This window comes from Rutidosis leptorrhynchoides, chromosome 5, assembly GCF_046630445.1.
Source record: "Rutidosis leptorrhynchoides isolate AG116_Rl617_1_P2 chromosome 5, CSIRO_AGI_Rlap_v1, whole genome shotgun sequence".
NCBI lineage: Eukaryota > Viridiplantae > Streptophyta > Magnoliopsida > Asterales > Asteraceae > Rutidosis > Rutidosis leptorrhynchoides.
In genome coordinates, this window is record NC_092337.1 from 70775065 (window position 1) to 70847153 (window position 72089).

Sequence of the window (72089 nt, forward strand, 5' to 3'; positions counted from 1 at the left end):
AATGGAATTAGAAGATAAGATCAAATGATTGAATTATCAGAGATATTAAATTATGATTACAAGTCTCTGTTGAAAGGCCCACGTTGATTTGAGAAATCTTTCCATTTTAACAATATTCGAAAAATGGTAAAGTAATTTATAAATAAGAACAAATTGTCAATCATTGAGAACTAGACAAAGGATAGTGGAAGATTGAATCTCATAAAGACTCGATTGATCTATTTAGTTTCAAACGTACAAAAACGTTTTCAGTTTAAAAAGAACTTTATTATTAAAACGTATATAACTTTTATAAATATCTAGAATCACTTTTGACAACTCATTACTTAACTAGTATGATAAAGATAACGATATTTATATTTTATTTTATTAAATATATATAACGATTTAAATTAATATTATATATATTTATACGCGTATAATACGTACATAGTTTTATACTTTTACTATACTTAAACTTTACCTTTACTTTATTTTAACTTTAATAATTCACTTTAATAATTCACTTTAATAATTTATACTTTAATAATTCACTTTAATAATTCATACTTTAATAATTCACTTTAATAATTCATACTTTAATAATTCACTTTAATAATTCATACTTTAATAATTCACTTTAATAATTCAAAAATCTATTATAAATAGAATTCAATAGGTTTCATTATTTCATAGAAACTTGAAAATATTTTTCTCTAAACTCTCTCAATCGATTTACATATATATATTTACTCCGTATTATTTCAAGATATTATTAGTATACATAAAATATTACGACGGAGTGTTGTCCGAGTGATTTCGAAATTGTTTTTCGAGTAGGATAGGATTAAGGAAATTATGGGTTATAGCTATGGAGGTGATTGAGTATGGTTCATGGGTATGCTCGTGAGGTCAATATAGTGTTTATCATTTCCGTTGCATCTACGTACCTTTCCTGCAATATTGAATCTCAATATTGATACGTGAGTACTCATAATTTAACTTTTACATACTAATAGTGTATCCCTGACTAGTGCTCGAGTATTTAGGATTATGCATGCTTGTACTTTTGATATTGCCCTTAGACAGGTTAGGTTGAATCTTGAATTAGTTACACTTACGGTTGAGATAAGGTATAAGATATGCATGTCCTTGGAAAGCTAGCGAAAAATTAAGAACTTTTCCTTTAGATATCGAATGGTTTCGATGAACGGATTAGAAGTTATAATCAATTGAATTTTCGATATTTTTATTAAAAATGATTATTATTATCGTCGTTTTTATCGTCGTTCTAGTTTTATCTTATTATTATCATTATTATTATCTTTATCAATAAAAGGGATTTATCATTAAAAATTGTTTTTTTTATTACTATCGTTATTATCGTTAAAGTTATAATTAGTATTATTATTATTATTATCCAATTATCATTATTATTATTATTATTATTATTATTATTATTATTATCATTATTAATATATATATATATCATTATTTAAAAATGGTTATTGTTATTGTTATTATTATTATTACTATATTATCATTAAGATAATTATTAGTATTATCGTTAATAATATTATAGTAACTATCATTATTAATATTAGTGTAATTAAAACAAATAATTGTAACACCTAAATATTTTGATTACTATTATTATCATTATTATGAACACGATATAAAAGACGATTAAAAGCTATTAAACGAAACGATTAGGAAATAATGAGTAAGAGTATCATGATGAAATTAAAATATTATAAGATATTAATTTAGATAAAATTATCGTTCTTATTATTTTTATCATTACTATTATTATTAAAAGTATCGTTAGTATTAAAACTATCATTTTAATAGAAATGTCATTGTTACTATAAAATATCATTATCATTATTATTATTATTTTAAATAGAATTATTATTTTAAAGATAATATTAAAAATTATCGTAAATATTAAAGTTATCATAATTAGAATTATCGTTTTATCATAATGTCATCTTAGTAATTATAAATATTGATATTTTTATAATAATAATTATTATTACAAAATAATACAACTTTTACTTACTATCATTATAGATATTATTTTATCAAATAAATATGTGATACAAACATATTTTACTACGTGTAATAACTTACTTTAATAATACCTATCATATTATCTTTATCATATTAAATGAACCCTATAAATTTTATTACTTAATATATATAAAAGTATATTTTATTATATAAATTTAATATAAAATTTTATTTATTAATAAATAAATTATATTATTTACTCTAATAAATCTTTTAAAAATATTTAAAAATATAAAACGACGATATTTAAACTATATATTAATCATGTATAGATTTTTGGAAATTATTTTGAGTCAAATTTACTTTTGTTGACTTTTGCATATTAGTCTCGAGCATTAGGATTGTGGTACACTATGACTTGACCTAATTTGTTAGACAAATATTGACCAACATATAAATATATATAATTAATTTAGGTTCGTGAATCCGAGGCCAACCTTGCACTTGTTCAATGACGTTATATGTATTTTTACTACGAAATACAGTATGGTGAGTTTCATTTGCCTTTTTACCCTTTATATTTTTGGGCTGAGAATACATGCGCAACTTTTATAAATGTTTTACGAAATAGACACAAGTACGTGAAACTACATTCTATGGTTGAATTATCGAAATCGAATATGCCCCTTTTTATTAAGTCTGGTAATCTAAGAATTAGGGAACAGACACCCTAATTGACGCGAATCCTAAAGATAGATCTATTGGGCCTAACAAACCCCATCCAAAGTACCGATGCTTTAGTACTTCGAAATTTATATCATGTCCGAAGGAGGATCCCGGAATGATAGGGGATATTCTTATATGTATCTAGTTAATGTCGGTTACCAGGTGTTCACCATATGAATGATTATTTTTGTCTCTATGCATGGGACGTATATTTATGAGAACTGAAAATGAAATTCTTGTGGTCTATTAAAATGATGGAAATAAATGATTATGATAAACTAATGAACTCACCAACCTTTTGGTTGACACTTTAAAGCATGTTTATTCTCAGGTGTTAAAGAAATCTTCCGCTGTGCATTTGCTCATTTTAAAGATATTACTTGGAGTCTTTCATAGCATATTTCGAAGAACGTTGCATTCGAGTCATTGAGTTCATCAAAGATTATTATTAAATCAATTTATAGTTGGATAGTGGATATTATGAAATGGTATGCATGCCTGTCAATTTTTGATGTAAAGAAAGTTTGTCTTTTAAAAACGAATGCAATGTTTGTAAAATGTATCATATAGAGGTCAAATACCTCGCAATGTAATCAGCTATTGTGAATCATTTATAATGTATATGAACGGGTCCTTTCAGAAAACACGACGTAACTTACGGTCTCCCCAATGTTATATACCCCACCTATCAAAGGAAAGCCTTTTATAAACTAAGGCATTTCTGGAAAGTCTTTCAAATGTTTGACAAGTTAATTTCGCCATAACTAAATGTGCTGATGAATTCTGACCGACTCTAGACAAGATTTCCTCAATCATATCCTCTGGTAGGTCTTCTAAAATATTCGGTTGTCTACCCTTAACATCCATTTTGTTTTTATACTGTAAAATAGACAAGGATTAGATTCGTAAAATATAATTAACAAACAATACAAGCAATTTTTACATAGAACATAAAAGTACAAGCACACTACAATACATATAATACACAACATGATTACAACCCTCTAATCCGAATCACTGGTTTCATTTTCTTCGGACTTGGTTCGTTTTCCTAATTTTCTAAGGATATATGGTGTTCCTCTAATACGAGCCGTCGTTTTCCACAATTGTTTAGAAAAACCTGGTGGTTTAGAGGTTCCCGGGTTATTGTTACATTTTAGGAAATATGGACGTTGTCGATACATATAAAGTTCATCGGGGTTGGAATCAGGTTTCTCTATTTTATACATTTTCCCTTATTATTTTCTTTTGCTTTATTAAATTGGGTCGAGGTAATTTCTATAACATCATCGGAATCCTCATCGAGATCCGATTCATCAGAAAATTGGTAATCTTCCCAATATTTTGCTTCCTTGGCAGAAACACCATTGACCATTTTTGACTTTGGTCCGTTGGTTGAGAATTTTCTTTTATTTAATCGATTCACTGTAGGTATCAATATTTCTTCCTCCGAAACCTCTTCTTCTTCCAGTTCTTCCTCTTCCGGTTCCTCCTCTCTTCCGGTTCCTCTTCTTCCTATTCCTCCTCTTCCGGTTCCTCCTCTTCCGGTTCCTCTTCGGGAATTTGTGAATCTTCCCAAAGTATATTCGACTCTTCATTATTATTAGGTGAGTCGATGAGATTTGTACTAGAGGTAGACATCTATCACACAATATGTGATGGCCCCGTCAAAACACTTAACGGCTCCGTCACTTGGTCCCACAGCTTGATCGAACTTAAATGAATTTAACCAACGACATTGCATTCTTTTATATCAAAAGTTTCCCAAAAAGGAAAGCATACCAAAATATGTAGTTTAAAAGTAACCCAACATATTAATAATCCAAAGTTGACACAAAAACATTGTCAACAACCCACAAGTATTAATTATTCAATAACCGAATGCAAGCCAAAGTTTCATAAATTGTTTCATAAAAATCTGCCCAAATGCATGCTGACTCTTCTAAACACAGCGGAAGCATCACATAAACTCAAGTACCTGTGAAAACATGCAAGTAAACTGTCAACACAAAGGTTGAGTGAATTATAGGTTTAAATAATTGAATAAACTTTAGACCACAAGATTTAAAAATGTTAGAAAACATTAAACATTATTCCATTATCAATGAGCCACCTGGTAACCACTTAACCCTTTATTTACCCTTGCCAAACACAATAAAAATATATACTGGACAGTGTATCTACAACAAATTACGAAGTACTAAACATTCCGATTATAAATTGCTAGCGCGACTAGCTCGAAATGGGGTTGTCAAACCCGATAGATCTATCTGTAGGATTCGCGTTCACCGGTAGAAACCAATGATTACAGTTACCGGACTAGGGAATATTTTTGTCCAACTCACAATGAATAATTTAAATTTAATTGTCACTTGTTTCTAAACGTGAAATAAAATGCATGTAATCACATCCCAAAAATATACTTTGAAAAGTATGAAAAACGGGACTATAACTCACCTTAATAGTAATGAAGTAACCAACACAATTAAGCGAACAGCAAATGTAGTACAGTGATCAGGAATGATCACAACGCCGACCTATAAATAAAGCAGGTCGATATAAATAACTAACTTAGGTCAAGTCTTAGTATGATAGCTATTGTACATGTTGCAAGTAGTCGTAGAACAATACTCAATATGCATCGGTTTGATTGGAACAGCTTACGGACACACACTTTCTATTTTTAGAATGTTTCTATTTTTAGCAGGTTTCCATTTTTGGAAAGTTTCTATTTTTGGAAAGTTTCTATTTTTGGAAAGTTTCTATTTTTGAAAATTTTCTATTTTTGGAAAGTTTCCAAATTTAGAAAGTTGCTATTTTAGGAAAGTTTATAAGTTAGGAAAGTTTCCTTAATTAGAAAGTCAACAAAAGTCAACTGAAAGTCAAAGTCAACCGAAAGTCAACTCAAACGTCAACCTTGGTCAAACATGGTCAACGTAAATTTTAAAAAGTGTAATTTATAATAATAATATAAGTTATAACGTTTATAAAAGTTAAATATTTCTAATTATGTCATAACATAAGTTTAATTAAATTAAAATGAATTATTAAAGTTAATATAAGTTTAAATGATATAATTAATATAACATAAGTATTTAATTAATTAATTAAATATTAGTCATAATATAAGTATTATTAATTAATAATAAATTTTAAATCATATCATAAGTATTATTAATTAATAATGAATTATTAATCATATCATAAGTTTCTAATTATAATTATTAAATCATAAGTATTTAATAATTAAATTATAATTAAATAATAATTAAGCCTTATAATAATTAAATAATTAATTAATCCTTATTATAAGTCTTATTATAATATTCTCATAATACAAGTTTAATACTTATCATAAGTATTTTCCATTAATAATGAAGTATTATTAATCATATGTTTAAATAAAAAGTTAATTAAATCATAAGTATTAATTAAATGATATAATAAATATATATCATAAGTTGTAAATAATAATAATTACTTTTTTTATCATAAGTAATTAAATGATAATGAAATTCATTATTTATAACATAAGTTTAATAATTAATCACAAGTTTTAAATCAAAAGTTCATCGGGTCGTATCCTGAGCCCCGGGTGTCGGTTTTCGGCGAGCCTTACATATATCTCCGCCTAAGCAAACCACCCGACACTTTGGTACACTCAAGAACACCCTAAGAACAGTCCACAAGTCGTGATGTACAGCCATTACACTACTTGCAACTTCAATTCAATCAAAAACGTGTTTTAGACGTAACGGGTGATTCGTGATTCGGATTGAGATGACCCGAACATGAAAGTTCGCCCCACCATCAGTCCTAACACACTAACACACCCTAAAGTCACCAAATATGGTCACAAAGTCGGACCAAACCTGGTTCATACCAAAATCACATTTCAATCTTAACAATATTTTGATCATAATTAGGGTTCCGGGAATCGAAACGACATGAATCCGGAGTCTAAAATTAATGTCTTGATGAGAGGAACTCATTTATATACTTTATTTTATGATCAACATCAGTTACAATATCAGAAACACACGAAAAAGCTGCTGTCCAGAATTTAACAAACCGAAAACATGTGATTATGAGTATTTCTATGCATACAAACATCATTACAATAATCCACAAACATCATACTACTAAATAATCATCAAAATACAGAAAATAAATGAAAAATTGAAAGTTCTAGGGTTAGGGTTTATACCCTAATCGAGAAACAATTGGTGTTATCGCGTAGAGAACGGAACGAGGAATCCGATAGTATGAACGATTTGATGATCCAAGTAATATTTTGTTGATGAATGATGATGGTGTTGATGGTTGTAGTCGTCGCCCAAGGAAGAAGAAAAGGGAGAAAGAGAGCAAAAAGAATATTTAGGTTTAGATAAAATTAGGAATGTAAATGAAATAAAACAAAAAAAATAGAAAAATGGGGAGTATACTCCCTCCCCCTTGGAATTTCGGCTGAATAGGGGTGTGTGGAGTGGGCCTCACTAGCCCAAGTTGCTAAGTGATTATTTCCTGATGGCCCGAAAGTCCGAACGAAACCCGAAACGCAAAAACGCACGTACGCGATTAAAAATTCGGAAAGATAACAAACGCGCGACGAAAAATAAATATAAATACTATATATAATAATATGATCTTCAAATATCATATTTAAAATATTTAGGATTTAAATATCCCAAAAACGCGACCGTTGGTTTGAAAACCGAAAAGATTCGCCGGATAGAAATTCGCGATTCGTATAAACGTACGATTTAAAATATGAATACATATATTCACATAACACATAATAATTAATATATTATTATTAATATAATAATATAGGCCATAGAAATGACGTAGCACAAATAACAGTTAACGGTCGTTAAATAATTAACGGAAAAGATAACGGAAAAAGTAGGGTCGTGACAGTACCTTCCCGTTACGGAAATTTCGTCCCGAAATTTAAGCAAGTGCAGGGGTTGACTCAGCATCTGGGAACAAATGCGGATACTTCTGCTTCATCTGATCTTCACGCTCCCAAGTGAACTCGGGACCGCGTCTGGCGTTCCATCTAACCCAGACAATAGGAATTCGGCTCTGCTTAAGAGTCTTAACTTCTCGATCCATAATTTCAATAGGTTCCTCAATAAAGTGTAGTTGCTTATCAACATGAAGTTCTTCCAAAGGAATAGTCTTATCAGCTTCGGCCAAACACTTCTTTAAGTTCGATACATGAAAAACATCGTGAACAGCACTGAGTTCTTGTGGCAACTTCAAACGATAAGCTGCCGGTCCAACTCTCTCAACAATCTCAAACGGTCCAACAAAACGAGGACTTAGCTTTCCCCTTTTACCAAAACGGATCACACCCTTCCAAGGTGAAACCTTTAACATAACACGATCACCAACTTGAAATTCCACATCTTTCCTTCCCCTATCGGCATAACTCTTTTGCCGACTTCTAGCGGTTCTCAACCTTTCCTTAATCTGTACAATCTTCTCGGTAGTCTCGTGAATAATTTCTGGACCTGTGAGTTGAGCATCCCCAACCTCATTCCAACAGACAGGAGACCTACACTTCCTACCGTACAGAGCTTCAAACGGTGCAGCTTGAATACTTGCGTGATAACTGTTGTTATAAGAAAATTCAGCTAGCGGTAAATATTTATCCCACCTATTACCAAAATCAATAACACACGCTCGCAACATATCTTCCAACGTCTGAATGGTCCTTTCACTCTGACCATCCGTTTGAGGATGATAAGCGGTGCTCGTATCTAATCTAGTTCCCAAGGCTTCCTGTAAAGATCGCCAAAACCTCGATGCAAATCGACTGTCTCGGTCCGAAATAATGGATACAGGAACACCATGCCTAGAAACAATCTCCTTCAAGTACAAACGAGTGAGTTTCTCCATTGAATCTATTTCCCTAATCGGCAAAAAGTGAGCCTACTTAATGAGTCGATCTACAATCACCCAAATAGTGTCATAGCCACCAGCAACTCTCGGTAACTTAGTAATAAAATCCATTGTAATCCCTTCCCACTTCCACTCGGGAATCTCGGGTTGTACCAACAGTCCAGACGGTTTTTGATGTTCAACTTTAACCTTAGCACAGGTCAAACAGTTAGCCACATATGTAGCCACATCACCTTTCAAATTTGGCCACCAATACAGCTCCTTAAGATCATGATACATCTTTCCTGAACCAGGATGAATAGAGTAACTAGACTTATGAGCCTCATCCAAAACAAGTTGTCGCAGTTCACCAAACTTCAGAACCCAAAGACGTCCTGCAAAGTACCTAGTACCATCTGCTCGAATCTCAAATTTCTTAGCCATACCTCTTACGTTCTCTTTCACAAAATTCTCTTCCTTCAAGGCTTCTTGTTGTGCCTCAAGAATATGCCTTGCGAGGTTTGTTCTAATTGTCATATTCAAGGCCCTAAACCTGTGAGTTTCAGCCCTTTCTTTACGACTCAACGCATCCGCCACCACATTGGCCTTACCCGGATAATACAAAAGTTCACAATCGTAATCGTTCAATGTCTCAATCCATCTTCATTGTCTCATGTTCAACTATTTCTGATCGAGGATATGTTGAAGACTTTTGTGATCTGTGTACACAGTACTCTTTACCTCATACAAATAATGTCTCCAAATCTTAAGTGCAAAAACAACAGCCCCCAACTCTAAATCATGAGTTGTATAGTTCTGCTTGTGAATCTTCAATTGACGTGATGCGTACGCAATAAATTTCTTGCGCTGCATCAAAACACAGTCAAAGCCCTGACGCGAAGCATCACAATAAACAACAAAATCATCATTACCCTCAGGTAGTGACAATATCGGAGCGATAGTCAACTTCTTCTTTAAAATCTGAAAAGCAGCCTCTTGTTCATCCTTCCACTCATACTTCTTCCCTTTATGCGTTAAAGCAGTCAAAGGTTTTGCGATACGAGAGAAATCTTGAATGAACCTTCGATAGTAACCTGCCAATCCTAGGAACTGATGAATCTGAGTAGGAGTTTTCAGAGTTTCCCACTTTTCAATCGCCTCAATCTTAGCAGGATCAACTTGTATCCCTTGTTTACTAACAATGTGTCCAAGGAATTGAACTTCTCGTAACCAGAATGCACACTTAGAGAACTTAGCGTACAACTCTTCTTTTCTCAACAGATCAAGCACTAACTTCAAATGTTCCTCGTGCTCTTCACCACTCTTCGAATAAATAAGGATGTCGTCGATAAACACAATAATGAACTTATCCAGATAGGGTCTACACACACGGTTCATGAGGTCCATGAACACAGCAGGTGCATTCGTCAATCCGAACGGCATAACAAGAAACTCAAAGTGACCGTAACGGGTGCGAAAAGCAGTTTTCGAAACATCAGATTCTTTAACACGCAACTGATGATAGCCGGAACGAAGATCGATTTTTGAATAAACGGATGAACCCTGAAGTTGATCGAACAGATCATCAATTCTCGGAAGGGGATAACGGTTCTTAATAGTAAGCTTGTTTAACTCATGATAATCAATGCACAAACGAAAAGAACCATCCTTCTTCTTAACAAACAGAACAGGAGCTCCCCAAGGGGACGAACTAGGACGAATAAAACCTTTGTCTAACAACTCACGGAGTTAACTTGACAATTCTTGAAGTTCAGAAGGCGCAAGACGATAAGGAGCACATGCTACGAGAGCAGCACCGGGAACAAGATCAATTTGAAATTCTACCGCGCGTTGCAGCGGAAGGCCAGGTAAATCTTCGGAAAATACCTCGGAAAAATCTCTAACAATATGAACATCTCCAACACTCTTCGTTTCTTTATCGGAATCAACAACATGGGCTAGAATAGCATGACAGCCCTTGCGAAGATGTTTAAGAACCTTCAGACAGCTAATAAGATTTAACTGTCGGTACTTCTTATCTCTAAAAACCATCAGCGGCTCTCCAACCACATTAGTAATACGAATAGCTTTATCGTAACACATAATCTCAGCACGATTCGCAGATAACCAATCCATCCCAATAACAACATCAAAACTATCAAGTTCAATCGGTACCAAATCTATCTCAAAGTCTCTACCAGCTAAACTAATGTTACACTTACGATGCACAGTCTTAGCAGTGAGTACCTTACCATTAGCTATTTCAACAACATAAGTATTGTCTAAAGGAGTTAACGGTGTTTCAATTTTTGGACTTAATTTACTCGACACAAAACTCAAATCAGCCCCTGAATCAAATAGTACATAAACTGATAAATTGTTGATCGAGAATGTACCAGTAACAAGTTTAGGATCTTCCTCAACATCCCTAGTGTTAATGTTGAACGCTCTACCACGCGCAGTCTCTGCAGTCTTCTTGTTGGGACAGGCATCACGGAAATGCCCCGGCTTCCCACACTCGTAACAAACTCTCGGATTACCACCATTATTCGACTTTCCATTTCCATTACCATTACCATTACCACCTCTATTACCAGCATTATTACCACCTGCGGCAGGAGTAGCAGAACCCGGCAGAAGCACCGTACAATCCTTAGCAATGTGTCCCTGTTTGGAACACCTCTTGCAAGTCACGGTACAGAAACCATCATGAGCCTTGTAACAACGTGGACACACACGCTGACTGCGGTTATTCGAACCAGAAGTATCCTGCTTTTTCTGCTGACTCTGGTTTTGATTGCGGTTATTATCCCACTTTCTCTTCCCATTATCAGCTTTCTTAACAGCCTCTTCACTGGGTTCGGTTACAGCAGTCTTGTTTCTTCTCAAGATCTTATCATTCAACTTGTGAGCCATTGACATCGCGGCCTCAATAGTCTGGGGCTAACTAGATTCAACCCCATGTTCAATTTTCTTGGATAGCCCATCAATGTAAGCTTCAATCTTAAGATTCTCATCGGCATAAACATTAGGGCACAACAAAGTCAACTCAAAGAATCTCTGCTCGTAGGCATCTAATTCGGTGCCCTTCATTTTCAAGTTTTTAATTCAACCTCTAACTTCTTAATCTCACCCCTAGGTCGGTAGCGGGTGATCATTCATTCCTTGAAATTATTCCAAGTTAAACCATAAGCCACATCATTTCCCAAACTGTTAACCAAGTTGTTCCACCAGGTCAATGCACTATCCTTCAAAGCGCAGCTAGCAAAACTAACCTTGTCCTCCTCTCGGACTCGACTAACCCTGAAAATAGACTCAATTTTCTCGAACCAGCGGGTAAGTCCTATGGGTCCTTCTGTACCACTGAATTCCTGTGGGCGACTTGCCATGAACGTTTTGTGGGAGCATCCCACCTGATTGTTGTTCGCATTAGCATTTGCATTCGCTGCCATAGCAGCAGCTATCCCTTCGGTAACAAGATGTTGGATACGGGCTTTGTTGGACTCTCTAGGAGGCATGATCTTCAAAACAGAATAACACAATCGTTAGTACTAAGAATAATACCAGTGTTATAAAGGAATAGATCGAACACGAAAAGATTAACCATTAAAATAATAGTCAGTAACCACTATGAGTAATAACATGACAGTTATGATTGTTATAGAAATAACCACCACATGCATACATATTTTATGATAACATCATACAACATACATAGCACCTAACATACATGATCTACATTACGCATAATATAACATGCCCAGAGTCACAACATCAGAAATAAAATGTGATAATGATAATAGATGTCATAAAAATAACCATCCATACATAATGAAAAACATCCCATAACAAAATCTTAATAAAATCCTCGGAAAAACGTCGTACATAACCCAAAAATGTATGTATGAAAGGACATTAAGTCTTATGAAATAAGTAATCAATCATGAATCATCATATCACATCTGCTTAGAGCGGGTGTGATAAGCTGGGCCAGCATGAGTCTCAGCAGGTGGCTCATACTTTCGCAACTTTCCTTTCACTTCTTCCAACTCTTCCTTCAAACCACGAACTGTGCTCTCCAGAGCCTCGAACCTAGCGTCAACTTCACGGTTATGCTTACGACTCTCGATCCCAACATTGTTCTTGAAGCTAACAAACGAATCCATACTAGCTCGAATCTGGTCCATCATCTCGTTATGTGGCAAAGTACGCATACAATCACTAAGAGCATTAATACTTGTCACTTCATTGTAAGCCCTGTTCATATGGGTAAGGGTGGAAAAGTAGTAGTGAACAGGATCATCGATCTCTGGTTGACCAGCACGGCGTCTGGCAGCAGCCGGTGGAGCAGGAGCAGCAACTGAGTTATCGCTCGAAGTCGACATCTGCAAACAGTAAAACCGCAAATCACATACCAAAAGATATAAATGCTAATGATATAACTCATACGAAATGAAATGCATAATAATGCTATAGCAAAAGGGTCGGGCTGTAGACTAGACTCTAATGCACCCTAAGAACCACGGGTTGACCACATTAAGACCGCCTAGTTCCCTACAACCAGAGCTCTGATACCAACTGTGATGGCCCCGTCAAAACACTTAACGGCTCCGTCACTTGGTCCCACAGCTTGATCGAACTTAAATGAATTTAACAAACGACATTGCATTCTTTTATATTAAAAGTTTCCCAAAAAGGAAAGCATACCAAAATATGTAGTTTAAAAGTAACCCAACATATTAATAATCCAAAGTTGACACAAAAACATTGTCAACAACCCACAAGTATTAATTATTCAAAAACCGAATGCAAGCCAAAGTTTCATAAATTGTTTCATAAAAATCTGCCCAAATGCATGCTGACTCTTCTAAACACAGCGGAAGCATCACATAAACTCAAGTACCTGTGAAAACATGCGAGTAAACTGTCAACACAAAGGTTGAGTGAATTATAGGTTTAAATAATTGAATAAACTTTAGACCACAAGATTTAAAAATGTTAGAAAACATTAAACATTATTCCATTATCAATGAGCCACCTGGTAACCACTTAACCCTTTATTTACCCTTGCCAAACACAATAAAAATATACACTGGACAGTGTATCTACAACAAATTACGAAGTACTAAACATTCCGATTATAAATTGCTAGCGCGACTAGCTCGAAATGGGGTTGTCAAACCCGATAGATCTATCCGTAGGATTCGCGTTCACCGGTAGAAACCAATGATTACAGTTACCAGACTAGGGAATATTTTTGTCCAACTCACAATGAATAATTTAAATTTAATTGTCACTTGTTTCTAAACGTGAAATAAAATGCATGTAATCACATCCCAAAAATATACTTTGAAAAGTATGAAAAACGGGACTATAACTCACCTTAATAGTAATGAAGTAACCAACATAATTAAGCGAACAGCAAATGTAGTACAGTGATAAGTGTAATTTATAATAATAATATAAGTTATAACGTTTATTAAAGTTAAATATGTCTAATTATGTCATAACATAAGTTTAATTAAATTAAAATGAATTATTAAAGTTAATATAAGTTTAAATGATATAATTAATATAACATAAGTATTTAATTAATTAATTAAATATTAGTCATAATATAAGTATTATTAATTAATAATAAATTTTAAATCATATCATAAGTATTATTAATTAATAATGAATTATTAATCATATCATAAGTTTCTAATTATAATTATTAAATCATAAGTATTTAATAATTAAATTATAATTAAATAATAATTAAGCCTTATAATAATTAAATAATTAATTAATCCTTATTATAAGTCTTATTATAATAATCTCATAATATAAGTTTAATACTTATCATAAGTATTTTCCATTAATAATGAAGTATTATTAATCATATGTTTAAATAAAAAGTTAATTAAATCATAAGTATTAATTAAATGATATAATAAATATATATCATAAGTTGTAAATAATAATAATTACTTTTTTATCATAAGTAATTAAATGATAATGAAATTCATTATTTATAACATAAGTTTAATAATTAATCACAAGTTTTAAATCAAAAGTTCATCGGGTCGTATCCTGAGCCCCGGGTGTCGGTTTTCGGCGAGCCTTACATATATCTCCACCTAAGCAAACCACCCGACACTTTGGTACACTCAAGAACACCCTAAGAACAGTCCACAAGTCGTGATGTACAGCCATTACACTACTTGCAACTTCAATTCAATCAAAAACGTGTTTTAGACGTAACGGGTGATTCGTGGCTCGGATTGAGATGACCCGAACATGAAAGTTCGCCCCACCATCAGTCCTAACACACTAACACACCCTAAAGTCACCAAATATGGTCACAAAGTCGGACCAAACCTGGTTCATACCAAAATCACATTTCAATCTTAACAATATTTTGATCATAATTAGGGTTCCGGGAATCGAAACGACATGAATCCGGAGTCTAAAATTAATGTCTTGATGAGAGGAACTCATTTATATACTTTATTTTATGATCAACATCAGTTACAATATCAGAAACACACGAAAAAGCTGCTGTCCAGAATTTAACAAACCGAAAACATGTGATTATGAGTATTTCTATGCATACAAACATCATTACAATAATCCACAAACATCATACTACTAAATAATCATCAAAATACAGAAAATAAATGAAAAATTGAAAGTTCTAGGGTTAGGGTTTATACCCTAATCGAGAAACAATTGGTGTTATCGCGTAGAGAACGGAACGAGGAATCCGATAGTATGAACGATTTGATGATCCAAGTAATATTTTGTTGATGAATGATGATGGTGTTGATGGTTGTAGTCGTCGCCCAAGGAAGAAGAAAAGGGAGAAAGAGAGCAAAAAGAATATTTAGGTTTAGATAAAATTAGGAATGTAAATGAAATAAAACAAAAAAAATAGAAAAATGGGGAGTATACTCCCTCCCCTTGGAATTTTGGCTGAATAGGGGTGCGTGGAGTGGGCACCACTAGCCCAAGTTGCTAAGTGATTATTTCCTAATGGCCCGAAAGTCCGAACGAAACCCGAAACGCAAAAACGCACGTACGCGATTAAAAATTCAGAAAGATAACAAACGCGCGACGAAAAATAAATATAAATACTATATATAATAATATGATCTTAAAATATCATATTTAAAATATTTAGGATTTAAATATCCCAAAAACGCGACTATTGGTTTGAAAACTGAAAAGATTCGCCGGATAGAAATCCGCGATTCGTATAAACGTACGATTTAAAATATGAATACATATATTCACATAACACATAATAATTAATATATTATTATTAATATAATAATATAGGCCATAGAAATGACGTAGCACAAATAACAGTTAACGGTCGTTAAATAATTAACGGAAAAGATAACGGAAAAAGTAGGGTCGTGACACAATATCAAACACGTTAAGAGATTAATATATCACATAATATTTACATGTTAATAATATATAGTTTCCAACAAAAAAAAAATGTTAAGCAATCGTTTTTGAAGAAAAACACGGTCGAAGTCCAGACTCACTAATGCATCCTAACAAACTCGGTAAGACACACTAATGCAAAAATTCTGGTTCTCTAAGACCAACGCTCGGATACCAACTGAAATGTCTCGTTCATATTGATTATAAACGTTCCATATTAATTGATTTCGTTGCGAGGTTTTGACCTCTATATGAGACGTTTTTCAAAGACTGCATTCGTTTTTGAAACAAACCATAACCTTTATTTTATCGACAAGGTTAAAAAGTCACCACCTAGATTATCCAAAAATGATAATCTAAAATATCACACTTACACACTACCAATACATATTGATTTACAATATTAATATGTTACAACAAAGTAAATCTCGAATGCAGTTTTAAACAATATTATACAAGCATGCTGACACCAAATCTTGTCCATATTTTAGCATGCAACAGCGGAAGCTCTTAATAATCACCTGAGAATAAACATGTTTTAAACGTCAACAAAAATGTTGGTGAGTTATAGGTTTAACCTATATATTTATCAAATCGTAATAATAGACCACAAGATTTCATATTTCAATATACATCCCATACATAGAGATAAAAATCATTCATATGGTGAACACCTGGTAACCGACCTTAACAAGATGCATATAGAATATCCCCTATCATTCCGGGACTCCCTTCGGACATGATGAATTCGAAGTACTAAAGCATCCGGTACTTTGGATGGGGCTCGTTGGGCTCAATAGATCTATCTTTAGGATTCGCGTCAATTAGGGTGTTTGTTCCCTAATTCTTAGATTATCAGACTAAAAAGGGGCATATTCGGTTTAATAATCCAGCCATAGAATGTAGTTTCATTTACTTGTGTCTATTTTATAAAACATTTATAAAACTGCATGTATTTTCATCCCAAAATATTAGATTTTAAAAGTGGAACTATAACTCACTTTCACAGATTTTTACTTCGTCGGGAAGTAAGACTTGGCCACTGGTCGATTCACGAACCTATAACAAATATGTACATATATATCAAAGTATGTTCAAAATATATTTACAAAATTTTTAATACGTTTTGCTGTTTAAGTTTATTAAGTCAGCTGTCCTCGTTAGTAACCTACAACTAGTTGTCCACAGTTAGATGTACAGAAAATAAAGCAATATATATTATCTCGAATCAATCCACGACCTCGTGTATACAAGCCTCAGGCTAGATCACAACTCAAAGTATATATAATATTTTGGAATCAATCTCAACCCTGTATAGCTAATTCCAACATTACTGCATATAGAGTGTCTGTGGTTATTCCGAAATATATATATATATATATATATATATATATATATATATATATATATATATATATATATATATATATATATATATATATATATATATATATATATATATATATATATATATATATATATATATATATGGGTCGATATGATATGTCAAAACATTGTATTCATGTCTATGGTATCCCAAGATTACATAATATATTAGAATACATGTATAATACAATATAAGTTAGCTAGGATATGATTAATATAGATTTGTTACTAATTTTCACGTAGCTACAACAAGAAAAATTATCCAATCTTGTTTTACCCATAACTTCTTCGTTTTAAATCCGTTTCGAGTGATTCAAGTTGCTATGGTTTCATATTGAACTTAAGTTTATGAATCTAAATAGAAAAAGTATAAGTTTATAGTCAGAAATACAGGTTAAAAGTCATTTTTGTAGAGGTAGTCATTTCAGTCGAAAGAACGACGTCTAGATGACCATTTTGGAAAACATACTTCCACTTTGAGTTTAACCATGATTTTTGGATATAGTTTCATGTTCATAAGAAAAATCATTTTCCCAGAAGAACAACTTTTAAATCAAAGTTTATCATAGTTTTTAATTAACTAACCCAAAACAGCCCGCGGTGTTACTACGACGGCGTATATCCGGTTTTACGGTGTTTTTCGTGTTTTTCGGTTTTAAATCATTAAGTTAGCATATCATATAGATATAGAACATGTGTTTAGTTGATTTTAAAAGTCAAGTTAGAAGGATTAAATTTTGTTTGCGAACAAGTTTAGAATTAACTAAACTATGTTCTAGTGATTACAAGCTTAAACCTTCGAATAAGGTAGTTATACATATATGAATTGAATGATGTTTACCTCAAGTTTAGTAGGTAAACCTACTAGAAATGATGAAAAAATAACTTGAGCTTCAAAGGATCTTTGATGGCTTGGAAGTTCTTGAAATAGAATCATGACACAAAAATAAGTTCAAGTAAGATTATTACTCGAATTAAGATAGTTATAGTTATAGAAATTGAATCAAAGCTTGAATATGAATATTACCTTGATTTAGAAAGATAACCTACTGTAAATAACAAAGGTTTCTTGATCTTAGATGATTGCTTGGAATGGATTAGGAAACTTGGAAGTAAACTTGTAAACTTGGAAGTGTTCTTGATGTGTTCTTGAGTAATTGTTTTTATGATGATTATAGGTAATAACCAAAGCTTGTATTTGATGATTTTTGATGAAAAAATAGTAACTTAGACGTTCATGGAAGAGTGTGTGTGTTTTGAGAGAGAATTGGGAAGAAAATTGGAAGTGAAATGGAGTATGTGGTGAGTGGTGAAGGTGAGTGGGGTTAAAAGGAGTTCTTATTTTTGTTTCCTTGCTCATAAGTCATGCTAGATGTTAAATGATGGTTCCCACATGGTCAGGTGACTCACATGAGCTGCTAAGAGCTAATCATTGGAGTGTATATACCAATAGTAAATACATTTAGAAGTTGTGTATTGTATAAGTACAAATACGCGTGCATACGAGTATAATTGTTGATGAAAATGAATGAGGATGTAATCGTAAGCATTTTTGTTAAGTAGAAGTACTTGGATAAGTGTCTTGAAGTCTTTCAAAAGTGTATGAATACATATTAAAACACTACATGTATATACATTTTAACTGAGTCGTCGTTAGTCGTTACATGTAAGTGTTATTTTGAAACCTTTAGGTTAACGATCTTGTTAAATGTTGTTAACCCATTATTTATTATATCTAAAGAGATGTTAAATTATTACATTATCATGATATTATGATATATTAATATATCTTAGTATGATATATATATATATATATATATATATATATATATATATATATATATATATATATATATATATATATATACAGTTAAATGTCGTTACAACGATAATCGTTACATATATGTCTCGTTTCGAAATCCTTAAGTTAGTAGTCTTGTTTTTACATATGTAGTTCATTGTTATTATACTTAATGATATGTTTACTTATCATTTAACATGTTTATATATAGTGTATCAATATCTTAAAATGATTCATATGTAATTAGTAAAACGTTGTTATAACGATAATCGTTATATATCGTTTTCAAGTTTCTTAATTCAATAGTCTCATTTTTATGTATATAACTCATTGTTAAAATACCTAATGAGATACTTACTTATCATAATATCATATTAACTATATATATATCCATATATATGTCATCATATATTTTTTACAAGTTTTAACGTTCGTGAATCACCGGTCAACTTGGGTGGTCAATTGTCTATATGAAACCTATTTCAATTAATCAAGTCTTAACAAGTTTGATTGCTTAACATGTTAGAAACACTTAATCATGTAAATATCAATTTCATTTAATATATATAAACATGGAAAAGTTCGGGTCACTACAACCTAAACTTTTATTTTCGCGTAGTTGGTACCTAGGTTTTGTTTAACTGTACCCTTGGCTAACTATAGTCAAATTTTAATGATTGACCCATGTGTGAAACATGTGAGGGTATTTTTGTCATTTTTCCTATTGAGAAATAATCACTTCAATTACTTAAGATTGATTCCATAAGCCTCCTGTAACATTATTCTAAAAAGTCATCACTCAAAACAACATCCATCAATGTTTATCATCATCGAAGAGTGACTTCAACTTCTTATGAACTTGAAAAAGGTGATTTCATGATTTAGACGCTTTCAAGCTACAATCTCTTCATGAAGGATATTTCAAGTTCAATTCCTAACACTCGAAAATTATTATCATCGACTGAAACAATCCATAACTTGCAACTACGCAAAAAAAATAGTTTAGGTGTTGTCATGATAATGCAAACAAACCACAGGTACCAACGGCGTAATTTTTTCTATTTTTTACTAAATAAAAATCAAACATGGAAACAATTAATTAATTGATTATTATTATTTGAAGGCCACTGCGACTTAAATTTTTAGCTTCTATCTATATGTTACTACTAATGAAGTTTAGTTAGAAAGTCAATGAAGCTGTCTCTTTTATTAACAATTAAAAGTAACCAAGCAAGATTTTTAAAGATTATTTTCTAAAAGTCAACCTAGTTTAACAATATTTTACTTGTCTCATATTAATAATCCACTCTCATCAACAGATACTAAAACTTTATAAATGTAAAACAAAAATGTATACCGTTAAAAATACAAATGTAAAGTAAACAAAAAATACAATGTGATAATTATATTTTTAAACTGTCTTTTTTCTTGTGTTAACAGTTCAAACGCTATTTCCTGCTAACATTTACAATTTAATCATCAAAGTCTGGGTGAAGAAGCATATGTACCACTTGACTCATTGAAGGTCTTGCATCTCTATCTTCTTCGGCACATTGTAATGCAATTTTCAAAACATTCTTTAAACTTTTCGTATCGTATTCACCACACGTCTCAACGTCCACAACTTCTTCAACACCTTCATCGCGAATCTTGTCTCGGACCCACTCGACCAATGTTTGATCTCTCCCACTATTTTCACCGCTACTCTGTTGCATTTGCAACGGGCTCTTCCCCGTTATCATCTCTAGTATCACGACCCCGTAACTATAAACATCAACTTTTGATGTAATAGGAAGATTGAACATCCATTCGGGAGCCATATATCCTCTAGTCCCTCTAATCCTTGAAAAACTTGAACCCTCAACCGCGCTTCGTTCAAACAACTTAGACAACCCAAAATCCGCCACTTTTGGACTATAACTTAAATCCAACAATATGTTATGTGGTTTAACATCACAATGTAAAACCCATTCCAAACACTCTTCATGTAAATAAGCTAGCCCTTTCGCTACACCAATCGCAATCGCTAAAATCTTTTGCCAATCAAGCCGATTTGCGACTAACATTTCCGCTAGTGAACCGTTCTCCATGTACTCATACACTAATATCCTATGCTTTTTCTCGGCACAATAACCGTACATTTCTATTAAGTTCCTATGATTTATTCTCTCAATCGTTCTTATTTCTGCTAGAAATTCAGCCTCTCCCTGAGTAGCCTCATTAAGTTGCTTAATTGCTACCACCCGATTATCGAGCAGTACGCCTTTATAAACAATACCACTACCACCTCTACCAATCTCTTCTCTAAACTTACGAGACGCCTTTACTATCTCATCGTACGTAAACCTTCTGAATCCAGAACCAACTGCCACGTAGGATTGTGTTTCTCCACTTGAAAGTTGTTTGGTAGTATAATAGATGACTAAAAAGAGTGCAACTTCAATTGCACCAAGGATGATACTGAACCACAACATGAACTTGATCGACTCGTTCGGGGTCTTTTCGATGTATGATCTTTCCACTTCGATTATAGTACTCGAGCAATTCAATTCCGACTCCTTAGCAATGATCTTTTGATAAAATGCTAATACATCACTCTTGGGTACTTTAACATAAGTTGTATAAACTGAATCCAAACTATGGCCATTAAACAACATAATCTTGACATAGCATTTAAAAACTCCCATCCCTGGATCAAAGCTATATTGAACCGCTTTACAATTAGTATCATTCAAACAAGTATTCTTACATGTTTCAAGACTAATCCCCGGCGTATACGACGAATCAAATCCATAAAATTCCATATTCGGATACCTTATGAATCCATAGTTTTCACGATTTTGTGTAACATTGAATGTGGGTTCACACCCTAAAGATAAATCTGATCGATTTTTCGCCTTATATCCATATGCACAAGTGCATATCCTTCCGATTTCACGACTATAAGTACAAATGCTATTTAAACCACAACTTCCATGAATTAGACATGGTAGACTTGTTGTTTGCAAAGAAACACTCCACTTTTTTTGGTTAAGTGTGTAAACTCTAAGGTCTCCATCAACATCAAGAGTCAATCTTCTTGGAACAATTTGTCCATAATCAGACGTAACGAACGAGTAATTATCGGTCGATGTAAACTTGCCTCTAGAATCAAGAAAAGCAAATCTACTATTGTTGAAAGTAGATCTACCTGCTTCTGTTGCTATCAACCAAGGTTTCGGCCAAAAAACGCTTGTTACAACATCATTCTTAAAAAGAATGCTCAAAACATTATCATTGTCGAAATAAAATTTGTAAAATCCAGAAGAATAATTTGTCCAACTTCTAGACGATATAAGAACTGTATTTTTCGTAAAAGGCTGATTAGGAAGAAGAGTATTTGTTGGAAAATTAAAACTTTGCCAAATATATGATTGTGTTTGTACCTTTACTTGGTTGAGAACAAGATTTCCCGAATCGAGAAGTTGCAATTGCAAAGGTGAAGTAGATTTAGTGTTGCTGGCCCAAATTTGTTGGCCAGCATCCGATAAAACTAAGTTTCCTGTTTTCGACAAGAAAATTTCGGAGCGTTTTCCATTGATGGGTAAATCTCTATTAGCCATCCAAACTAATGTACGAGAACCATCGGAGGTGAGCTCGGTAAACCATATGGCGAAAAGGTAAGCGTTTTGGCCGATCTGGTGGAACCCGGCTGTGAAAAGGCGATTTGGTGAAACCAAATGGTCACCTTTTTTGACAACAAGTGATGAGCCTTGAGTTAAAACATTGGTAGTAGTAAGAATAGGTTGAGAATAAGAGATGATTATTAGTAGAGGTAAGAGTAATATGGAAAGCATATGCATTGTGACATATGGATGATCGAACAAACTGCAGTTTGAAATTATATATGATTTTTGATAGTTTGAGCATCATGTCATTTTTATACAAGTGAACTAAAAACAAAAATATTCAACGCTTTCAACTAGGACGGGGAGCTAAAACATATCCATCATGACATGTGATTAATGAATATATTATAAATAGTTTAACTTTATAGATCGTATTCATTTGCATAAGATATTATAGAGAATCTGTTAGGGAACGGGAAATGATAGTCTCATTGTATATTTATCTCTTAAGAATCTAGACACATGATAAATATTTATTAACTTCATAAATATTAGACAAAATTACACGGGTCCCTCTGGTATGTCAAATCGTATTAGCGGTGTCAAAAGGAATTATTTTGACAAGGAGAATTCCCATAGTATACAAATGTTTCATAGAGAGTCCAAATCACTAACTGACGTTAATTTATCCGTTAAATTCCACCATGTGCATGTGAGGGTAGAGGCGTCTTTCAAACTACTTCTCTTCCATTTTCTTCTCTTTTATTTTCTTTTTTGCAAAAAATTAACAGCAGCAGATCTGAGGTATTAAACTCATTCTTGCTTGCCTCATTCCACTCAATTCACTATCATCAATGTAATTAACAGATTTGTATACATACATACATATATATTATATGCTTACTTGCATTTTTGCTTCATATATGTTTGTATTATCGTGCATCTACATTATTTTATGTTTGCATATGGCTCTGCATATTTTCACGTGTTTTATCGTTACATATTATACCCATTATACTTTTTGAATTATATTCCAACATGTTTTGTGCATTATATTATATTTACCTACATGTTTTTTTTTTGCATTATATTGTTACATGGTTTGTTATATTGCATTATATTTCTACATGTTTTTATTTTATTTATTGCGGGATATCATATTGTACTTACTTGTACTTGCATATTTTACATTCATGTTTTTACTTCCATATTATACGTACATTCACACTTACATGATTTATACTCACATATTATCCTTATATGTTTTATACTTAAATTTTATAGATACATGTTTTATACCTTCATAGTATACATACATATTTTATACTTACATGATATAGGTATTTGTTTTATACCTGCATATAATACCTACATGCTTCATACTTTCATGTTTACATATACATATTTTACTTACATGTCTTTTCTTAGTGTTTTGTTAGTTTTTTTAATAAATTACCGCTGTTCGAAAAAAAAATGTCTTATCTTGCTTGCATGTTTCCATTTACATATTTTACTTACAACTCGTTATATTTATCTATACATATATACATATCGTATTGGCCTATATATTATCTATGGTAAGGTTTCTTTTTATTTACCATTACTTTGTGTGCTTTACCATTTTACTATATTATCATGGCCGGAGGTCCTTAGGAAGCTGCCTCTCTGCCCTCTATACTAGAGGGGGATGATTGATGTCGAAGTACCGATCAAAAATAAACCTAATTACCTTTAACTAGTAAGGGTAAGCAGGATTCGTTTCATGGGAAGTAATGGTCAAAAGCAAACAATTTTTCAGGATTTGATTGATTGTTTAACTCATGATTAAATTAAGATTAACCAATTAAAAATGAAACTTAATTACTTTAAAACTAAAGCGCGAACAAAAGATTAAAATGTAAACCATGAGATTAAAAGCCTTAATTCCTTCACAATCATAATCTAGCATGCATTCATTCAAACAAGTCTTATATTTATTAAGTGTTGATCAAATCTCATAGACAAGACTTCTTCAGTCTACTAATTCTAAACTATCTTGAGATTGAATTATGCAACCTAGATACTATGTCTTTATCTTTAATCTAATTAACACTAAGTTGGATCAAGAACACAATGTTAAATTACTATAACTCAACTTGCAATAATCAAAATCATAAAACTTGCATTAATCAATACTCTATCGGCTCATAAACATCATAATCCAAAAGACTTAAGTTTCATAATATCACAAATCACATAAAACTTGAATGAAAAATACATGCATTAGTTGTTCATGGAAGAAATAAAGAGAAAAGAACTAGCCGCTCATGTTGATGATGATGAACATGATGATTTGTTGTAGTTGCATGAAGAATACTTGCTTGATCTTGACTTGAATCTTTGAAAAGTGATGATGAATGATATTTTTGGGAGTGTTTAGGGCTCTAAAAACTGAGATGAATTGTATAAAATTCGTGGTCTTAGGGTTAATTTATATAAGAATCTCCCTAAGCCAAAATCCCCTAAAATTCAGCCTTCCAAAATTCAGCAAAATCGGCAGCACCGCAGTTTGCGGTGGCCAAACCGCAAATTGCGGTCTTCACACATCCTGGCGCAAAAAATGTGCCGCAAAATTGTGGCCATACCTGTTGTGTTTCAAAACTACCCCACCTGCAATTTGCGGTCTTCACTGTTTTCACCCACTTTTCTTCATTTTAGATATCTTTTCGTGCATTCGTCGATAATCTTCATTAATCATAAAAACATCATAATTTCTTCAGTTTAACTCCTGAAACTCTTGTAACTCCTCTCAATTACTCGTGAAATTATATGTAAATTACGGAACGATTAAGGGACGGATTTTTCTATTCGAGGATCGCTGTATCCGTGGGTGGAGGAATAGAGCTGTTAACGAACCGAGCTTTTAACGAGCTACTCGACTTCGAACTCGTATATTTCGAGTTCAAGCTTTAACGAGTTCGAATTCGAGTCGAGTTCGAACAAAAAATATGGTTCAATTAGTTTCACGAGCCGAGTATGAAAATGTCAATATTCGACTCGACTCGCTCAAAAACTCGTCTAATAATCGAACGAGTTAATCGAGCTTATATGACTCGAATAGTTCGTATACTCGTTTATACGCAAACACGAGTCGAGCTACACGAGCCGAACTAAACGAGTCGAGTTACACCAAACATGCTGAAAAATACAATATAAATGCATGTAGGAGGATTCGAACTCAAGACCACATGAATGGATTCCCCTTGTTTAACCACTAACCTATAAGATATTTTTGTTGAAATCTTGATATTAATGGTACTTTTATATATATATATATATATATATATATATATATATATATATATATATATATATATATATAGTGGTAGGATCAAGAGGGAAGTAACCAATCGGGGGGGAAGCAAAAACTTTTTTTTTCTTTCATTTTTTGAAAAAACTTTGTTCACGAACATTATAGATGGGATGAAAATATGAACATTTAGTAGAGACACTTTGTGATAAATGTTTTTACTTTGGCGGGAAAACGCTCGAAGAAGTAATATATAACAATTATCGTGTTTTTCGAGCGTATGTTGAGGTTTTAGCTATTGGGGTTTAGATATTAGGGTTTATAGGGTTTAGATATTAGGGTTTAGAAATTTAGGGTTTAGGGTTTAGATTTAGGATTTAGATTGAGTTTTTAACACGAACGGTTTAGAGTTTAGGGTTTAGGGTTTAGGTTTTAGGGTTTGGTGTTTTGGGTTTATGGAATAAACCCATAACACCAAACCCTAAACCCTAAACTCTAAATCGGTCTAAATTTTACTTCACAAAACATGGAAAAAAAACGTTCATATTCTTCACGAACAATATTATCTTGAATGTTATTTTTGTCGATCGTTTTCCCGCCTAAATAATAACATTCATCACGAAGTGTCTCTTCTAAATGTTCATATTTTCGTGTGATCTTGATGCCGGGAAAAAAAAAATTCAAAAAAAAAATAAAATTTGCTTCCCCCCAATTGGTTACTTCCCCATTGATCATGCGCATATATATATATATATATATATATATATATATATATATATATATATATATATATATATATATATATATATATATATATATATATATTATCATCTTGTATTTCATATTTCCACATGAAAACATAAAATAAATTACCATGCCACCACCACCCTCCAAACCATCACCCTTCACCACCTACCACCACCACCCACCGCCAACACTAACACCACCACCCACCGCCATCACCAACCACCAGCTTCCACCCACCACCAATACTAACACCACCACCAACCACTAATTACCACCACCACCCTTCACCCACCACCACCACCACCGCCGCCCTTCACCTACCACGAACACCCATCACCATACACTACCACTACTACCACACACCACCACCACACACTACCTACCACCAACCACCCCACACACCACCACCACCACCTACTGAAATGTCCCGTTCTTATTGATTAAAAACGTTCCATATTAATTGATTTCGTTGCGAGGTTTTGACCTCTATATGAGACGTTTTTCAAAGACTGCATTCATTTTAAAACAAACCATAACCTTTATTTTATCAATAAAGGTTTTAAAAACATTACGTAGATTATCAAATAATGATAATCTAAAATATACTGTTTACACACGACCATTACATAATGGTTTACAATAGAAATATATTACATCGACATATGTTTCTTGAATGCAGTTTTTACACAATATCATACAAACATGGACTCCAAATCTTGTCCTTATTTTAGTATGCAACAGCGGAAGCTCTTAGTATTCACATGAGAATAAACATGCTTTAAACGTCAACAAAAAATGTTGGTGAGTTATAGGTTTAACATATATATATCAAATCGTAACAATAGACCACAAGATTTCATATTTCAATATACATCCCATACATAGAGATAAAAATCATTCATATGGTGAACACCTGGTAACCGACATTAACAAGATGCATATATAAGAATATCCCCATCATTCCGGGACACCCTTCGGATATGATATAAATTTCGAAGTACTAAAGCATCCGGTACTTTGGATGGGGTTTGTTAGGCCTAATAGATCTATCTTTAGGATTCGCGTCAATTAGGGTGTCTGTTCCCTAATTCTTAGATTACTAGACTTAATAAAAAGGGGCATATTCGATTTCGATAATTCAACCATAGAATGTAGTTTCACGTACTTGTGTCTATTTTGTAAATCATTTATAAAACCTGCATGTATTCTCATCCCAAAAATATTAGATTTTAAAAGTGGGACTATAACTCACTTTCACAGATTTTTTACTTCGTCGGGAAGTAAGACTTGGCCACTGGTCGATTCACGAACCTATAACAAATATGTACATATATATCAAAGTATGTTCAAAATATATTTACAACACTTTTAATACATTTTGATGTTTTAAGTTTATTAAGTCAGCTGTCCTCATTAGTAACCTACAACTAGTTGTCCACAGTTAGATGTACAGAAATAAATCGATATATATTATCTTGAATCAATCCACGACCCAGTGTATACACTTCTCAGGCTAGATCACAACTCAAAGTATATATATTTTTGGAATCAACCTCAACCCTGTATAGCTAACTCCCACATTACTGCATATAGAGTGTCTATGGTTGTTCCAAATAATATATACACATGGGTCGATATGATATGTCAAAACATTTGCATACGTGTCTATGGTATCCCAAGATTACATAATATATTAGAATACATGTATAATACAATATAAGTTAGCTAGGATATGATTAATATAGATTTGTTACCAATTTTCACGTTGCTACAACAAGAAAAATTATCCAATCTTGTTTTACCCATAACTTCTTCATTTTAAATCCGTTTTGAGTGAATTAAATTGCTATGGTTTCATATTGAACTCTATTTTATGAATATAAACAGAAAAAGTATAGGTTTATAGTCGGAAATATAAGTTACAAGTCATTTTTGTAAAGGTAGTCATTTCAGTCGAAAGAACGACGTCTAGATGACCATTTTAGAAAACATACTTCCGCTTTGAGTTTAACCATGATTTTTGGATATAGTTTCAGTTCATAAGAAAAATCATTTTCCCAGAAGAACAACTTTTAAATCAAAGTTTATCATAGTTTTTAATTAACTAACCCAAAACAGCCCACGGTGTTACTACGACGGCGTATGTCCGGTTTTACAGTGTTCTTCGTGTTTCCAGGTTTTAAATCATTAAGTTAGCATATCATATAGATATAGAACATGTGTTTAGTTGATTTTAAAAGTCAAGTTAGAAGGATTAACTTTTGTTTGCGAACAAGTTTAGAATTAACTAAACTATGTTCTAGTGATTACAAGTTTAAACCTTCGAATAAGATAGCTTTATATGTATGAATCGAATGATGTTATGAACATCATTACTACCTCAAGTTTTCTGGATAAAGCTACTGGAAATGAGAAAAATGGATCTAGCTTCAAAGGATCCTTGGATGGCTTGAAAGTTCTTGAAGCAGAATCATGACACGAAAACAAGTTCAAGTAAGATTTTCACTCGAAATAAGATTGTTATAGTTATAGAAATTGAATCAAAGTTTGAATATGAGTATTACCTTGTATTAGAAAGATATCTTACTGTAAATAAGAAAGATTTCTTGAGGTTGGATGATCACTCTACAAGATTGGAAGTAAGCTAGCAAACTTGGAAGTATTCTTGATTTTATGAAACTAGAACTTGCAGAATTTATGAAGAACACTTAGAACTTGAAGATAGAACTTGAGAGAGATCAATTAGATGAAGAAAATTGAAGAATGAAAGTGTTTGTAGGTGTTTTTGGTCGTTGGTGTATGGATTAGATATAAAGGATATGTAATTTTGTTTTCATGTAAATAAGTCATGAATGATTACTCATATTTTTGTAATTTTATGAGATATTTCATGCTAGTTGTCAAATGATGGTTCCCACATGTATTAGGTGACTCACATGGGCTGCTAAGAGCTGATCATTGGAGTGTATATACCAATAGTACATACATCTAAAAGCTGTGTATTGTACGAGTACGAATACGGGTGCATATGAGTAGAATTGTTGATGAAACTGAACGAGGATGTAATTGTAAGCATTTTTGTTAAGTAGAAGTATTTTGATAAGTGTCTTGAAGTCTTTCAAAAGTATATTAATACATATTAAAACACTACATGTATATACATTTTAACTGAGTCGTTAAGTCATCGTTAGTCGTTACATGTAAGTGTTGTTTTGAAACCTTTAGGTTAACGATCTTGTTAAATGTTGTTAACCCAATGTTTATAATATCAAATGAAATTTTAAATTATTATATTATCATGATATTATGATGTACGAATATCTCTTAATATGATATATATACATTAAATGTCGTTACAACGATAATCGTTACATATATGTCTCGTTTCAAAATCATTAAGTTAGTAGTCTTGTTTTTACATATGTAGTTCATTGTTAATATACTTAATGATATGTTTACTTATCATAATATCATGTTAACTATATATATAACCATATATATGTCATCATATAGTTTTTACAAGTTTTAACGTTCGTGAATCGCCGGTCAACTTGGGTGGTCAATTGTATATATGAAACCTATTTCAATTAATCAAGTCTTAACAAGTTTGATTGCTTAACATATTGGAAACATTTAATCATGTAAATATCAATTTCATTTAATATATAAAAACATAGAAAAGTTCGGGTCACTACACCTACGACCAACGACTACCACCACCACCACCAACCACAACCACAACCACAACCACCAGCCCATTCACCCACCACCACCACCCCCATTCACCCACCACCATACACTACCACACACACCACCACCACCCACCACCTACTACCACCACCACAACCCGTAACCACCACCACCATCCACCACCATTCATCACCACCCATTACCACCATCACCACCACTCACACACTAACAACACCACCACTACTACCACCATCCACCACCACCCACTACCACCACCACAACCACCCACCACCTACTACCACCACCCACCACCATTACCACCACTCACCACCCGCAACCACCGCCACCATTCATCACCACCAACTACCACCACCATCACCACCACTCACAAACCAACAACACCACCTTTACTACCACCATCCACCACCACCCACCACCACTCGCTACCACCCCCACCACCCCCACCACTCACACGCCACCAATCACCATTACTACTACCACCACCAACCACCACCCACTACCACCACTGTCACCGACACCACCACCAACACCACCACCACTACTACCACATATCTTAGAATATTTCTTTGCATCTTACTATCCAATATCCATCCATCTTTCATTTATTTCTTGCACAAAGCACATCACTGAAAACACTACAATTAAAATGTATATCCTTTTAAAGAATACAAAGCTTCGAGGTTTTCAATGTTACTAACTTCAACATCAATATGAATATTACAAATATTTCAGCTAAGTTCTTCAAATGTATGTATCTTGAACTCGTAAAAAATCGATATCCATTTTGGGAAAATAAAACACTTCCCATTGGAGATGCAATTTTAAACTATTTACTTGTATATATGTCAATTTGGGTCTTTTTAATCTCAGGTAAATGATATGAGTGGAGCAAATCAAACGTCAATCACTGGTACACCCTAAATCACGTCCATGTCATGAAGTAAAAAGAATAACTCACAAAAAGTGTTTACAAATTGATTTGAATTGTACAAAAAAAGATTAAATAAAATAAATTTATGGAAACAGGCACAATCTACATCTCACATTGGATGGAAGAAAGAAATGAGAGGAAATAAGTGCTCTATAAATATGGGAATAAGGATAACATTAAGTTTTAGAGTTGAAAAGTACTTATATTATTATAATAAAAGTACTTAATTAAATTAGTTTTTAATTATTTTGTTTAATTATATTAACTAACAATTATATTATATTTTATACATATTAGATATGTACGATTTTCTATCCTTTTAATCGAGCTCGAATCCGAGCTTGAATTCGAACAAATTAAATTTGAGCTTGTAAACAAGTGACTTAAGCGAATATCGAGATCGAGCTCGAACATAGAAAAAATAATCGAGTTCGAACTCGAGTCGAGTTCGAACAAAGTAATTTTCGTACGAGCCGAGCTCAATTCCTTCCTGCTCGACTCGATTTCGGTTCGTTAACAACCCTAGGAGGAATGACTTCCCTTTTACTTTAGAGTAGAGAAAAGACCGTCTACATCTACTCACCACATACTCCACTTTAGTGGTTGAGTATTATTGTTATTGTATACATACATACATATTCATATTTCATATACATAATCATATACATATACATACATAACAAATCTCCGGTATGAGAATATGCCAGACTCTCTTCTTCACATATTCTACTACTCTCCTTTGCTTCTCATTTCTTTAATCATTGCATCTCTATCAACAACGCACGACTAATTGATTCATATCTGAATCCAATTAAAATAATAATCATCACATTAGTTTAAAATTACAAATCAAACACCACCATCACAATTTCAAGAAAGCTCTAAACTTATTTTCTTAGGATTCAATGGTGGTGGTGACTGCAACTTCTAAATCTATGTTCTTTCCAACAACAACTTCTGAAACTCACAATTTTATTGTTCTCTCGCTCAAAACATACCATTTGTTCTTGGGTGAAAATGTCAAATGGAACCATTTCGAGCTACAATTATGGCTCATCGATCTCGGCGTCGGTAATGGTTCTGGCAGAGTTAGAGCGACCGACAGAGTTAGAGCGACGACGGTGGTGGGTGACGATGGAGTTGCAACAACGGTGATTGTGGGTGAAATCAGAGTTGCAACGAAAGTAGTGGTAGGTGAAATTAGGGTTTCACATCTTGATTTCATTAGTAAAGTTAGGTTTTGAAGTGGGTTTTCTTAATTTGTAAAAATGGTTAGAGGTATTTGATTGTTTGGCAGAGATTGATGATTTTGCGGTCGAGATTCTTTGGCTCGGGGCGCGTTCAGTTCGTGGGATTTCGTGAGATTTGGATTTCAAATCCCATGAAATCTCATGTTTGGTTAAACGGATTGGTTGGAAGGATTTATATTTCAAATCTCATGAAATCCCATAGATGAAGGATTTGAAAATCCTTTGTGATGGTGAAGGATTTCTAAATCTTATGTTTTACTTTTTTGTTTTGTGTTTGAGTTTTGAATTTCAAATTTAGTTTTGTATTTTAGTTTTCGATTTTTATTTTCAAGATTCAGTTTTGAGTTTCACGTTCCAACATTCAGTTTCGGGTTTCATCTTTAAAACTCGTATTTCAGTATCGCATTTCATGTTTTACTTTTCAATTTGAGTTTCAGCTTATAGATTTGCGTTTTAGTTTTTAGTTACACATTTTTGCGGCGTTTGTTTCGGGGAAATCACAGGATTTGAAATCCTATGATGTGTTTGGTTCAAGGATTTGAAATATCACGATTTTTAAACCGTAAAATGTAAAACATAAATCGTAAACATAATGTAAAACGTAGACGTAAACGTGAAACTAAAATGTAAAACGTGAACGGAAAGTGAAGTAAAATGTAGAACGTAAAACACAAAACGTAAACAGAAAACGTGAACGTAAAACATAACGTGAAACGTATAACGTAAAAGTAAAACGTAAAATGTAAGCGTAAAAAACATAAAACATAAATTTTTAACGTAAAACCGTAAAAGAAAAATGTAAGCATAGACAAAAAATATAAAACATAAACGTTTAACGTAAAAACGTAAAACGTAACCATAAAACATAAGCGTAAAATGTAAAACGTAAAACGCAAACGTCAAAACGTAAACTAAATAATAATCGTTTAACGTAAAACGCAAACGTAAAGGAAAACGTAAACGAAAACAAAAAACACAAACGTAAAACGCAAACGTAAAGCGTAAACGTAAATCGAAAACGTAAACATAAATGTAAAACGTAAAAAGAAAACGTAAAATGTAATACGCAAAACGTAAACGTAAACCTAAAACGATAATGTAAAACGTAAACGTAAAATGCAAACGTAAAACGAAAATGTAAACATAAAATACGTAACATTTAGGACATGAGGCTTTTGAACTAGCACATCCCCAAAGTCCCAATCTACCACTTTTATCTCTTCAAGACCGAATTCTTCACAAAGCATTAAATTGTCGAAGTCAGAAAGCTGATTAATGGGGGGCTGGAATAACTACTCGAGTGTTTCTTTTCAGACAACAAGTCTACCATGTCTAATTCATGGAAGTTGTGGTCTAAATAGCATTAGTACGTATAGTCGTGAAAAGAGAAGGATATGCACTTGTGTATATGGATATAAGGCCAAAAAACCACTCAGATTTATCTTTAGGGTGTGAAACCACGTTCAATGATACACAAGATCGTGAAAACTATGAATTCATAAGGTACCCGAATATAATATTTATTGGATTTGATTCGTCGTATACGGTGGTGATCAATCTTGAAACATGTAAGAATACTTGCTTGAATGATACTAATTGTAAAGCGGTTCAATATAGCTTTGACCCAGGGATGAGAGTGTTTAAATGTTATGTCAAGATTATGTTGTTTAATGGCCATAGTTTAGATTCAGTTTATACAACTTATGTTCAACTATCCAAGATTAATGTATCATCATTTGATCAAAGATTATTTCCAAGGAGCCAGAATTGAATTGCTTGAGTTCTATATCGAAGTGGAATGAGAATATGTCGAGAAGGTCCCAAACAAGTCGACCAAGTTCATGTTGTGGTTCGGTATCATTCTTCTTGAAATTGAAGTTGCAGTTTTTTTAGTCATATATTATACTACCAAACGGCTTTCAAGTGGAAAAAACCAACCCTACCTTGCAATTGGTCTGGATTTAAAAGGTTTAGGTACGATGACATAGTAAAGGCGTCTCGTAAATTTAGGGACGAGATTGAAAGAGGTGATAGTGGTATTGTTTACAAAGGCGTATTGCCCGATAACCGGGTGGTAGCAATTAAGACACTTAATGAGGCAACCAAAGGAGAGGCTGCATTTCTAGCCGAGATAATAACGATTGAGAGAATAAACCATAAGAACTTGATAGAAATGTATGGTTATTGTGCCGAGAAAAAGCATAGGATCTTGGTGTATGAGTACATGGAGAATGGTTCACTAGCTGCAATGTTAGGCGCAAATCAGCTTGATTCAAAAGGTTTTAGCAATTGCGATTGGTGTAGCGAAAGGGCTAGCTTATCTACATGAAGAATGCCTTGAGTGGGTTTTGCATTGTGATGTTAAACCACATAACATATTGTTGGATTCTTGTTATAGTCCAAAAGTGGCGGATTTTGGGTTGTCTAAGTTGATTGATCAAAGCGTAGTTGAGGGTTCAAGTTTTTCAAGGGTTAGAGGATATATGGCTCCCGAATGGGTTTTTAATCTTCCTATTACGTCAAAAGTTGATGTTTATAGTTACGGGGTTGTGATACTAAAGATGATAATGGGGAAGAGCCCGTTGCAAATGCAACAGAGTAACGGTGGAAATAGTGGGAGAGATCAAACATTGGTTGAGTGGGTTTGTGACAAGATTAGTGATGATGGTGTTGAAAAAGTTGTGAACGTTGAGACGTGTGGTGAATATGAAACGAGAAGTTTGAAGAATGTTTTAAAAATTGCGTTACAATGTGCAGAGGAAGATAGAGATGCAAGACCTTCAATGAATCAAGTGGTACATATGCTTCTTCATCCAGAGTTTGATGATTCATTTGTTATCAGACTGTACTAGTTGTATAACTAGGTTCATAAAAATATAAAATGATCTTGTGTAATATTTTTCACATAATTATAATTATGATAATTATGATTATAATTATGGATATAAATTATGATTATGGATTATGGGTATCAATTATGAACAAGATATATCCCTATGGAAGTATTCAATTGAACTATACGAACTGTAAACCAAATATAAGCAACAGCATAAACGAACAACTAGGGTTACTTGTGTATGTATCAACACCTAAATATAATCACCTACTGTAAATTCAAAAACAATTCAGTTAGAAGATGGATAGAAACAGATGCAAAATATGAAGTAATAACATAACCCTAAATTTCCAGATGTAATCAAATTGTTAGAATCTTACACGGGGTGTTGATAAGAGCAGAGTTCGGACAGCAGTAACGGAGAGAAAGTGAGACGGCAGTGGAGATTGTGCGGCTGTGAGACGAAGACGACGGCGGTAACGGACGGTGGGTGTACGGAGGCCGTAACCGGAAAAACATGAAAGTGATGACGACCGGCAGTGGAGTGCGTGTGCGTTTGTGTGATTGATTTTAGCCCTAAAACGATATGTACCGTCTCAATCTCACCGTCTATGATTTCATTCCTTTTCCGTTGAGGGTAAGAAATGAAATCATAGATTACGGTAAATTACATAATGGCCCCTCTACTAATTACAACATCCCATCATAGTGATGTTCGATATGAATTATGATAATTATGATTATGATTATGATTATGTTTAGTGGAGTCGCTTATAATTTCGAAATGAATTCAAGTATACTAGTGAACGAGTTTATTTCTTTCCTTATTGGATCAAAACAAACTCTAGTGCAAAAAAATGGAGATTGGGGGCGTTTCGATGTTTTAAGGACCCTATGATCGATACTTGAAGATTATTCATCTTCAAGTACATAACCACCACGTCCCAAACATGAAGAATCACATGATCATATTCATGTTTCTTGAGAGCGTTTTATCTTTTATGTAAATATGGAGCTCATAACAAATGATAATGACTTAACCCCTTAAGGTGGTAACATTCCTATTTATGATACTCTGGAACCAGTCTTGCGTGCTTTACTGCAATATGCGCTTATATTATCAAACATGTGCACCATTAATGCGCTTTATAATGTTACGGGTATGAATATGCGCAGCCGCATATACAATCAAGTCCCTCCAGTTTGATATGTTTAAATGACAATTTTAATGTGTCAAACTCTTGAAAGTATTTATTATCCGCTTGCTCGCCAAACAATAACCACATGTTTTATATTAAAACGTACAATCGACTTATTTTCGATAATCATTACATTTGTTAGGGATTTCATGATGATTGACTAAGCACGTATAATTAAATTCTCACGCGCTATCAATTGATCATATAAAAATACACATAGTTCAATTAAGACACGTGTACGGTCTTGATTGTTTTTTATTTTCATTATAAAATCCCTTAAAAAGTTACCATTTGTATTTTTCTTAAAATTTCAAATTTTCACGAACTGTCTTTCTGCCATTTACTATTCATCTTGTTCATCGTCTCCTAATCGCACTGTTTTGCAAAATTTTGTCGTAGAAGCATGTTAGTTGTGTTTGTTTTCATTATCAATTGCTTATTCGTTTCAAAACCATGGGTTCTACTAGTGAAAATATTGGTTCTACTTCTTTTGTTGATTTAACTGTTGCTGATGTTAAATCGTGAATTGGTGATGAACAGATTAAACAATTAATTGTTCAGCATCCCTTACTTAAAGATTTCCACCCTTCTGCTCCTCAACCTCATCATAGAGTTAACAATCCCCCAAAAAATAAGGTTGCCATTTACGAAGCAGCAATATTTTATGGAAATCTTAGGGTTCCAGTAACAGATTTCTTTGTAGAATTAGCAAAATCATATAATGTAGGAATAGTCAATTTCATCCTTATGCTGCAGATAGAACTATCATGTACGAACTTTATTTCCGTGCGCATAAAAGGGTTCCCCATGTAGTTGTTTTCCAAAACTTGCTTAAAATTGCCCTTCACCAATCTTCCAGGTTTTCTTTTACTTCTCGCGAAAAACTCCTTCCTACTCCAAAAGATGGTTTAGGTAATTGGGAAGAAACCTTCTTCTTTGTTGACACTACCATTGTTCAATCTAAATCAAATGATGTTCTTATCTGGCATGATTCAAATTTGGTCAATCTTATTCATTTGCCTTCTCTTTGAAGGCATTTGGTTGCGAGATTTATGTAAAAATTCTAATGTTATTTTGCGCCCATATAGCAATACACCACTTTATATGGGCGGTATTATCTTACTGACCTTCGTTAGATGCTAGACCTGTTCTTGAAGATGTCAATGGCAATGGTATACTTTAATTTTCAGTGTTTCTCTTAATCATTAGCATTTTTTTATTTTGCACGTATATTACAACTAATATGAACCATCGTGCTTATAAAAATGAAGTTAGATGATTATGCAAGAGAAATCGACATTGCTTTGATACTTTGCAAGCATGTTATTGATACCGGAGCTAGTGGCAGGTTCAGTGATGCTTCTGTTGATACGTCTGTGCCAGCTACTGTTCCAACTGCCAAAGAAACTAAGTATGATAGGAAAGCAACTGTTCCAACTGCTCAAGCCGCTAAAAAGACTAAGGTTAATCAAACAAATCTCAGTATTGGCAATGTCCCATCTTCTGGTGATTCTTCGGTTGGTAAGTTTTTGCAGAAGTATTTTTATATTTTTTTAGTTTTTTTCCTTTTATCTCCATAATATATCTTTCTTTTTTTCTGCAGTTGCTCCCGATACAAATGCATCATCCACTACCTTTGTTCCTTTTGAACCTCAAGCAAATCCAACTGAGGTTGTTCCTGCACCAAAAGTTATGGTAAAAAACACCTCAAAATCTCCAAATTCGCTTTCATTTGATGATATTTTCCGAATGTCTTCTACAACTATTTGATGGTTTCTGTTGATAATCTTGAGTCTCAGCTGCAAGTTTCTAATGAAACTGCCTTAGCGCAAGTTGATCATATGAAAACTATTCTTCCAGTTTCTATCAATGATAAACTTTGTTCGTTGAATGAAAGCGTTGTGCGCAATGCTTATTGTAAGTAACTAGAGGGGGGTGAATAGTTACTTAATAAGTTTTTAACACTTTTTCGATTGATCACCAAATTCGATTAACTATGATCAACCAATTCAACTCAAACTTGATGTGTGTAGTGTATATGTTCAAAATGATGAATAAAGTAATGTAAAGAACATAGACACAAGGATTTATAGTGGTTCGGGTGGATGTTAACTAATCCACCTTAATCCACTCCCCGATTACACTAATCGGGATTGGTTGCTTTACTAAGCACTTTTCTCCAAACCTGGTGGAGATCCGATTTAGAAGTCTTCAACTTCTTTGGTAGACAACAAACCTAATCTTTCTATCCCTTTGAAAGATCAACTCCAACCTAGATCAACTTGTCTTCACCTTGGACAAGTATTAATCTCCAAATAAGATTAATCAACTTCCTAAGTCCCTTTAAGGAAGTAGATCACTAAGCTAGCCTATGCTTCCACTAATTGAAGTTACAAGACTTATACACTTTGCAATGATGATCCTAAGACAATACTAGGACATACATTACACTAAGTAAACTCACAAGATTAATGATTTTGATTAGTAAGTTTACAACAACCAAATTCTATATCTATAGGATCATAGAATCTTCTCTTGCTTGATCACATTTGAGTAGTAATTAGAGCTCTTGTGATCTCTGGAAATAAGCCTTTGAAATATGCAAGAGGGTCAGCTTCAAATGCTCTTCAATGCTTGCCTTTTATAGTAGGATTCAAAAAATAGCCGTTCGCACACGGCTGCCAGCACGGTCGACCGTGGTTCGACCGTGCATGCTCCAGTCCAAAATTGGTATCCGTTGTATAGCCGTTTGACTCAAATTTGAACACCACATTTTGGCACCTTTACTCCTTCTAGCACCTGCAAAAGAAACCAAACATCCTATACAAGTACTATATGCATTAAGTGTGTGAGATTTGGTCTTATTGTGTGAAAGTGACATAACACTCCAATAGTGGTAAATCCAACATTCTTGGAGAAGTGTCTTGATTGATATTTTGGGAAATCTCAGTTTGGTCAAGACTTAGTTAGTCACTTTAATGCGTTTGGTTCAATTCTAAAGACTAGTCAATATGTCATTAACTTCCTAGTTCCAATTAATCACAAGTCATGTTCATTGTAAGTTTAGGTAGAGATTAATTGAATGATGTCTTTCTAAGATAATCATTAAGTATGTAGAGACATTCAAGTTAAGTCATACTTGAACAAGCAACCACAATTTGTTACTTAGACAAGACCAAATAAACAATTGACCATAATTTCATTGTGAACCATTTTACACTTAATTTATTGGGGTAGGCTAGTTACTTGAATCCTAACTAGTAAGCACATAGCATGCATATTAATCAAGTTGACAAATTTATGAGTATTAAACATATTAGCAAGTAGCAAGTAATACTCACACATAGTAAGAGATAGTTACACTAAGATCAATCATATAAATATTTGCACAACTTATAATTTAAGCTTTTAGCAAGCTTACTTGCAATATAACATATTGCATGATTAATGTGTAAGCACACATTAATGTCCAACACATGCACAAGGGAAGAGCAATCTCTAGTTGGGACTTGGTGACCATCCTAAATGTATCTAAGTGTATTTTAGGATTACAAGTCTTTACTAGTCACACTTGAAAGCATTGTTCTTCATTTAGCCTTAATTAATCACTAAGTCATCTTTAATAATAATTATTGTTCTAGTGATATTAGCTTAAGTGTGTGGTACTTGATGATCATACTAAGGATATCTAGATAAGATTTATGATCACAAGTTATTGTTTAACACTTATGTGTTATGCCTAATCTTGGTTAATTTGTCATTAAGATGTCATTAGGTGTAATTAACCACGATTAGTGTTTTTATGACCAAAACTCGATTGAGTATGGAGAGGGCATCTATTCTAAGCATGTTGAGAAAGGTTTCATGAATTTTAGATGTCGGGAACTAGTCAAACTTAATTTGGTCAAAATTGGTAACAGAGAAAACTGCGGTCGCACTACGGTTGACCGTGGTGGCGACCGTGCAACTTGTTTTCATAAAACTGCGTTGCAATTCAGTTTGGGGTTCTACAGCTAGGTGTACGGTCGACCGTACCTTGACTGTGTATTTTGCTGATCTTTAATTTCATTCTTTGAGCAATGTTTAGCTTGGTCATTTGCAAGATAAAGTATGGATTAGTGACCTTGCGTGTTTTATGTTAAGATGTCAGTCATCACTTATGCATATGTATGTGTCATCATCAAAACATATTCTTTGGCTAATCATCATGCTTAACTTTGTCGTTTAGTTCATTAACCAACATTCAACCAACACTTATATTCAACAAGGCTTTACATTTTTCTACTCGTGTGTTCATCAATTACAACGTCCAGTCAACAACGATGAAGAGTTCGAAAGAACGCGAAACTTGTGACTTTGGGAAACTCAAAAATTGCTCATCTTGAACAACTTGCGATTTCTTCTTCTCCAGAGCTTAAAGCAACAAAATCTAAAGCGTTAGACTATGCTAATCAATTTGAGATGTTGAAGAAGCGAGAAGATGATTTGAAAAAGCAAGTTGAAGAGTTCAGTCAAGAAAAAGATCAAGCTTTAAAGGAGAGAGAACACACATGTGTGGATCGTGACTCAACCATTCGTGAACGTAATGAAGTGATGGACCAAAGGGATGTTGCAGAATCGAGCTTTTGCATATTACAACAGCATCTTCCAGTATTTGTGCAAAAGGTTATGGACTGCAAGGCTGTTTCTGAGAAATTTAGGGAGTTTGTTGATGCTTCCAAATTATTTGATCGTTCTATTTTTCTCAAAACAATTGCCACTAATGTCGGTCTTCCTGAGCCATTACATGATGTTGTTCAAAAAATACTTAGAAATGATGCGGACCAGCCCTTGACTATTGCTGGTGTAACTATAAAAAATGTTGTTATCCCTTCTGTTATTGAGCTTAGTGAAAACAAGGAAGCAACTATTGATGATATTCCGAAAGCTGAACTTTAAGAAAGAGATCAAGTATTATTTTTACTTGCCGCAGACAAGTAAAAGTAACATTTTGATTTCCACAAGTGTATGCTCGTGCTGCTTCATATAATCTTTTTGTCACTGTTTGCTGTTTATAGCAATGTTTGGTTTATATGCCCGTGGTGGCGTATGTTGAAACACTTTTTATTTTTTGTTGATGACTCGTTCATGTGTCACTTCATTGATTCTTATATTTTGAACTATTATTGTGCACATAATAAGTGTAAATATAACAATCATAACAAAATTATTTTTCCTTTTTGTTACACTAAGTAAATCAATACTTAGGTATCTTAAAAGTAAACCAATGCTTAATTTTATCCATAATAACCACCACATTTACTATTAAATGACTGATTTAAATCACTCTGTGCAATATAAATATACATCTTTTTCTTGTTTCATATCATTTAAACGACCATTATCTATAAAGTTTGCGCGAATAGAGTTCAAATTTTATTCAAACAAGCATTGGTCTATTATAAATCAAAATGTTTACTATTCTGCTTTAAAGATAACATTTTTTCAGAGTTGTGGCGTGCCATCCGCGTGGAACAGGTTTTTCACTTAAGTCTTCCAATGTATATGATCCCGCATCATTGACACCAACCACCTTATATGGTCCTTCCTATATTGGGCCTAACTTCCCTGTGTTTTCGCCTCTACTAGCTTCATTTAATCGCCAAACGTATTGAAAAGTAAAGGCACCACCTTTTAGTTATAAAAACTTGTGATAATGTTCGTTGTTCGCTTCTCGTATTGCGGCAACTAAACAACGTTCTTCAAGCAAATTTAAGTTTTCTCTTAAAGCATATGCGTTGGAATTTTCATTGAACGCATTGATTCAATGAGTAGGAACGCTTATTTATGCTGGAATTACAGCTTCAAATCCGTACACTAGACTAAATGGGGTTTCACTGGTACTCCTTTTTTTGAGTTGTACAATATGCCTATAATGCATTTGGCACTTCTTTCAACCTATCCATTATTGCAATTTCTCAACCTTGTTTTAATTCCTTTAACTATATCCCTATTAGTTACTTCATATTGCCCGTTAGCTTGCGGGAGTGTCACCGCAGTAAATTTTGTATAATATTTAACTCTTAGCACCATTCATGGAACACTCCACCCACGAATTGTGTTCCATTGTCACTTACAAATTCTCTTGTATTCTGAACCTACAAACAATGTATTCCCATACAAAGTTCCGTACTTTATTTCAAATAATTTCCTTAACTGGCTTTGCTTCTACCCACTTGGTAAAGTAATCCACGACAACGATTAAAAATTGCGCTTGGCCTATTCCTGGCAAAAATTGTCCCACAAGATTGATAACCCATTTGTAAAATAGCCATGGTGATGTTATCGAAATTATATCATGACGTGGGGCCTTACTTACCAGACCATGAATCTGACATGATTTACATCACTTAACAACAGTTGTTTCGTCTTTGTACATTCGCGGCCAATAATATCCCAAACGCATAACTTTGGTTGCGATAATTTTATATCCTGCATGTAGAGCGCAAGAACCTTTGATCAACTTTGAGAATAACATTGTCAGATTTTTTTGGTCCTAGACATCGTAATAAAGGCCCCAAATATGATTTTTGATATAGCACTTTATCCTCAATTTTGTACATTGGTGCCCGCATGCGCACTTTTCGAGCTTCACCTATCTCCTGGCAATTTTCCTGTTGTTAAAAATTCAAATATTGGAGTCATTCTAGTTGAGTCTTCTTCTCCAATGTTTGCGACAATTGGTTTTTCTTCTATTGCCTTTTATATGATTCTTCAATCCATAAATTTTTTCCCATATGGTTGAAGGCAATGGAAGCCAACTTACTCAATACGCATGCTTTTTTGTTTTGTGCTTTAAGCACTTGTTTAAATTCAAATTTATTGAACTTGAAAACTTCTTGTTTAATCAAGCTCTAATATTGTTGCATTGCCAAGTCATATGCTTCAAATGTGCCATTTACTTGATTTGCCATAATCTGGGAGTCTACATACGCATGCAAAATTTTAACATTAATTTTTTGCGCAATTTTGAGACCTGCTAGGAGTGTATCATATTCTGCTTCATTGTTTGTTACATATGTGTGTGCGTGATACATATATATATATATGTATATATATATATATATATATATATATATATATATATATATATATATATATATATATATGTATGTATGTGTGTGTGTGTAACACCCCAGCTTAACATGACCACAATATTGTCCTCTTTGCCCGCAGGCGCACGACTTTTTCTTGGCGATCACACACGAGGAGCACTTTCCCAGGATGTCACCCATCCTGGTAGTGCTCTCGCCCGAGCACGCTTAACCTCAATGTACTCACACTTCTACTCAGCCTGTGGTCCCAAAATGCGTTGTGTCATTTAAGGGTGAGTATTACCTTATAATCCTATTATCACTCATGTCCGTGGGCGATGTGTGATTTACCTAGGGTGTTACATTCACCCCCTCAGGGCCTCATCGTCCTCGATGAGGTTTGCCCTACCACCCCCAACGGCACATGAGTGGCTCTGATACCATTCTGTAACACCCCAGCTTAACATGACCACAATATTGTTCGCTTTGCCGCTGGCGCACGGCTTTTTCTTGGCGACCACACACGAGGAGCACTTTTCTAGGAGGTCACTCATCCTGAGAGTGCTCTCGCCCGAGCATGCTTAACCACAACGTACTCACACTTCTACTCAGGCTGTGGTCCCAAAACGCGTTGTGTCATTTTAGCGTGAGTATTACCTTATAATCCCATTATCACTCATGTCCGTGGGCGATGTGAGATTTGCCTAAGGTTTTACAGTGTGTGTGTTAAATTTAAATTTAGTTTTCGATTCAGTTTTTAATTTTTGATTTGTTTTTAGTAATTCAAAGCCGAAAAAATTGAAGCAATTTTTTTTAACTGTTTGAGAGGCACCGAATGCTCTCATTTGCACCCACGCACGCTAGGTAAGAAACTCCAAGGTTCAAACTCGGGTTGTTTGACAACTATTTACGGGTCTCGGGTTACTTGGCAACTAAACGCGGAAATCCTAAAAAGAAAAACCTCCCCTTCTTCGAAATCGAACCCGAGTTGCTTGGCAACTAATCGCGGGTCTGTCCTACTAAAGCTCGATACCACTAAGATGGAAGGTAACGGTTCATGAATCATGAAAAGATAATCCAATCCAATAATTCATTAAATAGCCTTTTCAAGCGTTGGGGCTTTGGGGTGGCCCGGTGAACCAGGAGTCCGGGGGCGGCTATGGTGTCAATCATAATTAGAAAGCGTTGAATATGAAAACTAAATTATTATCTTCCTATTAATAGTACTATCGTATCATAATCAGAGAATTCACTATATAAAAACAAAATTGACATACTCATACTCAAACTATTAAAAATCATCACTAATTTCAAAATGTTTACTCCTCCATATGTCACATATGTCACGATGCATATGGCTTGCAAATTGATCTTACCTCTAATAATAATCATCTCTTATTCTCAACATATTCTTACTACTACCAATGTTTTAACTCAAGGCGCATCACTTGCTGTCGAAAAAGGTGACCATTTGGTTTCACCAAATCGCCTTTTCACAGCCGGGTTCCACCAGATTGGCCAAAATGCTTACCATTTCGCGATATGGTTTTCTGAGCTCACCTCAGATGGTTCGCGAACATTGGTTTGGATGGCTAATAGAGAATCACTCATCAATAGAAAACGGTCCGAAATTTTCTTGTCGAAAACAGGAAACTTAGTTTTATCGGATGCTGGCCAAAAAATTTGGGCCAGCAACACTAAATCTACTTCACCTTTGCAATTGCAACTTCTCGATTCGGGAAATCTTGTTCTTAAACAATTTGAGGTACAAATACAATCATATCTTTGGCAAAGTTTCAATTTTCCAACAAATACTCTTCTTCCAAATCAGCCTTTTACCAAAAGTACTGTTCTTATTTTGTCGCGAAGTTGGATGAATTTTTCTTCTGGATTTTACAAATTTTATTTCGACAATGATAATGTTTTTGCATTCTTTATAAAAATGATGCCATAACAAGTGTTTATTAGCCTAATCCTTGGTTAATAAGTACATGTGCAGGAAGATCTACTTTCAACAACACTAGATTTGCTTTACTTGATTCTAGAGGAGAGTTTACGTCGACCGATAATTACTCATTCGTTGCGTCTGATGTTAGGATATTAGGACCTAAACAACGCAAGTGATTCTTCAAGATCACTCACCCACTTAATGAACGAAAGAATATAAATGCGAAAAAGTAAATCGACACAAGATATAACGTGGTTATATGCAATCGTTGTGATTGCTTTAGTCCACGGACCAACTAGATATCGTTTATTTACTGAATATTTGAGAGTGGTGTATAACAATGAGATACAATGAGCTCCATTTATAGGAGAAACAAGAACACTTAAGAAACTAGCAAGGAATCTTCATCATGACAAGTAATTATCATGTTTGCCAACTAACTAGCTTTACACCCTTGAATTAGCATGATCACAGCCTCAATTCAAGGTGTAAAGTATCCACTTTGCACCTAAAGCAAAAGGAGAATCAAACAAAATCGGATCCCACATGAAAAAAGGTTGCCAGCTGCTGCCAGCAAACGTGCGCGCCGTGCACACTTAAACGTGCGCGCCGTGCACACTCCCAAACTTCGAGCAAGCCTTCTGATCAAAACTTCTCTAGTGCGCGCAGGGAGCGCGCCGTGCACCATCACCGCGCACAATCAACTTGCTCTGTTTTTTGATCTGTTTCACGCTTACCGAAATCTGCAAAATCCGTGTAAGTGTTGAAACATTTTTTTTTCTCGTTTTGTATAAATGTCTCCATACTCTAACAAATCTCCCACTTGGAGACTTTGAACAAAACTCCAATCATATCAATGAATTAACCAAGAACATTAAACCACCTTCGATTACCGCCAAATACCATTTGGGACACGCACGCTCAACACATACTTCGGATGAGTAGACTTTCGATAAAAGGTCTTCAATACTACTTGTTAAACTTGTAACACCATTCACATCTCTAGTTGGGGTCTTCTCTCATCAATTCATGAGAAGACCAATTGAGGTAATGCAAAACCTCAATTTCTCCGTTGTAACCACCTTAGTAAACATATCGGCAGGATTCTTCGTACCAAGGATTTTCTCCAAGAATAAAGTGCCATCATTTATATGTTGTCGAATAAAATGATACCTTATCTTGATGTGTTTCGTTCGACTATGAAACACCGGATTCTTCCCAAGATGAACCGCACTTTGATTATCACAATACAAGACGCAATAGTCTTGTCTTTTACCCAACTCGCCTAAGAAGTTCTTCAACCACACTAGCTCTTTAGAAGCTTCCGCAATAGCCATGTATTCGGCTTCGGTGGTTGACAAAGCAACACTCTTTTGCAATCGAGATAACCAACTAATCGCCGTCTTCCCCATTGTGAAAACATAACCCGTAGTGCTTTTCCCCGAATCATCACATCCACCCAAATTAGCATCCGCATAACCTCTAAGTATGAGATTGTTTTTGGAGAAACACAATCCCATATTAGAAGTACCTTTCAAATAATGAAGCAACCATTTGACCGCTTCTCAATGCTCTTTCCCCGGATTAGACATATAACGACTTACAACTCCCACTGCTTAAGAAATATCGGGTCTTGTACAAACCATGGCATACATAATACTACCCACGACCGATGCATATGGAACCTTTTCCATATCCTTCTTGTCTCTTTCCGTTTTTGGTGATTGACTTTTCGATAACTTTAAGGTGCTTCCCAAAGGCATAGAACGAGCCTTTGAATCTTCCATGTTGAACCTCTCTACTACTTTCTCAATATATTTGGATTGAGACAAGTATAGAGTACCCTTTACACGATCGCGCACAATACTCATACCAAGTATTTGCCTAGCACCGCCAAGATCTTTCATCTCGAATTCTCGGGAAAGTAATCCCTTCAACTTGTTAATTTCGGACATGTTTGAACCTGCAAGCAACATGTCATCAAGATACAACAATAAGATTATGTAAGAAGACTTGAATTTCTTCAAGTAGCAACAGTGATCCGCTTCACATCTTAAGAAACCAATCTTCTTCATAAACTCGTCAAACTTCAAGTACCATTGCCGAGGTGCTTGCTTCAATCCATACAAACTTTTATTTAGCTTACAAACCCACTTCTCTTTACCATTTACCTCAAACCCCTCGGGTTGCCTCATGTAGATCTCTTCAACAAGATCACCATGTAAGAATGCCGTTTTTACATCTAGTTGCTCAAGATGTAAGTCTTCGGATGCGACTATAGAAAGTACCAAACGGATAGTAGTCATTTTAACTACCGGTGAAAATATCTCTTTGTAGTCAACCCCTTCCTTTTGTTGAAAGCCTTTGACTACCAAACGAGCCTTGTACCTTTTCTTGCCATCCGACTCATTCTTGATTCGATACACCCATTTGTTTTTCAACGCCCTTTTATCATGAGGTAACTTCACTAGTGACCAAGTTTTATTCTTCTCAAGTGACCCCATCTCTTCTTTCATGGCAAGCTCCCATTGTATGAATTCTTTTATTTTCCTTGCCTCAAAGTAACTTTCGGGTTCACCATTCTCGGTACAGAGCAAGTAGTTTGCTGATGGAGAATACCTAAGATTAGGTTTGGGCACTCTAGTCGAGCGTCTTGGTGTAGGAGTAACGGGAATGGTTGGAAACATTTTTAAAACTTTACAAAATCATACTCTTCCACGGATCTTTGTACAAAACTTTAGCAAACAAAACAAATTAACGAAACCGAACAAGAGAAGATTAGAATACAACCTTTGTAGCCTTTTGAAGATCGAATTTGAAAACTCAAAGAAAAGTTCCTCTAAACGGTAGACACCCAAAGTTCCAACCTTGCTTCGATCTATACCTTCTACTTAACGGATCTTTTCTTCTTCCTTATTTCCACCAAAATCGAACCCAATTATAGATCTCAAGTATTTTGGTTACTGGAAAATGAGAAAAAGAAATAGCATTTTTTTATATGTGGTTTTTGTATCACAAGTAACATAACTTTTCAATACCAAGACTTGGTATTATATATCACATAATTGATACAATAATACATCTAGTACAAATATAATAAATAAAGATTTGGAAAGATTTGCAAAATCAAATCTTTATATAAAATAAGATTTACAAAATCATATTATATTTTATAAATCAAATCAAATCTTATATCTTATATAAAATATGATTTGCAAAATCTAATCAAATCTCTACATATTTAGATTTGTAAGTATATGTATACACATAAAAAAAACTTACTTAATTTATTAAACCATTAACTAATGATTAATAAATTAATTTCCGATTAGAAGGTATATCAAACAATTTACGATTGACCTTTGTGTGTGACCGAATAGGATAAATGGACTTTTATTATTTAATGTCATGGGCATATCTTCGGAATATATGTACCACGATCAAACCACGGTCGAACCGTAGCCAACCCGAGAACATATTTCCAACAAACTCCCACTTGCACTGACATTAATATTATTGGTTTGTCTTAAAAGACACACCATGTGTAACAACTAGTCTGCTACGTTACACTCCTATATTTTGATTTATATCAATCATCCTTTTGTTCAAGATATCTATATGAACGTGTGACATGGTTAAGTGTCAATCATCATCGTTCAAGATTATGTTTCCCGATAGAGATTTGTGGTGATCAAATAGACTGTAATTGCATTAATTCAGTCGTAGCATGACCATGCATTTAATTCAGCACAAATAAACGAGGGGCCCAGAGATATCGCTTAAACTCGCTTAAAGAAGAAGGAACAAATTGCTTCAACTGTATAGACATCCACCACATTCCATGATATACCCAATCTGCTCCCTTATGACCGGCATTTACGCACAACGTTAGAAACAGGTCAAAGTATAACATAGTTTGTGTCAGAATTTCTCATACATATCCACTCCAGGATAAATGATGTTGCCATCTTAGAGCTTACTTGTGACTTAAAACAATGATATAGCATCTAAGTGTGGTCATTCCAGAACCTTGAATCAACTATCAAGTTCCTCATGAATGTAGTTTCATTTAAGCCTATATTACTACACTTCATAGCAGCCTTAATTCAATTCTCTCTTCCTTAGCGAATGTCCGACTGTGGAAGTTTATGAAATAATATTCATTGGAAGTTAAAACATGCAAAATGAAACATGGCAATATACAATGAAATGATCTCATCGTGCGTATAATATAATCTCAATATATTAATCATCAGATCAATTGCAATATATATATATTATTACCCAATGTTTAAAGTTTTAAACTTAACATAAAAATACAATCAAACTTTATCATCAATGATACGAATGCTAATAGACATGCTATGAGCATCATGCTTAGTCTGTGGCAAAGGCTTGGTGAAAGGATCAGTCAAGTTCTTAGTCGTGTCTACTCTACTTAATAATATGTCATTTTCTGCTACAAGTTGACATATGTAATGGTACTTTCTGAGTATGTGCCGTGTGCGCTTTTGTGACCTCGATTCTTGAGCCAAGACAACCGCACTCACATTGTCGCAGAAAATCTCAACAGGATCATGGATTGTAGGAACCACACCCAGATCCCCGATGAATTTCTTTATCCACATGGCCTCTTTAGCAGCTTCATTTATGGCTATATACTCGGCTTCTGTCGTAGAATCAGTAATAGTACTTTGCTTGCCACTTCTCCACATGACGGCTCCACCGTTCATCATAAATACAAATCCTGATTGTGAAGAGCAATCATCTCTATCTGATTAGAAACTAGCGTCTGAGTATCCTTTGACGCTCAGCTCGTCATTCCCACCATAGACCAAGAACATCTCTTTAGTCCTCCTAAGATACTTTAGAATGTTCTTGACTGTTATCCAATGAGCTTCACCAGAATTGGCCTGATAACGACTAGTCATGCTTAGTGCATACGACACGTCAGGCCTAGTGCATATCATCGCATACATGATCGATCCTATAGCTGAAGCATATGGAGTCCGACTCATGGTAGCTGACTCCAAGTCAGAATTAGGACATTGAGACTTGCTCAATATCATTCCAGGGTTCATAGGAATGCAACCTTTCTTGGAGTTATGCATACCGAATTTCTTCAGTATCTTATCTATATATGGACTTTGGTTTAGCCCAATTAATCTCCTTGACCTATCTCGATAGATCTTTATTCCCAAAATATATGATGCATCTCCTATGTCTTTCATGGAGAAACATTTCCCTAGCCAAGCTTTGACATCTTTCAATGTCGGGATATCATTTCCCATGAGTAATATGTCATCGACATATAGTACAAGGAAGACTACAACACTCCCACTAGACCTAACATAGACACATGGCTCATCTTCGCCTCTAATAAAACCAAATTCCTTGATCTTCTCATTAAAGCAAAGATTCCAGCTACGAGAAGCTTGTTTAAGTCCATAAATGGACTTTTGAAGCTTGCACACACTTTTAGGATACTTAGGATGTACATAACCCTCAGGTTGTGTCATAAACACATCCTTTGTTAGCTTACCATTAAGGAAAGCTGTTTTTACATCCATTTGCCATATCTCATAGTCATAAAATGCCGCTATGGCAAGAAGTATTCTAATGGATTTCAACATAGCTACTGGTGAAAAATTTTCATCATAGTCTACACCATATTGTTGCGTGTAACCCTTAGCCACCAGTCTGGCTTTGAATGTGTGTACATTTCCATCCATATCGGTCTTCTTTTTAAAGACCCACTTACACCCAATGGTTTTAGTACCTGGTATATGATTAATCAAGGTCCAGACTTGATTATCATGCATGGATTGGATCTCATTGTCCATAGCCTCCTTCCATTTGACAGACTCGGGGCCTGTCATTGCTTCCTGATAGGTAATAGGTTCATCAAAATCTATATTTTCGTCATCACCCTCAAATATGTGTAAACTATATTTCTTTGGTGTTCGACGCACTCTATCAGATCTACGTACGGGTGGTGGCTGTAGGTCAGTTTCTCTTTCAACTCCAGGCTCGTCGACCTCTTGAGGAGAATCGGTTCCAATATCGGTTTCCATGTCGGTTGATTCTTGAATTTCTTCAAGGTCAATTTTTCTCCCACTGGTTCCTTTTGATATGAGATCCTTTTCAAGGAAGACTCCCCTTCGGGACACAAAGACTTTGTTCTCAGTAGGGTTGTAAAACAAATATCCAAAAGAATCAGTCGGGTAACTAACAAATAGACACTTTTCAGATCTGGGTTCAAGTTAATCTTGAGCCTCACGACGAACGTAAGCCTGACAACCCCAGATTCTTAGATATGAGAGAGACACAGTTTTACCATGCCATATCTCATGAGGTGTTTTAGAAACTTTCTTGGTTGGGATGAGGTTAAGGATCCTTGCGGCAGTTTGTAGGGCATAACCTCAAAAACTGATTGGAAGTTTTGTGTGGCTCATCATGGATCGAACCATATCAAGTAATGTTCGATTCCTCCTTTCAGCCACACCATTATGTTGTGGTGTTCTAGGAGGAGCTAATTGTGAGATTATCCCACAACCCCGTAGATGATCACAAAATTCATCATTAAGATATTCACCACCTCTATCAGATCGGAGAATCTTAATTCTTTTGTTCAGTTGATTTTCTACTTCGTTTTGGTATACCTTGAACACTCCTGAAGTTTCAGACTTTAGTTTAATTAAATAAACATAGCCATATCTACTGAAGTCATCAGTAAATGTAACGAAGTATCGTTCCTGGTGTCTAGTAGGCGATCTGAATGGACTGCACACATCAGTGTGTACCAACTCTAACAGATCCTTACCCCTTTCACAGTTTCCTGTGAAAGGTGATTTTGTCATTTTTCCTAACAAGCAAGATTCACATTCGTCATATGATGTAACATCAAATGATTCTGAAATTCCATCTGACTGGAGTTTTGCTATGCGTTTCTTGTTTATATGGCCTAAACGACAATGCCATAGATACGTTTTATCCAAAACATCTTTGGATGAATCAACATTGTAGATTGAACTATCATTTAGCTTTGCTGTGATTTCTAAGATGCCTTTACAAGGACTAGCCTTGAAATAAAATATCCCATTTTTGTGAACAAGTACTGATCCATTATCAAAACTAAAATCAAAACCATCATTAAATAAAGCATCAAAAGATATAATATTTTTTGCCATTTCGGCACTGTAGCAAACATTAGATAAAACAATACATAGACCAGAATAAAAAGAAAGCTTTTATTCTCCAATCATGTTAACAGAGGCAACGTTCTTATTCCCCATGATTAGATTGAGCTCTCCGGTCTTCAGCTTCCTACTTCTTGTGAGTCCCTGCACATTTGTACAAATGTGAGTACCACATCCTGTGTCCAATACCCAGGAATTAGAATTAGAAATAGAAGTATTGTTTAGTTCAATCTTGAACAAACCTGAAGGTACAACGACACCCTTAGCCCGTAGTTCATTAAGTTCCTTCAAGTACTTAGTACAATTGCGTTTCCAATGTCCTTTATCCCCACAATGAAAGCATATTGCTTCTTCAGGAGACTTGGTTTGCGGGATCTTTGAAGTAGAAGAGTTAGCAATGCCCTTAGGTTTAGGTTTGAAGTTGGACGTGCCAAACTTACCCTTGCCCTTGTTCTTGCCCTTTGCTTTGTTTTTCTTCTTCTTGATCCCACCTTCACGAATGGCTAGGACGGTAGTTGCGGGTTTAGCTTTGGCCATGTTAGCCTCAGCGGTTTTCAACATGCCATGGAGCTCCATGATTGTTTTCTCCATATTGTTCATATTATAGTTCATAATGAATCCTTCATATGCACTAGTCAGCGAGTTCAGGATAAAATCCATTGCAAGCTCCTGACTTATGGAAAAACCAAGGCGCTCCAGTCGGTCTATGTACCCTTTCATTTGTAGTACATGGACACTAACGCTACTTCCCGTTGCCATTTTGCAAGATACGAGAGCTTTCACGGTGTCAAACCTTTCTTGATTTGCTTGTTGTTGGAACATGTCCTTGAGTTGGTTAAGCATGTCATACAACCCTAAGCTCTCCATGCCCTTTTGGAGCTCCAGAGACATGGTCGCCAACATCAAGCATGCTAGCTCATTAGACTCAGAATGCCATTTTTCAAACTCGTCCCTAGCCGCTTGAGTAGCTCTCGATCCGCGTTCTGCCGGTAAAGGTTCCTCAATTGCCCTGATCTTTCCTTCCATCCTAAGAGCAATTCTTAGGTTGCAAAGCCAGTCCATGTAGTTCAAGCCCGTAAGCTTGTCCTTTTCGAGGAGCCCTTTAAGGAAGAAATTAGTGATTGATGACGGAGTAGGATTTGTGTTTGTTGCAGACATCTATCATATTTTTAAAGTAAGTTGTATTAGTTAGTTTGATATGTTTAATCCTTATTAAGATAATTACCCAAGTGTGTTCAATATTCAAATAATTATAATTAACAAGGCTAAGATCCATATTTCACTTATGGTAACGACGGGTTTACCGTGGATCGCCAATCATAAGCTATTTAGGTAGGTAACTATATTACCAATTTCATCCATTATGAAATTCTTAGGTTCTGCGGGATTTTGTGATAATCAATTATTTCACTTGGCATGTTTAATCCCTTCTACGCTAATCCTTCCTCGTGGCGGGTTTGCCGCGAACCACGATTTCAGATTGTAAACCGTTCGTGATAGATACACGTGAAATCCGGCCCAAGACTCTCGGGTATCGCGAAATTCACCTCACCCTTCCCAACACCCAATTAAAGTCTGGCCCAAGACTCTCGGGAATCGCGAACTCTAACAGGTAGAAGGTTCAGATGTGTGTACTACTCATGGGTAGCGTAAAGTTTACATTTGAAACGGGGTTTTGTTTTCTTTTAGCAAAAGTAGTTTATTCCATTTTAAAAAATTTGCTAATTATGTATTGCGTGTTGCGTTTGTTAAACTAATTTTAACCAAACCATTTTAAGTGATTATTGTCTTTTATTTCTATACTAATTTTCTAGCTAGCATGGCATAGACAAATAAGAACACAATAATAATCATGACACGCAATTATCGGTAGTATGCCTCTAGTTCTATGCATTTTTTCGGTGAGCCAACACACGGAAAAACTTGGTTAACTAGGAACATAACCTTGTGTGAGAATTGGCTCCCACTAAAACCGACATCTCCATTATATGCTCGGATGGGCCGCCTTGTGAACATCGTCTTCTTGATTTCAATCTTGGTTGCATTATCTTATAAAATAATTATTCTATTTTCTATACTATTACAAATACAATATAAATAGAAAGACGACATGCAAGTCGTTTAATAAATTATTACATTCATCCCGAATAAATAATAAACACGACATGCAAGCCGTTAAATAAATTATTACATTCATTCCGAATAAATAATAAATAGAATCATACAACCAAATGTAACGACCCGGATTTTTCCAATTATTTTATACTTATGAGATTAATATTTACATAAATTAAACCTTAACAACATGATAAGCAATCCAAATTGTTGAGACTTGTGTTTTTGAAAAGAGTTTTACACAACGTTTGACCGTCCAATTTGACCGATGATATCACGAACTATATAACATACGATAATTATACGTTTGCGTATATATATGTATTTATATATATTTAACATGATCTAAGGATGGTTTAACATCTCATTGTGTACTAATGACAATGAGTTATAAGTATATTTTGAAACTACTAACTTAAGTTTTCAAAACGATAACTATACGTAACATTCTTTGATATATATACTTATAACCTATAATGCTTATACATGTATCGTATATATAATGTATCTAATCACTTTTTTAAGGACTTAAATACATAAAACAATATAAGTATATTCACAAAAGATAGCTATATTTGAATTCTCATTCCGTTTCCTCAAGATTTCTATACGTATATCTAGGGTATATGTACCCGTATCATACCCAGCTTCTATATGTATTTACTATTGGTATATACACATCAAATCAACATCCTAATCAACATTATTACTGCCCTAGATATGAGGTAACTAGGATTTGTCAAGTAGCATGAATTATTAGTAAGAAAACAAAATTAGGAATCCTTTTCTTTCTTTATAAACTAAAAACGTTTTTATGAATGAACACCATTTATTCACTCCATTTTCTCATACCTACACCCTCATTTCTCTCTTAAAATACTCCTAACTTCATACTTGATCATCTCCAAGCATTTTCCCCATCATTTAGCTTCAATTACAAGCCTTAAACACCATAAGAAAACTCTTTCAAGAACATGTCAAAATAACCACCCATTTGAAGAAGTATACTTCCAACCTTTTGATCTAACTCCACCACTCTTTGATTCCAAGATTTTTTCTTATCTCTTACAGTAACTTTGTCCAAGTAACTTGAGGTAGTAACCTTGTTCATAATCTTGTTCGATTCATAATTATATAGCTATCTTATTTTATGTTGTAAAATTTTAACAACAAGAACATAGTTTGAATGATTTCAAACTTGTTTGCAAACTAAATAGATCCTTCTAACTTAACTTTTAAAATACTTCAAGACCTGTAATATATCATAATAATATGCTAACTTAACAAGATATAACTTGGTTTTACAAAGAACACCTTAAAAACTGAATCTACGTCGTCGGAGTGCAACCGGAGGCTGTTTTGGGTTGGATAATTAAAAACCATCTTGAACTTTGAATTGAAAGTTCATGTTTTGGAAAAATGATATTTCTTATGAATATGTTAACACATAAAAATTTCATGGTTTAACTCAAAGTGTAAGTATTTTTAGAAAAATGATCATTAAATGTTGTTTTTATGATGGAAAATGATCACTTTCATAAGTTTTACCAAAGTTTGACCTATAACTTGTGATTTCGAATACAAACTAAGTATTTTCAGTTCATATTCTTAAAATTTGACTCGATCCAAGGAAGTGGCAAGTTGAACCAACAAAAACGGAGTTGTAATGAAGAAACTACGACTAAAACAAGATTGAGTATCCGAAGCTAGTTTAGCTACGAAAATATTTGGAGATAAAGTAAATTAATCATATCTTTTCTAATTAATATGATATTTTATATATAATTACTTATGATTTGATTTTATATATTTCAGGACCACCCGTAAACAACACGAGAAGATTAATCATAAGACCTCATGATTGTACGCAACACGTCATTTGACAACACGGTACTTTATGTACGCAACACGTCATTTGACAACATGGTACCATGGGTAGAGATTAATTCTGATCAATACGAATACGATGGGGTCTTTATTTATTTATTTTATTGAGCAACTAATTGTGGACCACTAATATCAGACTGCTAACTACGGACTAAGAAAATATTAAAAGTATTATAAGTATATATGTAACGATTAATTGAAAATAAAATATGTTGATATATTATATATATGGTTAGGTTCGTGATATCTATCAGAGACCAAGTCGAGTTAAATACCTTCAAGGCAAAAGTGAGTATATAGTCCCACTTTTAAACTCTAAATATTTCGGGATGAGAATACATGCATTTTATGATTTACGTTATGGACACAAGTGATAAAAAAAAAATATTCTACGTTGAGTTGTACCACTGGCATACTTCTCTGTAGCTTGGTAACTACTATTTACATGTGGTATTGTAAACGCGAATCCTGTTGATAGATCTATCTGGCCTGACAACCCCAACCGAACTGGACGACCAGTATTCAACGGTTGCACAGTACTTCGTTTCGGTGACTACACTTGGTACAGTGTAGTGAGATTTCATAATAAAGGGAATATGCGACGTTGATTAAATGTTAAGTATGGTTATCAAGTGCTCAACCACTTAGAATATTTTTATTAAAACGTTTATGTATATGAAATCTTGTGGTCTATATTTATAACGCTGCTAGCATTAAACCTATATCTCACCAACTTTATGTTGACATTTAAAGCATGTTTATTCTCAGGTTCCTAGAAGTCTTCCGCTGTTTGAATATATGTTAGAGAAACCATGTGCATGGAGTCATACATGTTTTATTCAAGGAAGCATTGCATTCACAAAATCATCACCGTGTATTTATTTTGACTGCATTGTCAACGGAAGTATTCTTGTAAACTGTTATTTACGGTGATTGTCTATATGTAGAAATCATCAGATGTCGAAAACATTGAATTTTAAATATTCATTTATGGTATATCTTTTCAAAAGAATGCAATGTTTATAAAACGTATCATATAGAAGTCAAATGCCTCGCGCTGTAATCATATGTTATTGTATTCGTCCCTATGGATTGGGTCGGGTCGTTTCACCAAACATCCACACAAGGGTCTTATTGAGGCAAATACTACCGATTTCATACAACAATCACATACATAACAAATGGAGTGCCAAATATCCATTTTCATGAAACATGTTTCGATAAGGATTGATTTAAACACTTAATGGCACACAAAATAATCAATCCTTGTTTACATAACTTATGTATGTATATAAACCCACTTCATATTTGTAAGTATGATTTTCATGCCAAAATCATCCAAACAAACATATTAAGTGAATCAAAATATGTTGGAGATTTATTCACTTTTAAACAAGACATAAAGTCTAAAATTAACAATTTTAATTTTCTCATTTCATGTAAAACATGAATATAATTTATGTACTTTATTTTCCTAAACATTGAATCTTTAATAGTCAACATACAAGCTACTAATAAAATTTTTGGATTTTGGCAGATTCATATATGCAACTTTAAATGGTCATATCTTACTCATTTCTAATCCGATTTCGATAAAAAAAATTTCAATTTTAAGTTCTTTCAGTTAGCTTTCAAATGCAATTGGTCTCATACAATAATATTGAGTTTAAAGCCCCGAAACAGTCCATCAAAGACGGACTGTCCAAGCTGAAAAAAATATCTTAAATGAAAAAAAATGAGTTTAACCCATTTTACATTTTGCCAAAATCCAAGATTCAAATTAGTATTTAGGAAACATAAAACATAAATCATGATACTTGTTTTGCATGTTTGTTATGCATGATCATCTCTAAGAATCATGCACAACGCATCCATCAAAACTAAATATCATAAGAAAAGTTTGCTAAAACTTGTACAAGATGGCTCTGATACCACTGTTGGAGTATGATACAAATTCAAAGCGAGCGGAAGCATTTTTAAAACTTTACAAAATCATACTCTTCCCCGGATCATTGTACAAAACTTTAGCAAACAAAACAAATTAACGAAACCGAACAAGAGAATATTAGAATACAACCTTTGTAGCCTTTTGAAGATCGAATTTGAAAACTCAAAGAAGAGTTCCTCTAAACGGTAGACACCCAAAGTTCCAACCTTGCTTCGATCTATACCTTCTACTTAATGGATCTTTTCTTCTTCCTTATTTCCACCAAAACAGAACCCAATTATAAATCTCAAGTATTTTGGTTACTGGAAAATGAGAAAAAGAAATAGCATTTTTTTATATGTGGTTTTTGTATCACAAGTAACGTAACTTTTCAATACCAAGACTTGGTATTATATATTACATAATTGATACAATAATACATCTAGTACAAATATAATAAATAAAGATTTGGATCTAGTACAAATATAATAAATAAAGATTTGGAAAGATTTGCAAAATCAAATCTTTATATAAAATAAGATTTACAAAATCAAATCATATTTTATAAATCAAATCAAATCTTATATCTTATATAAAATATGATTTGCAAAATCTAATCAAATATCTACATATTTAGATTTGTAAGTATATGTATACACATAAAAAAACTTACTTAATTTATTAAACCATTAACTAATGATTAATAAATTAATTTTCAATTAGAAGGTATATCAAACAATTTACGATTGGCCTTTGTGTGTGACCGAATAGGATAAATGGACTTTTATTATTTAATGTCATGGGCATATCTTCGGAATATATGTACCACGGTCAAACCACGGTCGAACCGTAGCCAACCCGAGAACATATTTCCAACACTAGCTTCAATGTTAGGCGCAAATCAACTTGATTGGCAAAAGATTTTTGCAATTGCGACTGGTGTAGCGAAAGGGCTAGCTTATCTACATGAAGAATGTCTAGAGTGGGTTTTGCATTGTGATGTTAAGCCAGATAACATATTATTAGATGTTGATTATAATCCAAAAGTGGCTGATTTTGGCATGTCCAAGCTATTTCGTCAAGATGCAACGGATAATTCTATCTTTTTGAGGATAAGGGGAACTAGAGGGTATATGGCTCCAGAATGGTTGTTTAATCATCCAATTACTTCAAAAGCGGATGTTTATAGCTACGGAATAGTGGTGCTCGAGATGATAACTGGACAAAGTCCCATGTGTGATCAAGCAAGTGACGTTAGCGAAGAGGTGGAGCAAAAACCGCTCGTGAGTTGGGTGCGAAATAAGGTTTATGGGAATGGTCATAGATTAACAGAAACACAAATCATTGATATACTGGACCCTACAATGATGGACGAATATGAAAATGGGCAGATTGAAAAACTTTTAAAAGTGGCTTTGCAATATGTTGAGGAAAATAAAGATTTGAGACCATCTATGAGCGAGGTTGTGAAGATGCTATGCAACCAGGAGATGGATGATTACCGTAATTAACTTCCAGAAATTTAGATTTCGGTTATAATTCTAAATATGTACTCGATATGATGTGCGTTTTTCTGTATTGTTAAAGATACACAATCTAGTCCTATACATATTTATTTCTTTATTCTTACACACTTTTATAATTATAGGACCTTTGATGCAAAGTTGCTGATTGTTAGTGGCTATAGTCTGAATGTTGGAACTTAGGACTGTTGTTATGATACCTTGGAAGAGGGTTGTGGCTTGACTTAAAGATCCAAGAGTTCAAGGGTGTCTTGTGAAAATATATATTTTAGGGTTTTCATATAAAACCTATTTTCAGGTTTTATTTCACATAACACAAAATTATCATCTGATTTCTCTCTAGTTTTGATTCTATGCACTTTTTCTAGGATTTCATATTGATTTGTTATATTCAAGGTTATCATCATGATAATCTTGTTGTTCTTATAAATTTGGTTACGAGTGTTTGTATTTCTGTTCACTTTTGTTTTTTTGAAAGATTTTGTAATTTTGGCACTTCTTATTGTTTCAGAGTGTTGATACGTTTTGAGCATTTGTGAATAAACTAAATTCGTTCTAGGGTTTCGTTTGTTTTGAGGCCTTTCTTCTCTGCTCTGGTGTTATTTGGTGGTTCTGTTTAGGTTCGATCACTTTTTGTTCTATTGTATCATCGAAACCCGAGGGTATGGGCGGTAAAACAACCCCCCTGCCTCCGCAATACGATGTGCATAAGTCACCCTTGAGTGGAATTCAAGGGTTAAGGGGCAACCTTGTGTGCAATGTTGCATCTCACGGTAGTCGAACTCCTGACATCTCGCTAAGAGAGGCAAACCACTACCACGTGAGCTACAACATTAGGTTTCTTATTAACATTTCCAAAATGATAAACTAAACGTTTTTTTTCTTCAAGTTGACGACCGACTCTCCTAAATGAGATAACCCGATTATCCCTTCAGACCAGGGGCGTCTCAGAGAGTGTCCGAGTGGCGCAATCGCACAGGGCCCAAAATTTTGAAAGGCCTAAAATTTTGAAAAAATGGCCGTTTTATAAAACAAGATAAAAAACGGGGGCGTGTGATCACTGATTTATATTAAACGGACATGAAAACTGCGGCATTTGATAAATCGTGATGATGATGATATTGAAAAATTTAATTTTTATGAGAGCCCATTTTGTATCTCGCGCAGGGCCTTCAAAAGTAATGAAACGATCCTGCTTAAGACTCCAAAAGTTTACCTATTGAATTTTACAACTATTGAGCACGTGAAAAACTCTAACCAACAAATATCTAAAAGAAAAATGGTGTGAACAATATTGACCAGGTGTTATATATTTATAATTTAACACGATAATAGAACAACAACAAAACCCAATATCACATGAGTAGTGTATGGGGGAAGTGAGATGTTGACAATTTTTCTCCTATTCGAGAATAAAAACAAGTCATTTCTCCACCCAGAGTGAAAAACTCTCAAAAGTAGAGAAAGTCATTCATCTCTCTATTCGACGGATAAAGAGATTGCTTTCGAGTGGACCTCTGGCCAATAAGTAGGAATTTTTTTTTTAAAAAAAATAGTAAAATAAAAATTGAAGATAAAATTGAGACGCCATGAAAATGATAGAATCAAATTTCTATGAGTTTAAATCGTGTCCGGAATTCAATTTAGACTCCTTTATAAAAAAAAAATGTTATGCTTTTATAAAAAATTGTCCGGTAAAAAAAAATACTGCTTACCCCCAATGTTGAGACACAAAGTTATCAAGAAAAGATAAAACAAAAATAACAAAATTCGGAAATATTTGATCCAAAGTTTTGTTTTTAAGTGTAGGTTGTGTTGGAAAACCGTGTGTACTTTTAACAATTCAGATTAACGCAGCGGATAGTTAAAATAATAATCTTTTATTATTTTATGAACAAAATTTTACAAGATTAAATATTCACTTATTTAATGAAACATGCACACGATTAATCTTTCCCAATGATCCAGTTACACCGTAATAATTGTCATGAATATAAAACAAAAGAGGAGTTAACGATATACCTTTCTTAAAGAAACTGATGAACGGAGAGAAACCTACGATCAAAAGTATGATCGTCTCTTTGGATAGTCCACACTACACTTCAAACAACGTCAATGGATGCTAGTCCAAACCCAAGTAATAATTAATCAACCTTTGATTAATATTATGAACCCAAAATAATACTCCGTATGAAACAATGCATTTTCTTTTCTTACTTTCTCTCTTACTCATCTCATAACCCAACGAACATATATATATGAATATATGATATACCCCGTTTGTTTGGTAGCATAAAGTAAATCAAAAGAATATATTGTTTTCGATTTCTTTGTCTGTAATATCATATTTCGTTTGGTTTTAAAAAGTTGTATTTCTCAAATACTTTAGGGGATATTATGTAACTTATAATTAATAATTTCTCTCAAGTCACCTTTATGTGAATAGTAAATTAATTAATTTCGTTTCATTTACTATTCATATGAATAGTAAATGAATTAATTTCGATTTACTATTTTGTTACTTGAGTAATATATATACATCATATATATATATATTTTATTTGACGTCTCGGTGTATATATGTGTGACCCCGAAGGCTCAAATGAAGTTGGCCATATAGTTATATGTTGTACCTTGCACATTAATCATATAGACTCCCACTTGTGCATGACACAACACCAAATAACTATACAAACAATGGTAAGCGTCTAGCAACACGTCATTGTCCCCAAATTCACGTGAGGGTAGTTTCTCGAAACTGTTTATGGTAAGTGTTAAATGTCATTCGTCCTTTTGTTTCAGATACTTTAGTTAAACTTGAGATATGGATCATCGGTCATTCTCATTTGTTTAACAATTTTGTTTCTCGATCTTAGAACTGAATTAGATCACCAAATTAATTAAGTATCATCTTAATTACATCTGGGTGCGGCCACACAAATATCTTATTTATTCATCGAGGAGCTCAAAAAGTATCTAACTCCAAACATTTTAGAGGAACAAATCCTATATTGCATACACGTGTCTATCACGAGCTTTACATTATACCCAATAATGGCCTTTATAACAGCCTTATTCAGGACAGCGTTTAACCATATCAAAGTACAATGCTACACTCATCAAGATGGGCGTGCATCTCAAGTCTAAGAACACAAAGAAATAATCACTAAAAGATTCACTACTGACTACGATCCATGTAGTGACATCTCATGGTTGGGTCATTCCAATATTCATCATCAATGAATACATATGAATTTTGATTTCAACAAGTTAACTATTCATCATCAATGAATATAACCAAAATTTCACATTAATCTTAATTCATGTTATTCCCATAACATAACCGATTATGAAGATTTGAATAATCAACAATTATTCATGGATTAAACATGCTAATATAGAACACAGTGATATAAATGAAAACGATCATACCAACTATATATCAATTCATTAATATAAAACTGCTTAATATTTCAAAAATATCCAAATACTAAATTACAAATGAAAAAGATCAGCAACATAACGAAGTCCAATACTACTAGCATGATCATCATGCTTGTTGTGCATCATGGGCTTCGTGAACGGGTCAGCCACATTATCATTTGTCTGAACCTTTAAGAATACTAATATCATTCCTCTTAATGACTTAATAAATGTAGTCAAACTTTTGAAGAATGTGCCAGATACTTTTATGTACATGTGATTCTTTTAAAAGTATATTAACACTCGAACTATCACAGTACATATTATAGAAGATTAAATGTTGTGTACTACTCTGAGTATAACAACAAACTTCCTTATCCAGACAACTTTCTGAGCAGCTTCTCAGTCAACAATGTATTATGCTTTTGTTGTAGATTGTTCAATAGTGCTCTGCCTAGAGCTCTTCCAATCAACTGTCTTGCCCATCATGACAAAGAAACAACGTGACTGGATCGAGAATCATCTTGATCAGTTTGGAAACTAGAATCAGTATAAAACTTAATACTTAACTCTTCTTCCAAACCACCGTAAACCAATAACATATCATTAGTATTCTGCAAATACTAAAGAATATTCTTAACAATAATCCAATATACTTCACCTGGATTATGTTGACAATGACTCGTCAAACTCAAAACTAATGAAACATCGAGTATAGTACATATCATGGCATACATAATGGATCATATAGCCGAAGCACATGTGATACATTTCATTTGTCTCATCTCATCTGCTGTGATAGGACTTTTGAGACTTTCTCACGGTTATGCCCTTTTGCATTGGCAAAGCTCCATGCTTGGAGTTTTGCATGCTAAATCTCTGCAAGATAATGTATGTACTTTGATTCAAACCAATAAGCCAATTGGATCTAGTGTATAGATCCTCATTCTAATAATATAAGTAGCTTCATCAAGATCCTTTATGGAAATACATTCTCCAAGCCAAGACTTGACATCTTGCAAGTTGGAATGTTATTTCTAATAAGTAATATGCCATCAACATATAAGATCAAGAAGACTACTTTGCTCCCACTAGCTCTAATGTAAACTCAGGGCTTATCTTGGTTTTGAGAAAAATTAAACACTTTTGATTTTCTCATTAAACTTAAGATTCTAGCTCCTGGATGCTTGCTTTAATTCATAAATGGATTTTAGAAGCTTGCATACTTTATTAGGATGCTTAGGATTCATAAACCCTTCCGGCTGAACCATATATACGTCCTCGCTTAGGTCGCCATTTAGGAAAGTGGGTTTGACATCCATTAGCCATATTTTATTATCATGAAAAGTAAACATGGCAATAAGTATCCTAATTGTTTTAAGGCTCGCGACTGGTGAAAAACTTTCATCATAACCTTTTGTCACCAATCGAGCTTTAAAAGTGTTTACATTACCGTCCATATCAGTCTTCCTTTGAAGACCCATTTTTTTTTTTACCTCATTGTCTTACAATTGGGTAGAAGATCAATCAAGTCTCATACTTGATTATCCTTCATGGATTGCATATATGTATTCATAGAATTTAGTCATTTTTAGATTCAGGATCTGATATGGCCTCACGCAGCTAGAGGGTTCATCATAATCCCTTAGTTGAGGTTTATTTGAATTAATCAGATAATTAAACCTCATAAGCCGATGAGTTCTAGTAGATCTATAAAGTGCAGGTGTAACACGTTCTGGCTCACCAACAGTGCGCTCAGTTTCAACGTGTGGATTGCTAGTGCTTACTGAAGGTATGTTACTTTAAAGTACTTGAATTTCTTCAAGATCTACTTTACTCCCACTGACTTCTTGTAAGAGAAGATCTCTTTCCATGAATTCAGCAGACCGAGCAGAAAATACGTTGTCTTCAGCTTGGTAGTAAAAGTAGTAACCCATTGTTTCCTTTATGTATCGTACAAAGTAACATTAGATAGTTCTGGGTTCTAATTTGTTTGAAGTGTCATGCTTCACGTACGCTTTACAATCCCAGACTTTCAGATAAGACAACTTAGGATTCTTCACATGCCATAACTCATATGGTGTCTTTTCTACCTTCATAGTTGGAATCACATTGAGTATACCTGCAGCAGACTCTCATGCATATCCCTAAAAGACGGTAGTAGATAAATCGGACTCATCATAAATCAAACTATATCAAGTAAAGTTCGATTCCTCTTACTCAGACACACCATCATGTTATGGTGTGTAAGGTAGAGTGAACTATGAGACAATCCCACAATTCTTTAGGTGGTCCAAAAAAACTCTTGACTCATAAACTTACTTACTCCATTGGAGTGAAGTGCTTTAATGGACTTTCAAAGCTGATTATCTACTTCATTTTGGAATACTTTTGAATGTTAAAATAGCTTTATGTTTATGTTTCAGCAAGTGAACATAATCATAGCTACTGTACTCATCAGTAAATGTAATGAAGTAAAATTAACTAAATCTATACATTGTTCTTAAAGGGCTACATACAACAGTATGTATTAGTCCTAAAAGATCTTTAGCTCTTTTACCTAAATCGGAGAAAGAAGCATTTGTCATCTTGTCACATAAACATGACTCGCATACATCAAATGACACAGAGTCAGTTGATTCCAAAAGTCCATTAGATTGGAGTTTTGAAATGCATTGTTTGTTTATATGACCAATATGACAATGTCATAGATAGGTCTTATTCAAGTCTTGCTTGAAGACTTTGGCGATGTAGGTATACACAGAATTCTCATTTGAAATTACACTATTTATATCAATTTCAAAAATACCATCACGTGGATAGGTATTAAGATAAATATATTATCCTTAGAAACTGAAATACCTAAGTGTGTAAATGCAAGTTCAAAACTAGCATCTTTCAAACTATGTCACTCGCAGTATTGAAAGCATAATGCTATTATTCCAACAAAACAATAAGACCACTTAGAGAAGTAAGTTCAGAGGTACCAATAGCTTTAATAAAAGCTTGATCCCCCTTGCCTACTTGCAAATCCAGTGTGTCTTTCTTCAGTCTATTACTTCTTCTCATTCCCTTCATATTGTTACAGGTGTGAAGGCCACAACCAGTTAACAAAGATCTAGGAATCACTAGAAGAAGTATATAACTATATATGGAATATACCTGATTTGCTAGTCTCACCAGCGTTGCCTTTTCTCAGCTCAGATTGGAAGATATGACAACTTCCTTCTCCAATTTCCAACCTTTCCACAATGGAAACATTCGGCGTCTTTTATTGGGCTTTCCTTCTTGGAAGGTGGAATATTTTTCCTAGCAAATAATTTGACATTTTCTTTTCACAAAGTATTCGGCTTATTCTTTTTCACCCTTCAATCCTATTTCTTCCTGATCATCGAACAACATTCGATAATCATTTTGCTGAGCAGCAGCAAGTGCCACAACAGGAAGAAAGGATATGGGTTCTAAACGTTATTCTACTTTCAATTATGCTTGAGAACAATTCTCAGGTTGCAGTGCCAGTCTAGAAAGTTTGAACATTGACTTTATCCTTCTCCAACAAATAAGGAAGTGTGTTTTGGTTTACGTTTTGATTATTTGACATCTACAACAGATATAAGATTCAATTTAGTATTTTCGATATTAAGCCTTAATAAATTAACTACCCAAGTTTTTATAATATTTTTAAAAAACAATTAATTTACGAAAGCCTAAGATCCACATAGAGATTCCATAGCCACATCTGTTGATTAACTAGCAGTTATGGAGTCTATTGATAGGTAGCGGGTACCAACTGCATTACAAGTACAACTCTTAGATCTTTATGGGACCTAGAGATATATGTAGTCCAACAAACCACTATTATCTAATGTCATGTTTGTCCCATCATTGCCTCGAACTCAGGTCTCACCGTGAATTCGATTAAGTCGTCCAATTTGAAAACAGTGGAAATTCACGCTAGTCTCACTAGATCGAAAAATCCACCTCGTGGCTATAATTCAGCCTAGTCTCACTAGATCAGAAAAATAACGAGGAGTGTTTGCATGCTCATTGGATGGCATGACTTAAATTTGACGGGTATTTGAAAAAAGTTTGTGTCAAGGGATAATGCATGCACACAAGATTCGCTACACTATTAGTTAAAAAACATTTTAACCAATTGTATATGTCGATTATGTTTGTGATCTAATTTGTTGTTTACTTTATAGGATATAAAAATAACAAATACACAAACGTGTATCGCTTTAAAACAATTTTAAAAGATGTCGTCCATATATATTATTTGACTTTCAAAATCATTTAACATTAAACTCGTTAGAGTTTAACTTATTTTAAAATCATCAATTTTAATCTTTGAAACTCGTTTAGAGTTTTATTTAATGTTTCCATCAAAAAACATATATAACTTGAGTCTCAAACTTATTTAACTTTAAACTCGTTAGAGTTTAACACTTTAAAATCATCAATTTTAATATTTGAAACTCGTTACCGGTTTTATTTAATGTTTTCATCAAAAACATTTAACATATATATTCTAATCAACAATTATATATAAATGCAAAATTAAAACACAACTATATCACGCATCACACACACATAGCCTAGTCCAAAAATCCTATGCTTGATCCCATGAGCCGACATGGGATCAAGAGGTCAAACTAAGGGTAATATCGTAGCTCCCACTTAATTCAAGAATCAAGTGAAAACTTGACAAACGTCATCGTTGTCAAATTGACCTGTTCGCCATCTTCTAAGTCAAATTCCACGTTGCATCTTTATCTTTAATCTTCATCTTATTACATTTATTTAGAATTGAAAAATATAAATAATCTAATACTTTTACAATTTAGAATAAACTTAAATACAATACTATGAAAATGAAAAATAAATATAATACAACTTTGGCTTCAAAATGACATTTCTAATAAAATAAAGAATCAACATGACATAATATTTCCGTAATCAACAATTACAACAATCATACATAGGTCGGGGCATTATGGGCTATGTGTGCAATCACAATTTTAATAACTACATTATTAAAACCTACATATGGCTTGTTCATGGTAACAATGCATGTTGTAACAGACTGAAACCCGGGCTAGTTGTAAGTTGCCTATTTTGCCCTTAGGGTTTGTGCTTAGTCTTAAGTGCTTTTATTTTAATTATTTTATTAGTGTTTTATTATAATTGTGTTGTGACCAGTTTGTGACAAGGGTCCCAGAACAGGTTGGTTTATTTAATTTGGACTCCGTTAGGACCGCCTAAGGAGATACGAAAGGTTATCAGATAAGATAACTGGTAAATACCTGTGTGATATGGGGTATGAGTTTGTAACTCATTTAAGTGTATGTATCTGGATAGTTCTATCCATTTCTCATTTCATCAAACACACACACGAACGCATACACAAACACACACATAAACTCTAATTTGATTTTGTGAGCCTTTAGATTAATTGAAGCTAGAGATATATTCCTTGTGATTTCGTGATCAATATAAGGTATGCATATCATAGATTCATGTATTAATTCTTGCTCAAAATGAGTTTTGGGTTCATATGGGTTTTATGCATTTTGATGCTTGATTAATGATTATATGTGTTTGCAATGCTCAATAGATGTTAGAAATAGGTTGTATATATGTTTAGTAGCTTCCATGTGCTTAAAATTTTATCAAAATCGCTCAAAAATCGAGTTTTGGGCAAAAAATGTTCGAAATCAGCGAACTTGTTCGAAACCCAGTTGCTACAGTATTTTGCTACAGTATTTTGCTACAGTATTTGCTACAGTATATGCTACAGTACCGAGTTGCTACAGTGTCACTATTTGCTACAGTGCCCGAGTTGATACAGTGTCACTATTTGCTACAGTATCGAGTTGCTATAATGTCACTATTTGCTACAGTACCCGAGTTGCTACAGTGTCACTATTTGCTACAGTACCAGTTGCTACAGTGTCGCTATTTGCTACAGTACCTTTTATGAAATTGAAACGGGCGTAACTTTCAAAACGTAACTCCGTTTTTGATGTATAAACTATCGTTAGAATCGTAATAAAGAATACTTTTCAATGGGGAACTTTTAAGAAACTAAGTCAAACTGTTTTTAGGCCGGAAAAGGAGTTTTAGTGTGTATGTCGTGTTTTGAACGCACCTGTATGCCATTATTGAATGGAGTCATGATGTAGACTCATAAAATTATGAATATATGGTGTTATGACCTAGTTAATCGTATGAAATGATTATATTATTTATTGGATATGTATATTAACTTTGTTTGTGTTGTTCTCAGGTTATAAGGACAAGGAGGAAGCTCAGAAATAATAACTGAGCAGTTGCTGGTAATTGGTGAGTGGGTCTATCTCCGGATAGAGTTTAAGTAGCATATCGTGCTACTGTGGTTGACTCTTTTACCATGCATAGTATAGAAATTGCCATGTTAGAATAATATAGTATGCCTGATGTTGTATGTGATTTATGTGTACACTGTGTGAATGGCACCAGTCGGGCCTAGGGAGACTGGGGACTCGAAACCGTGCCTAGGAGAGGTTATAGTCCATACGAGGTCAACCGTGTCTAGGGGAGGTTGGGTCCATAGGCTACTAATTGTGGTGTATAGTGTGAACGATGCATCACCTGCATCTGGATAACTATACTGCGAATTGAGTAGCAGGGACTATCGGTAGACTCAAGTCCGATCAGCCAGGAGTCGTGTGCTCGTACAAGCCGCCGATCCTCGTATTGTCTTATTGTATGCTAGTTGGTAGTTAGCATGTGTTGTTGTTAGTATATAGCTTGTGTGTGCCTTAAGCTATATCTGTTAGATAGATTCCATTCACTTAGTGGTGCGCTAATCCCCCACATGTTTCCCCCTTTGCAGGTTTAGGTACTGCTAGTCGGGATGGGTATTGATGCAGAAGACATGTTTGACAACCCTACTCTGATGTGGACTTTTGTTTAAATCATGTTTTGTAATAACGTAACACCGTTGTGTAAACTTAAACTTAATTACTCAGATTAATGTAATGACGCGACTTATAGTGTATTTGTTAATAAAGTCTTCCGCTGTGTTTAAAAAAAAAAAATTGCCGGTGTTACAAGTTGGTATCCGAGCATGGTTTGGCAGCAAATACGTGCGCGTATTTTGTTCCCAAACCCTGAGGCAAGTCAAACATGTCTGTGGGAGTGGGGGCTAAGTGAAAATAGGATATACGTGTGTTAGTTGTGATTGAACTAACTGTTATCCACTAAGCTTTTGTGTGAGATGTTTTGTAGCACAGGTATGGCTGATAGAAATGCAACTGGTCCCTCCAATCCCGAAACATTCAGAGCACCAGAAGAGGGTGTTGAGTCGGATGATGATCAGAGTAGTTACATCCTTCAGTTAGAAAGCAAGCTAAAAGAGGCTGAGGACAAAATTAATGAGCTTGAATTGGCGAGGCATTCCGGAAATGATGATACACCACCTGGATTCCCAACCGCGCAATCCCAAACGATACCTAATGTGCCCCAGAACTAGTTTCAGAATCAAATACCTAACCAATATTATATGCCATCACAAAACACCTTTACTTACCAAAATTCCATGATGATGAATCCATACCAAATGCAAATGTTCCAACAACCTTACATGCAACCATCCAAAAGGTGTACTTATAAAAATTTTCGTGATTGCAAACCCTTAGAGTTCTCTGGAAGTACTGATCCGACTGTAACTCTCAATTGGTTGCGAGAAGTTGAAAGGGTATTTGAAGCGTGTCAGTGTGAACCCGAGCTGAAGGTAACATATGCTAGTAGACTGTTGAAAGGTAGGGCTATGATTTGGTGGGATTCTTTGATTTCTAGTATACCGAAAGAGCAAGTGAGTATGATCACATGGGAGCAGTTTTATGGGAAGGTGTGTGAACAGTATTATAATCCGTTTGATATGAACCGAATCAAGACTGAGTTTCTTAAAATGAAGATGACACCTCAAATGACGATCGATGAGGTAGTAGAGAAGTTTATGGATAAACTGAGGTTTGTACAACAATGGGTGCCAGACGAAGCATCTCGTATTTAGCATTTTGTTAATATTATTCTGCCAGAGTACCGAACTTTTGTTAGAACAACTACATCGTTGTCTCAAGCTGTTGTGATGGCTAAGATGGTAGAAAGTGATGTTCAGGCCGCCAGAAACAGAATGTTTGGTAATG

The 72089-nt window shown here is 34.1% G+C and overlaps 3 protein-coding genes and 1 pseudogene across 3 annotated transcripts; 3 read left to right on the forward strand and 1 right to left on the reverse strand.

Annotated features, from left to right (window-relative positions):
* Positions 1 to 20703: 20703 nt before the first annotated feature.
* Positions 20704 to 23073, reverse strand: LOC139848740 (putative receptor protein kinase ZmPK1). The gene has a single exon (XM_071838444.1). It carries the CDS (start codon positions 23071 to 23073, stop codon positions 20704 to 20706), a length of 2370 nt encoding a protein of 789 aa, XP_071694545.1.
* Positions 23074 to 34608: 11535 nt separating this feature from the next.
* On the forward strand, positions 34609 to 35619 carry LOC139847225 (putative receptor protein kinase ZmPK1; annotated as a pseudogene).
* Positions 35620 to 45190: 9571 nt separating this feature from the next.
* On the forward strand, positions 45191 to 45999 carry LOC139848741 (S-locus-specific glycoprotein BS29-1-like). The gene is made up of 2 exons (XM_071838445.1): positions 45191 to 45719; positions 45875 to 45999. Exons 1-2 carry the CDS (start codon positions 45191 to 45193, stop codon positions 45997 to 45999), a joined length of 654 nt encoding a protein of 217 aa, XP_071694546.1.
* A 13839-nt stretch (positions 46000 to 59838) lies between these two features.
* LOC139848742 (probable receptor-like protein kinase At5g20050) lies at positions 59839 to 60462 on the forward strand. Its single transcript, XM_071838446.1, has one exon. The coding sequence runs from the start codon at positions 59839 to 59841 to the stop codon at positions 60460 to 60462; it is 624 nt and encodes a 207-aa protein (XP_071694547.1).
* Positions 60463 to 72089: the final 11627 nt, after the last annotated feature.

Bases quoted from the DNA above. Each gene is read 5' to 3' on its own strand.
- LOC139848740 (XM_071838444.1), bottom strand. From the start codon at position 23,073: ATGCATATGCTTTCCATATTACTCTTACCTCTACTAATAATCATCTCT.
- LOC139848741 (XM_071838445.1), top strand. From the start codon at position 45,191: ATGTTTACTCCTCCATATGTCACATATGTCACGATGCATATGGCTTGC. The intron at 45,720-45,874 runs GTACTGTTCTTA...GTACATGTGCAG, and splicing joins AAATCAGCCTTTTACCAAAA to GAAGATCTACTTTCAACAAC.
- LOC139848742 (XM_071838446.1), top strand. From the start codon at position 59,839: ATGTTAGGCGCAAATCAACTTGATTGGCAAAAGATTTTTGCAATTGCG.